This window comes from Dreissena polymorpha, chromosome 13, assembly GCF_020536995.1.
Source record: "Dreissena polymorpha isolate Duluth1 chromosome 13, UMN_Dpol_1.0, whole genome shotgun sequence".
In the NCBI taxonomy this organism is placed as follows: Eukaryota; Metazoa; Mollusca; class Bivalvia; order Myida; family Dreissenidae; genus Dreissena; species Dreissena polymorpha.
In genome coordinates, this window is record NC_068367.1 from 57,751,092 (window position 1) to 57,823,180 (window position 72,089).

Consider the following 72,089-nt stretch of genomic DNA (forward strand, 5'->3'; position numbering starts at 1 on the left):
TACCACGGGTTATGATAATTGATTGCAACATGTTCGTCTGGTATGGCGTATGCTCGGTCGATGTTTTATATGTGTTCGTCACAGTTAAAGTATCGTTATACACACTTTAATGCGCTAAACTCACTTCCAAACTTACTAAGTTGCTCAATGTAAGACCCCAATATTACAGTTATTAAGATGCATTTAAAAGTATCTATTTTTCGCTCTTTACTTATCAATTGAGCTCAAGCAGGTACGTAGACATTAAATCGTTAAGGCGTATATTTATGTGGCTAAATATACAGGCTTCTAAATGCCAAACAGTTGCATAATGTATACACTTCTAGGCCATTGCGAAAGGCAGCATAAGTACTAGAGTATCTACAATTAATCTGTGCATTTGTCAGCCCGATTAAACTAGTTTCACCGCTTCATCTCATACAAATACTCGTCGATATGAATAAACCTATCAGTAAACACATTATGGTAATACATTCACTTGGTACTGGAACGTGAAGGAAATGCTCGATTTATATGAACGATGAAAAAAAGTTATTACACAGGAATCCACGAAATACGTTATCACGATAAATTACTAGCGTCAAAAACAACATACATGTAACTTGGATGTATATTTCATAGCAGCAAAGGCGCCAGAAAGTAATTTATTAGCTTTGTTTGACTGTCGTTAGCTGAAACAAACATTACAAAAAAAGCATTTATTTACGTTATAATAGAAACACTTGACATCGCTGAGAAATATAAAGCTGTTCCGAAAGGAACCCGTTCATGTTAACTGTTTGTACGCAGCAATAGTGGACATTGATTATGCATTAACTGTTGCACCGATTTGGGGAAAAATCGCATAAAAATAAATTCAAAGTAAAGTAAGTTAAACCCAGAATAACAGTTTATGTTTAAACATTGCTTACTAAAGACATTTTGAGTTTTACATTTATCTTTTATAAAGTGTGAGCAATCAATCTAAATTGGAAACAATTCATCAAAGAACTATCAAACAAAAAGTTATTGTTAAATTAGCAATCAGCTGTACTTAGATTACCGTGGTTTTCCCTATTGTATACACAATAAATGGCAAACTATTCAATATGCGCTTTCCGAATTCTTTTTTGGCAAGTTGTACTGCTGATTCGGCCAGGCAAACAAATAATTACACGATAATACACGATAAATATATTACACGATAAACACATTTATTTGAGAAACTATACAAAATGAAGAAAAACAGATCTCATTTTATTCAGTATTTACACGATGTAAATTACATGCAAATTGCACAATACATGCTTGAGCTATTAAGCTTCTGTCAGCGAATGTAGCAAAATCATTTCTGAAATGTTTACTGGATGTACACAGAATAATGTTATTCGGTTAATATGTTGTTTATTTTTTTAACATTACAGACATACCTGTCGATAGAGGTAGACTTGCATACAAGGACCACACGTAGTCGTTATTATATTGATGGTAAACGGCAAATGTAAACGTTGCTTTTTGTAACGTCAGTCATCAGTAGACCTCCAGAGTGGAGTATGAGATGTTGATATTAAGCTTAATATGAACGTTTTTTGAATATCTGTATGTCGTGTATAAATGTAGTACCATTAGGTAACTCGATACAGATAGTTTCATTAGAGGCTTTGTGTATATACTTGTGATGAAAAATTAATTAGGTTGAAATTAAACTGCAGAAAAAGAGGAAACAATGAACAGGGTAATAGAAATATACCGTCAGATGTTATTTTCATATTACATTATTTGTTTATCTAACTTGGTTGTTAAAGAACACGATCTTATACAAATGTTGAAAATATCTCAAACCAAACATACACAAACTTTCAAGCTGATATTTGCGTTCATGTATTGGACAACATTCATGCATTCTGTATTTTAATCTAGTATTTTTGTTCTTATTTTCGTAACGTTCTTGGTCGTGTTTACTCAATTAAACGATATGGGACAATAAATTTTAGAACACGTCTATGTTTAATAGCGAGTTCGCACTTCCCTCTGCCATTTATATCGTTTTTATATGTTGACGATGATGCTATGCGCATATTATATTTATACTTGTTTTCAGGGAGCCCACCATTCCTACCTATACGGCTCGTTGTTCTTTGTTGGTCTGCTGTTTGCGGCTCGCTTGCCGTGTCCGAGTTACGTGAATGGTTTCAATTTGGCAGGTATTTAGATCTTGAAAAGCAGGTACGCATACCTACGCCAAAGTTAGGCATGCATAACCACATACGCATTACGCACCTATAATATAAGTACCATGGGTTCTTTTTTAATATTAAAAAACTAATTTCAAGACCATGAATCACATGCATATTGACGCATATCAGTTAAATTAATGTGTTAGTCTTCTAATATGACGCAAATAGTTTTAATAATGTTTTATCCTACTTGCAAACCAATACTCCTTCTATGCATCTGTAATGTTTGCTAGAGGCCAACATGGTTACATGGTTTTATACAGTGGCACTAACATAACATGGTAAAATGTTGCGAATGTGAGACATAAACAAAGTATCGGATGAAATTAAGTATTAAAAATCCTCGACCTTATGTAATAACTTACGCTTACATTGTAACTATAGCTTAAGCGTTAAAAGCATGCACGAGTTATGACAATTGATATATTAGACCTGCTCTGAACGATACCAGGACCACCTAACTGTTTACATGTCGGAGAAGAACGAGAACAAGTATGATGTGTCCGCAATCACCGCGGTAAATACAAGGGTAGGGATATTGATTAATGGCGTGGGTGTTGTGGTGTACGTAGGATGGGGTAAATTGTATGTCTATAATTGTCGGATTGATGAGATAATGGCGCTTTCATTTAAAACTATATGGATCAGAATATGTGTCCAATATCAAATACTTATGTTTTGAATTTATGACGGCTTTGATAAGTACACAACTTAACTGATGACATGTTAAAGCTATCAGGGAAACTACTGAAATTAAGTTATCTTGGATGTTAATTCTTTTTTTTGTTACAAGTTTCGTAATGTTGTGACATTCGAAGTTTGTTTGTAAATTGTTAAATGTAACCCAGCCAGAGAAATCCCCGACCACAATGGGATTGAACCCGGGACCTCCCGGTTCCATTCAGGCAGACACTCTACAGCGTCGCTATTAAAGCGAGCCCATATAGCAAGACAGTATAAGTTTCCGTATATCGAACCTTTCTACCCAAACACCCTTAAGTTCTTTTCTGATTTTTTTCACGAGTTTCCTACTGCCACGACATCTGTGGGACGTCAGACATACGCGGTGTTTTTGGACGTTTGGCGCCGATGTGTTCGAAGATTTGTCTGGCAGGTATTCAGTTTAACTGTGCTCTACCATGAAGTTTTAGAATTGTTCACCTATTTGTGCACTCAAAGCTTACATAAATATTCCCACAATTTTATTGCTGCAATATCAACGGAAGTCCACATGTATTGATACAGTAAATTGTATAGTGCCATACTTATTAAAAACAAATATAAGCTAGATCAAAATAACAGATAATAACAGATAATATAAAACATCGAGGCTGTTTTAATTCTCATCCAGAAGTATCATGTTGTCTATTCCAGATGCACATGCATCGCGTACGTCTGATTTACAACATATGGAATGGAACCTCACTGACGTCTGTCATCCTCGCCATAACAATCATAATCTACTTAATGTGAGTGTACTGAATGTAGTAATAATCACTTGTTTTAATTACATACAAGTCTTACAATGAATATCCGTAAGTTGTACTAACTGCACATGGCTGCTGCAACACTACAATATGGTTCATTATACTGTCGTTACACAAAAACAAAGGAATACACTTCATTATCGTTAATTAACATGAATAAGTGGCATAAAAACTGATCAACAAGTCAAACCCACCAACAATGAGACTAGAATTGAGTGTTTGCGTATCATAAATTGCTTTACTGTCTGTTTCACATTCAGATTGTGTTTTTAGCACCAAGCTAATATAGATTGATTTTAAACTGTTTAGCATCAGTTTCATAAAGAAACTTATGAAAGAATACTTTGATCAAATTGTCATTACCTTCCTGTATAATTATTAAATAGTGAATATAAAAATATCTGCTGGGATGTTTGGCAGTAGAATTACATGTGTTTATTCATGAATGCAACTCAACACGGACCAAATTGATATTCAATAGCAGGGTGAAGTACATTTTATTCTAAAGTTTTAACGGCAATTGCAGGTGTTTCCAGATACGCATGTTTACATACAAAAACTAAACAACTGCTAATGAATAGGGAACATCTGCTCAGCTTGCCTCCTTTTGAAAAATCTCCCTCGCAGAAAATTAAAATGGTGAGCATTGCATTTGAATAGCCTTTGTATAATGAGTAGTGTAGGTCAGTCAAGGTGTTTTAAAATGCTCGATATTTGTTGATATCTGCTAAGTGAATCAGAAATTAGTCCGCGATATATGTTGGTTTCGTATGTCATTTGTTGTTATTTTAACAAACCAAATATCGTTCACCTGTTCGTTAAAATAATATATAAATAAACAAAAAAAACATTTTACTTTCTTCCGGACATTTAGGCGGTCCATTTTATCAATTTAAGTCGTTGTCTTATATTTTTTATCAACATACGGCGGTATATTTTCGTTTCTCATATGTGCAGTTCTTCAATTTGCAAACACAATCTACCCTTTTTGTTCTCAAACATCATACATTTTAAATTGGTTAATTGTTCTTTTTGTGGGGTGTTGTAGATAGAAGATTGCACCCAGATCTTCTGGAATCAGTACTTATTTATTCGGACCATGAACGCTGCAAAATTTTTAGATAATGGCGAATAATTATTTTGTTGTATTGTCATAGGTATAGAATAGATTCGTATGTATTACATATAAGTTTCTATTTTGATTTCCCTACTTTAATATTGTCATGATTATCAGTAATATCGCCAACAAAGGTAGCATGCATATTTGATATTACGTTTTTAAGCGACTTTATACATGTGCATTTTGTATTGTAATCAGTTATTTTTTAAGAATGTGCATAAATGTCTATCCATAGCCTTGATGTCCAAAGAATGAATAATAAATATCAAACTATCAAATTATGAAGACACACATCACAGTTAGGGTGCCAACAATATAAAACACATCGAACACATTCTATATTAGTTTATTTTGTAATGTATAAGTTATTTTTATCATATAAACATTATATGCACCACTCAGTTGGTCAGTCTGTAGCCGCGATTAGCAGCGATGAGAAACTGAAGTACCTTCTTGAGAAGAAGGCGCAATGCTACACAACCCACTTTCTGCAAGAAAACAAAGTGTTCGGTACGTATATTGTGCCTCCCCTTGTGTACTGTGATAAAACATCCCGCAGTGAAGAAAGTCACTGAAATAAAGCAGCTTTCGATAATACAAAAAAGGCTTACATTGTTGCTGATGTCTTTGCAGTTTCATATTGTTCAATGATACCGTTTATTGCTTTTTCTTTCCTGTTGGCTTGAAATTAACACTCCTAGCTGTGAATATTGCGTTGGTGTAAAGTGCGTTAAATGTCTAAAACCGACAGACATGTTTGCAGTTTAATATGTTTGTATTATTGTTCAGCAAATTACAAATCCCTTTATTAACGATATGTCGGTATTGGATAACTATATTGAATTTTGCATCAGGGAATGTTTAAGACAAAACATGCAATACTATTGAAAATCTAAAAAGAGTAATACATTTCCAAACGATGCTGTTAAGTGTGTTCTTTAATAATCAAAGATACATGTTACAGAAAGGAAGACAGACTGTTTTGTTGGCGTAAACTTTACAAAGATTGTTATTTACAAATAGTTGAACATTTATTTACATATTCTCATGTAAACGAAAATACGAGTTTTGAAAGATAAGAATCGCAAAGAAGAAGTTATTTTTTTTTATACATGCTATAGTTATATTATTTGTGGGTTTTCGCAAAATACAAATTAATATATTTATATATACGAGAGTAATTAATATGAGATTAATTTATTAATTTATATGGGATTAATTAATTAATTAGTTTATACACTTGGGGATTTTTCTAACGCATCACTTTTTAAACTTGAACATCTCAGTTATGAGTAAAGATATTGATTTAAAATTTTACATACGATCATTTGACTACATGCTATGCCAGCTCACGATACAATCATTCATCCGTGACGATTGGACGCTTAAACACGTGGGGTAGGTGTGGTTCCATATTTTTGCACGTGAAAATAGTGAAAGGGGATTTAAATCTAGTTTTATTTCAATTTAGTTATTACAGGTGGGTTCTTACACAAGGAAAACATAAACTTAATTTACAAAACAATATTGCTCGTAGAAATAGTCAGGAGCGCAATCGCGCACTTTGCATTTAACAGGCCCTCTTTCCCACTTGCTAAAGCGTCCGATCGTCACGGATGAATAGTGTTATCGTTAGCTTGCACATATTTTAGTCAAATATTCACATGTGCTATTTTAAATAAACATAGTAACTCATTACTGAGATATGTAAGTTTTAAAAGTGTTGCGTTAGAAAAATCACTAAGTGTAGTAAAAGGCGATTTACATGTTAGTCCAATTTAATTTCAATTTCATAAATATAGGTTAGTTTTTTTTACACACAAAAAACATAACATTAATTTAAGAAAAAGAACATGACTTGTATAAATAATCAGGAGCGAAACGGCTCAAATTGTATGTTGCAAGACGGTCAGTTATTAAGACGTGTAAGTTCATGAGTTTTACTGTTCCCATATTTAGGATTTAACGTTGTACGAGTTTGCGAATTTGACATTTGAAGTGACGTTTTTAATTTGTTAAGTTTTAAATTTTGTTGTTTTTTAATTTCAATTAAATTGTCAGGAATTATCAGATATGTATTGCATTATTATTGGTCCAAATTTCAACACAAGCCGTTACAAAATGAGGGAGCTATATTGATATGATTCAGTGATGATGAGGGAGCTATATTGATATGATTCAGTGATGATGAGGGAGCTATATTGATATGATTCAGTGATGCGTTAGAAGAGTCTCCTAGTGTATAAGTTTATATTAAACTATTAGATGTAGAGAAATTGTTTGGTTAACATTTGCAAAGCTTCATCCTGTATTAATTAAATTTAGGCATACATAAAGGCTCTACATAAGAACTTGCTCAGGCCTTTTACTTGTTTTTTGTATGTTCCCATTATTTCAACAAACTTAAACACAATCCAGTAATTGTTCTTCAACTATTTTCTTTACTTTGTTTTTTTCCTAAGTTCTAAATTGTGAAATAGTACGGGGTTATTCTTGAAAAAGAGGTTTTCATCTATTATGTTGCAAAACAACTTTAAGGCTTGCGATAAGTTGATGCACATCTTCATTCGTATCTGCTCCATTTGTAGTCTGGCATTTATTTAAGAATAGATGATTAAGAAATACTGTATTCTTTCAGTTTAAATAAATACAATTTTGAAAAGGTGTGCGTTATTTGGAATTTCATTTCCATGATAGTTGTCATGCAAACATTAAAATTGTCATCAACATCTGGTTGCAAAATTGCTGGTGTATGCATGCAAGCTTGTAATTAAACTGAGCTTTGGTAAAAAAGAAACTGTATGGTATATCTGTAACGGAAGTTATAGCGGAATTCCGTGGACTTTCTTTTATTATTTAAATAGGGACGAAAATAAATGTTGGTGTTTTGAGCTTTATCATTGAGTTACGGCTGTATAAAATGTCTTTCCACAAAAAAACACGACAAAAGGACGAGCACACTCATTTTAAACAATATTAGGATGATTAACCATATTTTTAGCAAATTGCTAACCTCGGTATAGATTATTGTAGAAACATGTAGGTCTAATTATATATCAATGTTACAAAACAATGTTTTGCTAAAATTATCACAATAGAGGAGGCATTTACCTGGCATTTCAGAGATGACGTTAGCTAATCAATTATTCATACTGTGGAACTTCTGAACGCTTCTTGGAAAGCATATTGCTACGTCTCACAATTAAATTTTGTTTGTATATTTTATGTCACGTCAATGTTAAGATAAAATAGTACTACGGTTGTACATAATTTTTCACATAAACAAAGGACATGTTTTATCCCTTACTCAAGCGATTAAATACATTTTATGTATTACTTGTTTGTGTTTTTAGGGTCATATCAATGATTTAAAAGCGTTGATTCATTGTTTCAATGAAGAAACGTCATCTTTGGACGTCATGACGTCATTATTCCAGCATATTTTCCAGTTTAATAATTTAAAAAAGTAATCCAACATCTAGAAAAGCAGTAATTGAAATTATAATTTGTAAGTTGAAAGCAGCTTATCGATTTTTATTCGCTTTTTATCATTGTACATTAATATGTTATTCAGAGTGAATTATAAACAATGATCTGCCGACTCCAACAAAGATACTCTATGTTTATTCTAAATACATTTATTAGTTATGCTTTACCAATATATACAGCTTTAAAACTTATCATTGCCAGTTGAAGAAAATAATTCTTCATAAAGTATTTCTCTGAAGTTTTTGTTCTCAAATAGGAACGATATTTTTAACACGACATGGGTTGAAATAAACCAACATTCCAAGACGACTGTATATGTATCTTCTTTTTAATTCTTTTCACCGTTAAAGCAAAAGTCTTCCATCGGAACTATGCTTACATTTTGCAGACAGTATGAATTGTCCTTACTTCAAATAATCCCAGTCCAAATATAAACACTTGCAATCGTTTAAAAACAGATGAGAATCGTAAACTATATAATTTGTTTATACCATTGCAAACCACCGCTGTATTGATTTTGCATTTCTAATCGACCATTTCAGCACGTGTAGATGAATAAGAATAAAACATGTGTGCAGTTAATGCAGCTGGTTTGCTGATAAAACAAATAATAAAAAATCAATATTGTAAAACCCGTCGCATCCCTGCAAAGAAACAAGAGCGGCAGATTTTGGTTAATAATAAAAGTGATAGAAGCCATGCAAATTACCACGGTTGATGGTTATTTCTGCTGTTTCGGTAAGTACGTCGGGTATGACGTATGCTCGAGTCTCTTCTCTGACAATGTTTTGTATGTGTTCGTTACTGTTAAAGTAGAGTTATACCCACTTTAATAATCTTAAAATACTTCTATACTTACTAGGTTTGCTTAGTTGAAGACCTCAATATTACAGGAATTAAGATACATTAAAAGTTATAGATTAGTCGCGGTTTACATATCAATTGAGCTCAAGCAAGTACATAAGCATTACATCGCTAAGGCATATATCCGACTGGTTAAATACACGCGCTTCTAAATGCCAATCAGTTGCATTATGTATACATTTCTAGGCTGGTGCGCAAGACAGCATAAGGCATTATCCTGTCCTGTCAGTCAATATGTCCGTTTGTCAGCCCGAGTAAACTAGCTTTCACCGCTTCATCTCATACAAATACCCGTCGCTATAAATAAACCTATCGGTAAACACATTTACCCATAACGTTTATACATTCACTTGGTATTGGAACGTGAAGGAAATACTCGATTTGTATTAACGACGAAGAAAGAGTTATTACACAGGAATCCACAAAAAAACTGTATCATGATAAATCATTAGTCTCAAAAACAACATAACTTGGATGCATATTTCATAGCATCAAAGGCACCAGAAAGTAACTTATAAGCTGTGTTTGACTGTCTTGAATGTTAGCTGAAACTTACAGTACTATGCAATTATTTTCGTTTTAATAGAAACACTTGACATCGCTGAGAAATATAGAGCTTTTCCGAACGGAACACATTACTGTTCACAGTTTTTACGTAGCAATGGCGGACTATTATTATGCGTTAACCGTTGCACCGACCTGGGGATTAACTCAAATAAAAGTCAGTAAAATCTAGAATAAAAGTTTATGTTTAAATATTGCTGACGAAAGAAATTTTGATTTTTACATTTAGCTTTTAAAACGTGTAAGCAATCAATATAAATTTAAAACAATTCCTCAAAGAACTGCCAAACAAAAAATATTGTTCAATTAGCATTCAGCTGTACTTACATTATTATGGTTATTGTATGAACAATAAATGGCAAAATATTCAATTTCCGAATGTTTTTTTGGCGAGTTGTTCTGCAGATTCGGTCGGACAAACTCTGAATACATTATACTATAAACACATTTATTTGAGAAACTGTACAAAATGAAGCAGCGTAGAACTCATTTTAATAAGTATCTAAACTATATAAATTACCTGCAAATTGCACAATTCATGCTTGAACTGTTAAGCCTCTGTCAGTGAATGTAGCAAAATCATTTCTATAATGTTTACTTGATGTAAACAAAATAATGTTATTCGGTTTATATTTTGTTTATGTTTTAAGCATTATACATACCTGTCGATAGAGGTAGACGTGCATACAAGGACCACACGTAGTCGATGTGATATTAATGGTAAACGGCAAACGTAAACGTGGCTTTGTGTAACGTCATTTATCCGAAGACCTCCAGAGTGGAGTATGATTTGTTGATAGTAAGCTTAAAATGAACGTGTTTTAAATATAATTGTATTTCGTGTATAAAAGTAGTACCAATAGGTAACTCGATATAGTTGATCTCATAAGAGGCTTTGTGTTTATACGTGTGATGAAAAGTTATAATGTTTGAAATTTAACTGCAGATAAAGAGGGAACAAGGAACAGGTTAATATAAATATACCGTCAGATGTTGTTGTCATTCAACATTAAATTGTTTGTTTATCTAACTTGGCTGTTAAAGAACACGAACTTATACAAATGTTAAAAATATCTCAAACGAAACATTCACAAACATTCAAGCTGATATTAATGTTCATGTACTGGACAACAGTTGCGCATTATGTATTGAAATCTAGTATCTGTGTGCTTTTTTTCGTAACGTGCTTGGTAAAGTTTTCTCAAATTCAACGGTAGAGAACAAGACATTTTAGGACAAGTTCAGGTTTAATAACGAGTTCGCAGCCGTATATCGTTTTATATGTTGCCGATGATGCTGTGCGCATATAATATTTATAATTGGGTTTCAGGGAACCCACAATTCCCACCTACATGGGTTGTTGTTCTGTGTTGGCCTGCTGTTTGACGGCCCCATTGTCGTGTCCGAGATACGTGAATGGTTTTAATTTGGCAGGTATGTTGATCTTGAAAGACAGGTACGCATACCTACGCCAAAGGTGGGCATGTATAAGGTGGGCATGTATTATCACATTTGCATTACGTACCTTTAATATGGGTCAAACATCGGGGCAGCTGGAGAGACTCGCCTAGAACCGAAACGTCTTGAGGAAGCTGGTTGGCGGCCAGATGGGACCACATACATATATATATGTATATGTGTATATGAATATATGTGTGTATGCATATATATATATATATATTCATTTATATATATGTGTGTGTGTTTATGTATATATATGTATAATTGTATATATTTATTTATATGTATATATCCATTTATATGTACACATACAGAGGCTACTATTATTCGTCATTTTGTTTCTATATTCTGCTATTTATATGCTGAAAAGTAAAGTAAAATTTTCAATAATGTATACAAACATAGGCTAGGCTTTGGAGTATGTTGCATTACATTTTTTTATAAATTGTTGTACATAGTAACGGTGCCTGCATTATTGAAACTAATTAACATCGGAATAGCACCGTACACGTATTTACCAAAAGTTTATTAAAAAGACAGCCATTAGTACGATATAACAGTCTATATCAATAATAAGCATACAACAATTTTCAAGTTTGCTCATAGTAATTAACCAGCTTTGGCCTTAGCGCATTTAAATAGTGTGAAGGATCTTCATATAAGGATACCGTATATTTGGATGTCTTTGGAAAGTATCAGGTTCAACTCATTTGGAAAACTACAGAATGTTCTCATAAGGGAACATGCTTAAGCCGTTGAACATTTTTTACTTAACAACCTTCTTTCTTAGGCATCGTACTAAATTGGTGTGTTTATTCGTTCAATGTTAATCTCCCCAAAACTTTCTATGTTGTTGCTATTATTCTTGAACAATAAATTAACTTTGTAGTAAGCTTAATGTGTAACGATTTACGACAATCGACGTTGAACATATTATTGGACCTGTTATAGCCAATGCCTGTTCTAAAGAACCAAAAACATGAATCCAAGCTTTTCGTTTCAAACGGATTATTTTTAAATTCAAAATAGCATAAATATTTATATCGTTCTATATTTTTTCTCAAAGCATGAACGCAAGTGACCCGTTAAATTTATGCCGTTGTATGGCATATTTGTTTTAATCACATGCCATACCCTGTTTCCCATGTAATATAACCATTACATATAGCTTTATCTTACACATGTTTACTATACTTTTTTAAGCGTTCTCATTGGCTAAGGTTTCGTTTATTGACCGATCGCATTTTGTTATTTTGCTGAAATGACGTTGCAACGTCAAATGACGTCACGAAATATAAACAACATTCGGGGTTTATCAATATGTTTGCGTATATATTTATTTAATTTGCTCATTTAAAAGCATGTGATAAAAAAGATCTGAAACTCGTTGTCATTTCATACCATATTTTATTAAACTCGTCCAGGAAATTCGTTAGTAAGCTCGCCAAAGGCTCGCTTACTAACACAATTCCTGAACTCGTTTAATAAAATATGGTATGATATGACAACTCGTTCGCGATCCTATATATACGCGAGTTACCTGAGCATTCATACAAAATGACGTCATCGTGGTTATTTGATTTTAATCAATAGATTCGAACTCCATCGCAATAGTAAAGCATATTGTTTTGTTATGATGCATTGCCATCACTGAGACAAATATGTCAATGTACTCCGAATATGGTAGGGCAGAGAAAAACAGATAAAAAAGTATATTTCACCGATTTCAAATGTTTTCACTTATAGCGATTTTGATTCAAAGTACATTATGTGTCAATCAATAATTGTTGCCGTGAAAGAATAAGCTGCTTGAAATCGAACCGCGCATACAATTTTAGACATGTTCATATGGAAATTTGATTCGAACATTAATTTCCATCTGAAGACATTCAGATGAACACCAAAACGTTAATCGGAAAAAAAGATGCTCGAAATGTACAGTTTAAAATGTATGGTGCAAGTAAATAAATGCTTTATCTTTAACTTCAAAAAAAACAGTTGCTTCTGAAGATCCATACATTAATGATCTCGCGTCCGATTAGTCTTCAATCTTTTTGAAAAAAACACAAATACAACTTGTTAAAAAAGATTTAAAAACCGAATCCATGTTTTATATTTGAAACAAAAAATGCATTATAACGTTTCGTAATGCAATTTGGTCAGTAAAGTCACGTATCCGTTCAAGTCGAGTATCAGAGAACTTTGAGCTTTGTTGACCACTCCATTGCTAATTTAACGCATTTCCACATATTCATTTACACAATCCATATAAAATACTTTACTTAACATATCTAAGCTATAAAGACAATATCTTAAGACACCATAAGAACTGCACAGTCAGGAATCTATATTATTACAAAAGTGAGCATATTTGACGCAGCTTCAATAATTCATAGACGTGCCTTTACTGTGAGTATTTTAATGACATTTAATTCAGCAAATAATTCTATATGTTCATGTACTTTGATGTTTATATATACCTTTCATTAATACTTGGAAACCTTTTCGACCGAAATGGTGTATGACTTTCTGAATCTTCACTTATTATACTAATGGTACCAGTAATTCTTATATTTACCACTGTAAAGATATTTGATCAAGTAGTTATTGCAAACATATTTTAACAAAGCTTTTTAGTAAATTTTAGTAAAATTTTGCTAATTACTACAAAGATTTGAACTGAACGCCGATAGACTACACGAGCAGTTCAGAATCTCATAATTAAAAATCGGTATCATCTAAACAATAACTCAAACACGTTTCGTTATAATTGCGACTCTCACCTGTATTACACCTGGGTAACTATCCTAAGGAAAAGGTTAATTTCTCAAGGGCTTTATTAGTTTTGTTATTTGGATGTTTTGCCATATAGAGCATTAATTCAGTAATTGCACGGCTGTCAGTAACCCTCACATCATGGTTTTTGAAAAAGAAAGTTGACTCACTCGAACCTGTTTTTACAGCTAATGTACTACAAAGTAATTAGACTTTTAAGCGTACTAATACTACTAATTAAAGATACCTTTATTAACGCGGTAAACTTGTAGTTGTACTTCCAACGCTTACAGAAGATGCTAAGGCTAAAAGGTGAATGTTCATTCGGCGGACAACGTTCTGCTAATTGTACGGAATGACGCCGTAATGTCATAGCTAATAGTACTTTCTATCTTTAAAATGCACAATTGAATATGCAATCCGATGTTGGGTGTTAATTAATTTTAACAGATCACTCGAGTTAAGCAAAATGTGATACTTTTCATGATAATTCTGGTTGGTGCTGCTAAATTTAAAAATCATAGCATTACCCTGCAATAAGCATGACCTTCTTTGCAAATGAACACTGGAAATCATGAGAATGATCGTCGTAATAGTCATGGAAAAACATCAAGCAAATTAGTACTTCTTAAAATAGAATAAATATTAATGGTTTTCATTTTTTGAGGGGTTTTCGTGAAAGGCACGATACTATGAGGATGGCCGATACTATGAGAATATTGATGCATTTCAGATTTATTTAAGGGCCGATTCTAGACATCATGGCTCTTCGGAAACGCTTAATTTACAATCAAATATTTGTTTGCAGAGCCATGTGTTTAAAGGGGCCTTTTCACAGATTTTGGCATTTTTTAACTTATTCATTAAATGCTTTATATCGATAAATGTAAACATTGGATCGAAAAAGCTCCAGTAAAAAATCAAGAATAAAATTAAAAAAAGGAAAAGAACATTGCCCGGACCAGGTTTCGAACCAGTGACCCCTGGAGTCCTGCCAGAGTCCTGAAGTAAAAACGCTTTAGCCTACTGAGCTATTCCTCCGAGTACACATGCTGAACGTAGTTTATACCTTATATAAGCAATCTTCGTAGTTTCACAAAATTTAACGATAAAAACAAAACTCTCCAAATTATTCAATCGTTTCGCGTTGCAACGCTTTATAATTTTTAGGTTTTAAAATCGTCAAAAGATGCATATAATGGCTCTATTAGACCATGGTAAATGTTCAGTATTTCTGTTTCCTCACAAATATCATAACTAAAACGAAAATTTGCGAATCTGAAACAACTTTTTTCAATTTTGTCAATTTACCAAAGCGTGAAAAGATCCCTTTAATTTATTGATGCACAAAGTATTGCACATAGTATCACCAGTTGCCAGATCAACACCTTTAATTGCTGACTTTATATAAATTAACTAATTGCCATCTAAGAAAATAGTGTCCCAATATTAAACAAACAAAATGTTTGTGTAAATAAGAATAACCAAAAGTCATAATGTCCTGATATAAAAAATGATTACGATTAACTATTCTAAACACAAAATACCAACACGTGTTGATTGACATAATGTGAAAGATAACCAAGTTCCAATATGGGCTTAAATTCCAGAAGACAGTTCCTCTTCACTGCATGTTTTCCAACATCTGCAAAACATTGACGCTAGATGAAAAGAAAAAACAGTAAATTATACCCACACACATCATTCTGTCACATACGTGTAGAATGCACAATAATTGCTGAATGTTTCATGCCAAGGAATGCGTCGCACTGATTGGTCGGAATAGTTCTAGCCACGTATTATTTCCTTTTATTAGTGTTGGCAGTACAAACAAAAGTTTACCGCGGTACCAAATGCATCTTTTATTAGAAGTAGTAATACGCTGAAAAGTCGTATACATTTCTAGTAGTAGTAGCTAATATAACATGATAGGGTGGAGTTTCTCTATTTACTTGTTTTTTAATGTTTATATCCCTCTATGTTATATGCATATTACTCGTTTTAACGAGTTAAAACGAGCTCTTAAATACAGTTGAATTAAAATTAAAAAAATAAACTTTGGTTCTTTGTAGAAAACTTTTGACATATTCACTCAAGAGTGATAACTGTCATATTATTAATTCTTTCAAAACAAAATAAAATGTCATCTACTAATATATGTATTATTCGAATTAAAAGGATAATATAACAAAGTGAGTATCACAAATATGGAGAGCAAAGTTCACAGGCCTTGATGTTTGGCCCCTCTACACTACTGTGTCCACTGCTAATGATCTAGCAACATAACAAATAATGCACACATATTGTTTACATTAAGCGCATAGCGGCGCCCTTCGCTCTGTACTAGTCACGTGACACAAATTTGATATTGATATCTACGTTATCAATAAGTGCACTGAAGTAAATTTTATAACACATTAAAGGGGCTTTTTCACAGATTTTGGCATGTATTGAATTTTTCTTTAAATGCTTTATATTGATAAATGTGAACATTGGATCTAAAAAGCTCCAGTAAAAAAACAAGAATAAAAAAAAGAAAAAAAAGTAACCATCAACTGGGCTCGAACCACTGACCCTTGGAGTAATAGTCTATCGATAAGAGATACGACCAGACGAGAATGATATGAATACAGCCTGAAAGACTGTCGACGTTATTTATTCTTGAGATCGTCTAACCGTAGTATGTCTGTATAAACGTGCAGCAAGCATCAAATTTATCCATTTTCATTTGAATAGCTGAAAAACTATGATTGTGTTCTTTCAGCAGATTGAAAAAAATCGTTTATATCTTGAGTTGTGAGGTCAACATTTGCTGGATAATCAAACGACGTTGAGCAAATATTTTGTCGTAATCCGTTTACTGGCGTCTATGACGTCGGCAATCGTTCAGCCGATGCATATGAAGTTCGGTGAGACTCTGGCCTGTTGACCTGTTCGCTAAAACTACTATTTACTACTGTAGCTTCGGAAGCTGTTTTACTGACCGTTTAGGTTTAACACTATCTCTGCCCGAATCTAGTAGGTCTGAGAGAAATAATGAGCTGGCCCGGTATGTTGGCTTCTGACAGCCTCTTGAACCGTTGATAAAGGAAAGGGAAGCTCTGCGTGTGATTTTATTATTTAACAATATCGATTGCGAGTCCTGAGAAGCCTCTGGTCGATCTGGAAGATGACGCTGCAACTCGTCGACGGGTGGCATCTCGCCCGTAGAATGATGAAGCCCTAGGCTAATTCTCGACAGAGGACATGCCCTCTTTCATGCAATAACAATGCTAGCCAGACCAGGAAATCCACGCACTGGCCATCTCTTTTGTATGCCTTGTACATTTCTGACTTAAATGTCTCCCTGTGTTTTAACGGCTCGTCAAATACAACCGGATGATCTTGCACGGTCATAATCCAGCAGAGGGTGAATGACTCCTTCACATCACGTAAATTGCGTCACATGCCATGATGGAGTTTGATTGACGCAAGTTTGACACATACACATGCACAATTATAACATTTTACTTAATGAATAAATTTATCGGATCCTCACATATGCAAACATTATAAGGAGAAGATACACCATGTTAAACTTCCAATATAAATTGTTTTATGAAATATTGTTTTCCATATGTTTTGTCGTATAAAAAGAATTGAGATGTATATATTCGTGGAAGTCTGAATAACGAGTGTGAAGTTCAGACAGATCTACCATAATGGTACCACAATTTTTAACAACACCACAACTTCTAAATAAACCTATTTGACCAACCAACAACCTTTAAAAGTTAACAATTAGACATTTTCAAAAACCAAAATCTCATGGATTAATATTGGTTTGAGATTTCATTTTTCATAGTGGTCTTGTATAAATTATACCTTGTATATCCTAAGATGTTAATTCTCGTTTTTACGATCCATTTCATTACTTAAATGAATACTATTTTGAAACAGAACTTTTAACCAGGGCTGTAAATAATCATTGTTTTTTTACGAATGATTTATCTTTATATATATATATATATATATATATATATATATATATATATATATATATATATATATATATATATATATATATATATATATTGACTTTGCAATCAAGGATAACCCATGAAAGTGCAAGCACTTATTTCCAATGGGGTCCTTTGCTGAAGAGACAGCATGCAGAAGAGAAAGTATTAAGATACAAGGAATCCGGGTGCGATACCCTAGCTCTTTGCGAATATATCCCTTGGTTCTTTTACGTGCTCAGTGTATAGCACAGATACACGCGGGAATTACCTGGGTTTCACACCAGAACATCTCTAGTTGGGTGGGAAACACTTGAAGCATTTCTGAAAATTCCAGCTCCCCGGCCAGGAATTGAACCGGGGACCTCTGGAATGGTAGACCAGAATGTTACCACTCGACTACCGCACCACCCCAGCTACGGATAGATACATATATTTATTATATACTAAGTATAATGAATTATGAATCAACTGTTATATTGGTATATTGGTCGCATAAGGTCACATGACAAATGTTATGGAACGTAAACAAATTACCGAACATAAATGGTGCTGACGTATCAGCCAAAAAATTTCTGCAATATTTTATTTGACGGCTTACAAAAGTCGGTAATTGTGGGACCTGAAAATAAATCAGAAATTTCAAATTTTATACAAGATAAAAATTTTGTTGTAAGTAATTAAAACGCAAAGATATTTATAATTTTTATATAGATTAAGATTCCATTATTGATGCCTTGCGCAACGCGCTTTCAAAAATGACATTCATAGTATGCCTCCATGCATTAGGCATGAAATGTCCTTTCAAAAGGGTGAGCATAATATTTAAAATTTGCTTTTTGATTGATTAAGTCTCAATCTGCAAAAAATAAATCATGCCCATAGCCTAAAGTTTCATTGCATACCAAATGGTATTGTTTTCCGAAACTTTATTTTAACTTTTTCCATGAGTCTACACATAGTCTACACAAGCTGTCCTTTCGAAAATTAGTTTAAACCTATTCATGTTAGCTCGATTGCATAAATAGCCTTAGGCTTGTTGAGTCGCCTTCGAATCTCTTTCCTAGTTAGATTAAATTCTTTGAGAATGATCTTAAGAAGCCTCTCTAGCGAGGATCTACTTTTTGATAATCGATATCTAATACCAATGATGTTATAAAAAGGAAGTTGGAAGAGCCCTTTTTAAATAAGGGTTGTTTTTGTAACTTTCCATCTTGACTAATGTTACAAACTTAAACAAGAAACAATGCCATCAACAAGCTTTTGACGAGTTTTACTCGTCAATCAACATCAACATCTATTTCAATAATTGTGCAATTCCAAGCTTGGTCTACTTGTAAGCACATGATATTTCAGATGCATACAATCAGTAAAACTATACTTAGTGAGCGGAAACTGTTTTAATATTTTAGATATAGTGACCATACCCTTCATCCGACTGGCCCCAACTGTAATCCCTGGCCAGAACAAATGTAAGCCGTAAACGCACAAACGTTCAGCATAATACCCCATATGCACTACATGTAATTGAGCATACACATTTTTTTTCTATTTTAGTTAAAATGAACTTAACCTTAAAACAGCCTGGCACCAAAAACATCCACACACAAGATCTTCATGTACGACATTTAAACAAGAGATATCAGTACAATACCTTCTTCAAAAATCAAGTAATTGGACAGATGCTGTTTTCCTTTTAGAAGAAATAGGAACCTTGATTTTTACTCGACTAGCCCAAACTACAATCCCAAGCTAGGTCCTTATGTCAGCTTGCTTTTCATCCAAAGGTTCATTCAGAACATTTTCGATGAGTCGTATTTCATGAGCTATTTAAGCTTAAGTCCGGACACGTTATGACGCTTAAGTCCGGACACGATCTGGTGAACGCGTTCACAAACACACAACTCTTGTAACAGCTCTACCAAGCTTTCCGCTTTGTGTATAGATGAAAAGTATGGGCTTTATCTAAAGTTAAATTAAGTTGTGTATTGTAATGCATTGTAAGGAACGAAACAAACATACTTGCTGGACTGCTGACGATACTAAATTACCTCTGATTTGTCCCCTGTTAGAGCAGTCAGTATATTGTCGAATCTTGTTTGTGATTCAACCTTGCAAAACGTGGCTACAAACTAAATATGAATGCTATTATATTTTATGATATTATAATATAATTCACGATTTTAAAACAGCATGTTTACATTAAGAATCTGCTTAACTTTGATTATCAAATTGTTGTATTTATAAATTCCTCGAAATATATTAAGCATTATACAACAAGTTATTATCAATGTGGACGATAACTTATCGTGTTAACTAACGGATATCCTATATCAACACGTTATTTCTTATAAAATACCTTACAATAAGCGAACTAGATATTCATGCAGCTTAGCAGTACCATCAAGATGTCGAGGAGTCGAGCAATAGTTTTTTGTTCGTCTCTGTAATATTTATTAATTGACTCGAAGGCATCTGTCCATTCATTATCGTACAGTTCCGGGAACCACTCTGCTAATTTTACTGGCCGGGTTGTATCGCTAAGGTCCGTTGTAGGTTGAAACTCTTCCAAATGCGTTGTACTGCTTCATCGAAATGAAAACATTAGATCTACAAAACGTGCCATGTTTGAACACTTTATAAATGGCCCTCGTTTTCACATACCGGGTCATCGTGCTTCTGCGAGAATTCCAAGCAAATAAATTTGTGTTTTATCAAGTAACGTAGTTCTCTAATAATAAAGTATATGTGTTTAATTGTAAGGATGCATGCGTTTGAATGTCAACTTAATTGTATTATCACGTATATACTTATATTTATATGTTAATCGCTGAGTTAATTGCAATTTTTAACGATCACGCGACCAGTGTTTATCAATGACGAATGTGATGGATAAATCTTCTATATGGTACTCGACTATTTATGTATTGTATATCTGAAAACGAATACTGCAAGCCAAACAAACCTTTTCGATTCGTTTAACACGGTCCCTACATCGTTCAAATATTCTCGGAGCATGAAGAGTTGCTCAGTTAATTGTGTCCCACTGTGTGTTGTATCTCTTACTTCGCTAGTTCCATTATTCAGCAAGATGTTTGATTTATTCTTTTCATTAAAAAACATTTATTCTGTTATTCGCTTTGCTTGAACTAATTGTTCATCTAGCTTTTCAAGAAGAGTCTTCAACTGAATTTGCCGCGTGTTTGCTACGGCCACATGCAGTCGAAGTTTATTGACCTCCTTCTCAGCCTCTGGGCCAGTGTTCTATTCCTGAATTGCATGCTTCTGTCAATTTATTATGGCATTTGCTTGTGATGCTAGTGGTTTATATTTTGCTATGAGATGCGTGAATTCTTCTTTTGAAACCGAATCATTCATCCGCTTTTTAAGCTGATCTTTCAAAGTTACGATTTCATCTTGCAGTTCTTCGACAAGTATCTTGCCATTTGTTTGCTAAACATGAAATTATAGAACACAAATCAGATTAAAGAATTCGTTTTTACTTCTGCTAGGTAATTATTGAAGAATTAACTGCTATTTAAATTCCTTACAAGCCCCTTATCACACAAAATCAACGAATATTTCGTACAATATTTCGAAATAAGGTAACACATACAAAAACAAGGTTCCTTATAGCAATAGCTAAAATTTCAACGCTATATGTGGTCTGGTAACATAGATTTAAAAAGATACGAAATGCTATTTTTGTTTTTTTGTTGGGCAATATATTCCACACATGTTTATGTACCATTTTAGTGTTCGTGTGTTGTATAAATAGAATAGGAAAATAACATGTAATATAATGTAAAAAAATACAAACGAGCATTTTGTATCTCGTTAAATCTATGTTACCATACCACCTCTAGCGTTGAAATTTTGGCTTTTGCTGTAAAGGAAGAATGATGTTGTATCGGTTAACTTTATTTTACGAAATATTCAATGATTTTGAGTATGTATGTTACTTAAACTAGAGATTTTTCACAAACGTGACTATTTACCAGCAGGGTTTTGTCACAGGCATTGAAAGCATGCCGATGATTAATTTATTAACTTATAGGGTACATAACTCAGTATTATGTGGATCACTAAGCGTGAAATTTTTTTCATCAAGTTGATGACAAATTTTCTGTTTTATACAAAACGCTTGAGAAATGTGGAAGTCGTTCAAAACACAAACGTACCAACTTATAGACAGACTGATAGTCTACAACCAATGCGAAAGACGCAAAAATCTTGTCGGACACGAGGTCCGATAACTTTTAAAATTTGTCGGACCTCGCCAGATTTTATCGGACCTCGTTTTTCGTCCGTGCCGAGACAAGTATGTTTCGCCGTTTTATTAAAAGTTGTTAAATTTTAAATGCCGCTCACTTTCCAGCCATATCATGATATCAGTAAGAAAGTGATTAGCGTTTATTTTGTATTAATATTAGTTTCATATCTCGACTTGACTCGCTACGAATTTTATTCGCGGGAGCTGTAATTTTGTGATCCAGCTAAGAAATTCCGTAGCAAGTAAAGTCGATATATAGAGCGAATATTAGTACGAATTAAACGCTAATCACTTTCTTGCTGATATGGCTGAGAAGTGAGCGGCATACACAAATTACAAAAAGTAATAAAGGGTATAACACGGCAAAAATTGCTTGTCTCGGCACGGACGTCGCCATCTTGACTTCCTTTGACTTATACTGTTCACACAAGATAAAAATATAAATTGAGAATGTAAAAACTGTTTATTGAGTCTATTGGCAATGAACAAAACAACATCACCACACATTGAAATAAAAACGTTTAATGCATGTTGATTCCATCCTGTGAATCGCCGTCGGATTGATACTCTGAATCTGTCTCATCGGAGTCAGAGGGCTTTTCCACACAATCTGTAAAGGATTATTTAAAAATTTAAACATTCCGAATACAATAACTTATGAATAAGAACAGTAAGTTTAAACAATTTAAATTGATAATTAAGTAAAATTAAGTTTTATGTTTCTATAATTACTGACAAATGAAACATAAGTAGTTGTTGTTAGTTGTTCTTTTTCAGTAAAACAGGATTTAAGGCTAATAACCTTCTTCCTCAACATCAGCACCTGCGCCATGAGAACTTGAAGAGAGAGACCGTCTGGTATATGTTGGCCTTCTGTGGCCATGAGGTTTCATAGCATCAAACTAAACGAAAGTATAATAGGATTGTATGCATTTTACCTCTGAATATTTAGTATAAGTGATTAAGTCATCATTGAAATAATAAAATAAATACAACAGTAATAACATTTGTTTTAAGAATGAAATTTACAACTTAATCGTAATACCAGCCACTTCTCAACCGCAGACTCAGGATTAAACTCTTTAATATCTGGGGAGCACAATTTAACCGTCATCAGACTGTGCAGGGTAGCCTGGTTCATTCTGAGACGAGAGCTTGTCTTGACCAGCTTCATGTGTGAGAAGCTAGTCTCGCAAGAGACGCTGGTCGGTGGGAGGCTCAACACCAGGTCAATGAGGAGACTGATGTTGCTTAGCTCCTCATCAGCCATTAACAGCATGCCCCATGCCATTTTCTTCACAGATAGGCCATGTCTGTTAAGTTGACATTGACTAACATTTTTTTTCAAGTCTTGTCCAGGACGAATTACAGAAGATAAGGTAGTAAACAGACACTTTTATTATATTTAGAGTTAACTTTTGTTTAAAGATTGTTTAACGATTTTAATCTCTACGATTTTGTCACACAAAGTATTTTAGATTTTGCATTACCTTTTCTTCAGGATTTTCTTCAATGACCTCCATTCCGTGACGCATTGTTTAACATCAAAGGAAGGACACATTGAAGTTATCTTTTTTTCGAAGTGGGATGCCAGTGTGGCTACTTGTTCATTACCATATCCTGAAAAAGCATTTAAAAGAACAAGCTGTTTCATTAACAAACAACAACACACAAAACATACTTTAAACATGGGTATAACGCTTTGATTTACTGACCTTCAAATTCGTCAGAGGCAACAGGCCACATGGTTGTGTCGAGTACCTGTGTGGCATTTATGACTGTGCTGGAGTCGAGCAAGCTGAAGCGATCTTCGATGGCTTGACACAGACCATCTATCAACTTGCATCTATACAATAGGTCGGGCGTCATGCCACTCAGCTTCAGGCCTTGGTACTCTCCAGTCATATGCATGGCCTGGACTTCTTCTGGAGGTTTCCTGAATGCAGATGTTGAACAAATTAAATGTTATATTCTGTTTAACTTAACACTGTTACATATGCATATCTATCAGTGAATCAGTATAAAGTACTGACTTGATAATTAATTAATTTGAATTCTTACTCATTTGCTTTTTCGCGCAGCAATTCTTTTTGCGTGTCCACCCAAAGGAATGCGTCGCCTATGACTGTTTTTGGTCTCTGCAGCTTTTTGGATAGGATTTGGAGCGGCTGGATGAGATCCTAAAACAGATTTAAAATTGTGAAATAATCTTGTTACATTTTTTGGAGACCTCTATTGATTTTTTTAAAGTACATTTCGTATCAAACTATGCATATGTATATACACTAAATTAACTAATGCTGAAAATGTAGAACTTCAAGAAGGTTATATAAAACTTATAACCAACTACTTACAATAACAAAAACACTCGTTAAAGTTTGGTTAAATTCAACATCATAATAATACCTGAAGTACAATGGCAAATGTCATAAGGCCCTTGTCAAGAAGCATGGAGTAGTATCCCTGTGCCTTTGCATTTTCGTGCCTACATGAGGCCAAGTGTGCCTCATAAGATCTGAAATTTTTGGCAAGGGAGTTGATACCTTCACTAAGGTGGGGAAGCCATCGCGTTGTTGATACTCTTTTCGGAGATACCATGTTTATCGAGAGTGTTTCACTGGCCTCCTTTAGACCTTTCCTGTTTTTGTGAATTTTGTAAAATTTGTGGAGACCAATCAAGAGGTTCATTAACTTTTGATATTTTTTTTCCAACTTAACCACATCACGAAAGGCCAGCTCTAACCGGTGACTGAAACAATGTATATTGATGATATTGTCCCCATATTCCTTGCGAAGGAGTGCAGCAAGCCCTGCCTTTTTGCCAGTCATGTTTGCCGCACCATCCGACCCCAAACCTACAAGTTTTGCTGTAAAAATCAATATTTCGATTTATTAATAAAATTATGATTGGTCATGACTCATGACATCAGTAATTATTTTAAAATGTATATTATTCATATATTATAAAGCACTCCTAAATAATTTTAATAGCATTAAAATTAATTAAACACGATTTAAAAAAAAAGATATGCACTACACAGTAGATACAGTTAGACGATGGTACGTTAAATAATATTATTATTATGTTTCAGTTAAAGAAATAACATACTTTCATCTAAGCCAAGTTGTTGAATTACATTCTGTACAAATTCCAGCAGATGTTGACTTGACGTTGATCGTGGTGACCTAGACATCCGACAGTTAATTAGTTATAGAAACGTATTAAACTATAACATTTTAGATTACGACTATTACAATGTAAAGTTATGGGAATATAACCAGAATTAAAATAATTGTCTGTTGACCGAGAAAACTATTTTACAATACAACATAACAACTTACAATAATGTGCATTTTTAAGGTATTTAACAGGAGACTTGCCCCATTGTCAGAAATCTTTCAGAAACATTCCCTTGCAATGATGTCCTAACGTAGAGGCTCTCTTGCTCTAACCCACTTCTATCTTGCGATCCGTCCATCATAAAGGAGAAAAATGGGGCGTCGTTCAACATCTTTATTGTTTTGTCCGTCTCTACATCTGAAATAAATGAAACAAAATCGGAGCAGGCCTTTTCATTTAAATATGTAGAGCCAATTTCAACACCTTGGGCAGCCATTGCTTCACATAGCCAAACATAATCAGATAGTGGTCTCCCTTTCTTTGCAACAGCATGGGCATTGCGGAAGAGGCTTGCAATGACATGGCGCTCTGCACTTTTGAGAGACAGAAGAGCTTTGCCTGCTTCACTCTTCTGCATGTCATGCTTACTTTGTTTGGCTAGCTCAGCCTTAGCTGCCTTCTGATGGCATTTGCTGGACTCGTGATCACTTACTGTCGAGACCTTAAAATTAGTGCTGCCCGTTATAAAGGTGTTCTTACCTACACATGTGTTGTTCTTAAAGAACACTTGGCACAATGAACAAGTCATGACCCCATCATTAAATTGAAGCCATGGCCTGTCCTTTTTCCAAACCTCATGAAATCCTCTTTCGTCACGTTTTTCTACCTCATAAGACTTCCATCTCTTTTTATTTCCCTCCGCTCTTTGCTCAATACTAACCTGACTCTGTCTTTTATCGCCAGGCTTAGCCCCGTCAAAATAACGTAGAAGTGAAAATGACATCCTAAGAATGAGTGTGACAGTAGGCCTAACAGTACACACTTAACAGCTTGAGGTGTTTTGTTTAACAACTTTAATCAAAAATGAAGCGATTACAAATTTACAAAAAATAAAGGTACTACAAGAACGTTTAACAATATGAAAACGGAATCACCTGATCAAAAAGTTATCCACGTTTTCGCGATCGTTGACACAGCCACTTCTACTTCTTCATCAAATCTTGACACGGGACAGGCAACGGTCGTGTGGTTCCCCGCTTTCTATTTACGATCATCACAATGCTCGAAACCAGTAAAATTTAATTCAACCATGATGTCATTGATGCGTCGCCTACGTCACGAAACAATGTGCAATATTTAACTGGTTCTAAGAATCGCGCTTGGAGTTTGTTACGTCACCAGCAAAGACAGCCAGTTCGACTGGTTGGAAAATTGATTTTAAAGTTAAATAATCTATCGAAGTAAAATAAACATGAATTAGACCTTTTTTTAATATTCCTAGTTTCGTGTTCATTTTTAATCAAAGTTTTACATATTGTTTTTTTTTTTTCTTGTCGGACACGAGGTCCGACAATTTGGGAAATATTATCGGACCTCGTCGAATTTTATCGGATTTGTCCGAGGTCCGATGTCTTTCGCATTGGTTGCACTGATAGACAAACCGACCGAAAGAGTGACTATAAATTTCCTGTAATAATGACACAAAGTTCAATGCATAAGGTTCTTGCATAAGGACATCCTATATACAAAATCACATTATTAACCTCTTCGTTCATATTTTGTAGCTCTGTTCGCCCTTGGTCCACGAAATGATGCATCTCCTCTGCCAGATCAAGCATGTTTGTCAAGGCGTCACACCGAGAGACCGATCCGTCTCCATCAGGGTTCTGGGATGACATCATAAAAATATAGAATTTCCTAGGAATAATCAACACTATATAGGAGCGGTCCTTTTTTTAAGGCTGTGAGGAAACTATTTAATAGTCAGGCACACACCATTTAAGCTAGTCAAGACATAAAAGTACATGACACGTATACAATCGAAAAATAAATAAACTTATGTTTTTTTCTGACATAACAACAAGTCTTTTAAAACATCGGTGATTCGATTATGATCCGATTATTCTTGTCTTAAGATATTTATTGGAAATACCCCCAAGTGACTACAAGGACTAAATTGGCATAGATTACACGTTGGGTCATGCTTTCTATTGTAATTTACATCAAAGCATTACTGTGGCTAAATATTTTAAATTTAGACATTAAATGTAACTATAGCGTTTAATTTTGGTTTAAAGCATGCAAACATTAAAGGGTTATATATATTATATTAGAGATAAATATTGGAACTTTGCTTACATTTTGCAGACAGTATGAATTGTCCTAACTTCAAACAATCCCAGTCCAAATATAAAGACTTGCACTTGTTTAAAAAAAAAGATGAGAATCATAAACTATATAATTTTTTCTTACGATTTCAAACCACCGCTGTATTAATTCTTTATTTCTAATCGACGATTTCAGCACGTGTAATTGAATAAGAATAAAACAAGTGTGCAGTTAATGCAGCTGGTTTCTTGATAACAAATCAAATAATGAATATCAATTGTGTAAAACCCGTAGCATCCCTGCAAAGAAACAAGAGCGGTAGCTTTTGTTTGATAATAAATGTGATAGAAGTCATGCATCGTTTGCAATTTACCACGGTTGATGGTTATTGATTGCAACATTACTGCTGAGTCGGTAACTACGTCTGGTATGACGTATGTTCGAGTCTCTTCACTGAAAATGTTTTGTATGTGTTCGTTACTGTTAAAGTAAAGTTATACCCACTATAATGTATTTATAATACGTCCATACGTACTACGTTTGCTAAATTTAAGACCCTAATATTACAGGAATTAAGATACATTAAAAGTTATAGATTTATCGCTGTTTACATATCAATTGAGCTTAAAGTCGCCCTAGTTGATATTTCTCACAACAATTCGGTTATCTCAACTGAACAGAATTGATCAGTATTCGTTAGATACATTCTAAAGCTTTTTCTTCCATACAGATTTTCCCAAAAATTGTGCCAAAAAATGCCAAAAGCATACAAAAATACGAACCTTTATCATGTACATAACGGAATCCTCAAGACAATTATTAACCTGTGTCGTATGCACGCTTTGGGTCACGTGAGCGCTAATTTCACGTGATTTCTACTTCCGCGAATTTCAAAACAAAGAAGAACTACAAAATAACACAAAGAATTTACGAATTATGTGCATGGATAGCCCTAGCAAAGTGATTATAAAATATGGTTTCGTCTTTATGTATAAACGAGGATCATTGTTTATTGAAAATCATATTTGTAAAAAGTCAGAAGGCAAGCTGATTGCATAAAAACGATTTATCAGATCAGAGCGAATTCAAAAAGGCCTATGTGTGGATTGAAAACAAAAGAAGTTTTAATCCACCTTGATGAAAGTTTATTGAAATTTGTCGAGTAATATGCATAGCTAGGGACACAAAACCACGCTGCAAAAACAGTACGCTGCTATGTCCTGTCTTTTTGCTTGTCCCATTGTAAACGGGTAATGACATGATTATTCATCATTCATGCAAATGGCGTTGTAAACAATGATGCAATGGTCACGTGGTTTTACATGTGACCCGCGTGTGTTTAAATTTAGATAATTTCTGTGCATGCACAGAAATTGAAAAGCCATTTATGTACTGATTTTGGGCATTTCTTGACCGATTTTGACCACATATTTTGCACATCTGACATAAATACAAACACATTTTGACTCTATCATCACTTTTTTGCGACGCATAACAAAAATGGAAAAATACCAACATCAGCTCGGGCGGCTTTAAGCCGGTAAGTAGACATAACATCTCTAAGGCGTATATCCGACTGGTTGAATACACACGCTTTTTAATGCCAATCAGTTGCATTATGTATACATTAGGCTGGAGCGCAAGGCAGCATAACGCATTATCCCGTCTGTCAGTCAATCTCTCCGTTTGTCAGCCCGAGTAAACTAGCTTCACCGCTTCATCTCATACAAATACCCGTCGCTACGAATAAACTTATCGGTAAACACATATGCAAAGTACGTTAATACATTCGCTTAGTACTGGAACGTGAAGGAAATGCTCTGTTTATATTAACGAAGAAAGGAGTTTTTACACAGGAATCCACGAAAAACTGTATAACGATAAATTATATGTGTCAAAAACAGCATAACTTAGATGTATACTTTGAATGTTTACATACATTCATTGTACTTATATGGTTTGCGCATAAACACAAATTAGTATGCAAGAGCATTATTTGTTGTTTTTTAATTTTAAAGGAGGGGGTTTATGTCTTTTATATATGCAACAATCTTTTTGACATACAAAAGCTATATTTTGTTTCGGCATGTTCTCAAAGCACTTCATACATGTGCAAAATGACTATTTTTCTCCAGCATAGGTACACTATTTCTTTACCCCATCTGACCAGCACATAGGGTTTTATTGTCAGACCTTAATGTCTTGAATTTCAATCCTTTTTATAGCAGTTCCTCTTATACACACGCACCCCTGGGGGCCTATTGCATACAAATGTTATGATTTTTGACAATACTGCTTCAGCAGCTCTTCTAAGTTATCATACAATAAAAATATTCTTCACAATAACGAGCTATGTAAAAGACCGAGCCAGTCTCGATTTTTCTAATCGGCATATCTCGCTGATTAGCATTGATAACATTCTCCAGCAGAGTTGTCGTTCGTGCCTCAACCTACAACAATGGCCGCGCCCATGAAAGAATGTTCACACTCGTGTCAAAACTTTCTTACAGCATACATCGGCTTGTTTGGCTATTTAGAAACTGTCATTTAGGATATATGAGTTATTTATTAACTAAATCTCCGCTAATGTCAACAATGGATTGAATTCAAAGGATAAATTCGATGTGAATGCAGGACTTTCTGGATCTTGACAGTTGACACGGCAAAACTTGTATTTTAGTTATCAATTTAAGTCACATTTTGCTTTGTAAATTGTATTCGAGCATTTTGCGACTTATTGAATGACTATAATACCCGATATCAACATATCACATGGGATTTGCAGATCACCAAACTGTCATGAAAACATTGATTACAAAGTCTTTACTCAAATTACTGGTTTGTATTATTTCTTCTTTCTATTTTAGTATTTGATATCATTTTAAAGTCAAATGAACTGTGTCACAGTAAAAGAGACATTAAGGCAATTGTGGTCAGTTTGGATCCAGATCAGCCTGCAGTCGCTTGAAAGCTGTTTGCTTAAAAGCGGTTTTCTGACAATAACAAATAGTTTAATTGGATACTGATTAGACTGCCCTTTCCCTGTGACCTGGCTCAAATAATAGTATTGTCATTAATCAAATGATTTTATTTCGAACATTAATCAAGTGTTTTTTTCTGGTCCCTCGGGATCAATGACTCCAGCACTTTCGTGTTGAGAATTGAATACTGCTTAAGGCGATGCTAGGGGGCGTGAGAGATGTTACATATTCCATTATCTCTCACGAACTGACACAATAATACCGATTTGGCAATATTTGACTTAATTTTTGGTTTGGTTGCTCTGACGAGGAATCGAAAAATTTCAGAATCTTCCAAAAAGCCCAGTGGCAGAGTGTCGGCTTTGATTGCATGAGGTTGTGCTGCGGGTTTGATCCCCAGAAGCGACATTAAAAACTAGCCAACTTTGTTATCTAAAAGGCTTCTAAACCTGATATACTAAGATAATGCGAAGTTTCTCTCAAATGATGCTCATCAGTTATATTAAATAAAAACTCACAGCAGTAGTAAACAATGGGACAATAATTAATGAACGCATCTTTCATTTGTCTTTGACACTTTGAGTTTGACATGGCCTAGATTGAAATATGTGACTTGACTTTACCAGCACTCTTGTGACAGAGCTAAAGTGTAAATGTACCATTGAAGATCACCTAAATCCAGATTTGCTATTAAAGACGTGTGGAAAGTTTTATGGTTGTAACAAGTAAGCAAAAATGGGTCATTACCGAGAGGCCACAACTGATCTATGACTGTTTTAAAACAAGAACAATCAGTGCTCGATTTAGATTTCATTACATAGTTCAATAAAAATTAATTTCAGAAGACTGGTAACAGTTTAACGTTAATGTTACCAATGCGTCAGACCAGGGCCTTGATTTTGAAATCTAGGACATGCATGGTCAAATGATGTCATTAAAGATTATACATTTTTTCAAACACATACAAATGTAAACATGTATATGTAACTATGTAGATGTTATAAAGAGTAAAATTCACTAAGTCAGAAGGCATTTGACTTGTCTGCTGGTGCGTTGGCACACCAGGTTGCTCTGTTGCAATGGTTTGATGGACTGCTTGGATGTGTAGTTACATTATATACGGTATATCAAACTGTATTATTTCAAATACGTTTGCATCTAGTATACTTATATTGATAATATTTACAAAATTAATGTATATGAATGCTAAACTTGACTAAAATCATTTAAATGATACTGAAATCCTGACAGTACTTTATACTTATAATTATTTAATTATGTTGCTTGATACAATCATGTACATCTATATCAAATGAGATCATACTGTAACTTCGGTGATGAATTTCAGTGATTAAATTAAATCCAAAATGTAAGTCACTCCCATCTGTCTCCCGCATACCTAAAGATCCTGCTGTGTACCAATCCAGATCCAGATCCCAAAATATTATACATAATTATGTATCAAGTTGTTAAGAGGGGATGATTTTTCCTCTATTGTATCATTGTATTGTTTTACTTTTTTAATCAGTGTGTTTTAAGATATATAAACATAGCTCCAGCGTCAGAGCTTCAGGCAATGAATATTTCACCCCCTCATCTTTTTTTCTAGTGGATATTTTAGCTAGTTCCTACATTCAATACAGTCAAATATACGTTAAGTAGTATCTGTACACATTGGTTGATTAAATTTGTCAAGCGGTATTTAAACATTTTAACCACTTTTATATGAAGCCCTGACCAGATCTCAAATGTTTATCCCTTTTCTCTGGCACCCTGGTCATCTCCTGTTGATCACCTAACAAACACCTATCAAAATGGCAAATTATATGCAGAACAGTTCATTTTATTCAATGGTTGAATGAAATATTTCAGAAAAAAATTGACATCCTTTTCACATGAGAATTTAACTTTTACAGTCATGGAAACAGAGCCTGCATCGAACGCAGATCAAAAATACTTTTCATTTGTGGATCAATCCATATCTATGTGCTTAAAATATCTCAAGTCTTTATGAAATCAGGACAAAAAAATGTATTTTATGTACTTAATTGATCTGGCTATAGTTATAAGATTATTATAAGCTCAATCAGTATATTTATATCATTATTTATGCTTTGTGTATTGTAAACATATACACAATCATGCAATTACATGATAGCAATAAATAATAACAAAGCCACCCATACTATAAAGGTCATTGGCAAAGCCTATGGTAAAAAATGTGAACACATTGAGTGTAATCGCCCTCTCGTGCCAGAAAAAAACAACTCATTGACAGGTTGTCATTTTTGACAGTTCTACTTTCACTTTCATTTTGTGATATCAAACTATCAACAATTATGTGGCTGAGAAAAATATCGCCATTGCTTATTTAACATATTTTCTGTACATTTCTTCAATAAACTTACATCAATACACGATTTTCTTCATTAATTCAAACATTACTGACAGGCTACAACTTTGTTTACATATTTCGCTTACATTTTGACGTGCACAGGAAAGACCACATTACCGCTTACGAAATGTATAATTTCGACGTACAAATTTATGCTTCAAAGTGTATTTCATTTTGTACGTCGAAGTACAATGTTTGTACTTCGACATACATATTGTACGTCAAAGTACATTTCTCTTGTCACCAAGTAGGTCTTCTTGATTTTTTTCGACCCAAATGGTACGCCATAAATGTGTATTCGTACTATTGCCTCCGAGGTACTTATCCGATGTTTGACAGAAAGGGCCAAGAATGTGTGATTGTGGGTCAAGTTTCCCAGTACCCGTACCCCCAATTTTTTTCCGTACCAAAATTTTTTCGTACCCAATTTTTTTTTCGTACGCAATTTTTTTTTCGTTCCCAAATTTTTTTCGTACCCAAATTTTTTCGTACCCAATTGTTTTTTCGTTCCCAATTTTTTTCGTACTCTAATCTTTTTTCGTAACCAAATTTTTTGTTTGCATAATTTTTTCGTTCCCAAAATTTCGTACTAATTTTTTTTTGTACCCACATACACAATTGTGATGATGTAGATCAACTAAAATTGATGCTTTTATATCCATCCTCTTCAAAAGCATCGTCACACCAATACTGCCAGTACTTTGATTATTCCAGGGGTGTGTTTGATTTAGTCTGTTTCCACCAGAAATTAAATAATGTGGCTCATTTGTCATTTACAGTTAATGTTTATATTGTCTGGCTGAAAGCGATGCAAACATTACAATTTGTACAAGGTTCAGATATTTAATTGTTAAATTGAATATTACTTGTCTCTTGCCCATCATACTCTTCATCGGTCAAATATAAGTCAAAGCTTAAGGTCAGCATGTATGTACATTTAACAGATTTCTTTGCTCTTGACCATCATACTGTCCATTGGTCAGTCTTCCCCCAAACCATGTTCTTTCAGTACAATATCTTGACAAATCTTTGAACAATGTATATGCAATCAATATGATTATTACTTTGAATGAAATAAAGACGCTTATGATTTTCAGGTATAGTCATCGAACAGGGGCTGGTAGGATTAAATTCTTTATACTTGGGAGGCAAGGAAGAAGGCTTATAATTTGACAACACCAGATTGGAGGTAAAGGTTAAAGAAACGTGTAACATGAATTATGTTTATGCATGATACCTAGAGATAGCCTTCACCTAAGATCATCCAAATTAGTATGCTAGTTATTCAGGAGGAAGAAGACGCCTATGTAGAACATGCTCTGACCTACATAATCCAAAGTTGATGGTGAGTTAAAGGTAAATTTAATTCATTACAGCACAATTTCTAGATATTGCTTTGAAGATAATAAAACAATGAATTGCTGGTTAGTTTTTTGAGCCTTTCTGATAAATTTTCAGATCTGAAGATCAAAGATCAAGGTCCCAGGGAAATGCATACAGTATTAAAATAATCTCTTAACAATAGCACATATTTGTCTTTGCAATACATTTAAGACTATGATAATGTAATTGCAAGTTTTGAATTGCTTCCCTTGATGTAATTAAAATTTACCATTCTCTAAGAACCATTGATAAGCTTTTGGCAGTACTGTAGTCGCTTCCCTTTAGTCATAGCTCCTTTGCATTTAGAACAAGTTCGTTTGATGGCAGGTGTGCAACAATGGTGACTTTGTTGCTCATATTAACTGTTTTTTTCCAAACAATTGAAGTTCAATGACTTCAATGTTTTTCTTTTCTCAAGAATGATGAAGGTTGTCAAGAACATATTCAAATCTAGGTATGCTATGGGCAATTCAGTCATTATTGACCATCAATCAAAATTACTGTCTGTAAAATGACTGTGTGTTCACCTAAGAGACCCATTTCGCTTAATTAATAAATTATTTGAAGTAATATTTTCGGAGAAATGGTTGTTGGCACAAATGGCAACACCACATACTGCTGAACTTTGTTTCTTTACTTATTGTTTATTTCAAAGTCATTGATATTGCAAAATGAAAAATAACTCCCCACTGTCTACCTTAAGAATTCGGTTATCCAATTGTAAACAGTTTGTTATATTTGTTTAAAATACAATTCGTGAATTATGAAAAATTAACTGAACTTATTTTGTATAATGTGGTGTTTAGTATTAATCGAACATAAAAAAAAATAATTTCATAGATGATGACTTTTTTTCCAGATTGACAAATTAATCTCTGGGTTTTGTTGCTATTAACTACTAATGTCATTTGTTTTTTGTGATCCAGATGTAATATGTCTTTTGTTATTTTTCTGTCTTCCAACAAAAATGACTGTTTTGCCGGATATGAGTGTCTCAAATGCATAATTGGACAGCACTGGTGGAGTCAAATCGTTATCAACAACTGTCTCCTATTGCACACTTAACTGTCGGTAATATTTCTTCTCTTTAACAAAAACAAGAAAAATAAAAAGAGGAAACTCGCAGCCATATTTAGGTGACAGAAGACATAGCAATGTAACTTTACTAAATAATATTTATGTCCCCTAGAACTATTTCCATATAATTATATTTGGGATATAACATACGATTTTTTACATAACATTGGTAAGAACTTTAAAAAAAGTTAATACCCTAATGTTTGGGGACACATGCCTATGCTCTATACCGTCTGTTGTTTGGTAGACCACTTTCATTTTTTTTTGCTTTTAGCAGTTTTCTTTCAATCTCCATTCGCGAAAGTTCAAGACAATGTTTGCAGCAAAAGCCCAGTTTTTCTGAGCCTCAATGAGTTTCATTGATATGTTTGTTTAAATGAAGAGCCCTTAAAAAATGAAGAAAAGTCAAATTGCATATTTTGTTTCAATAGATATCGTAACTTTGATTATATTGCATTGAAATCGGTAAAATATTAACGCGTTTGTAATAATAAATTGTAAAGTTTAGTTACAAATGACAGATGTTGAGGCCAGTTAAGCCTGTTAGTACCAAGCATTCAGTTAAGTTAAGAACAGTTTATAACATGTACATATTCCATTAACACTTATTATTTTTTGAAAATAAACCTTGTTAAATATAGATAAATAGTAAATTTATTTCTTACATTTTGTTCCATACATTTTATTACTTTACATAAGAACTGATGCCGTTTTAAAAATGAATAAAATATTGTTGGAGGACCAGGGCTTTGAAAAATATTTAGAGCCAATATTGTAGCCTTTTTTCTTGCAAAGTACAAAAACAGTAGTGCCCAAAGTGTCATCGTTTTTACTTTCATGGAAAGTACACATTTGAGTTATTTCCTGGAGTGCATGTTTTTCACAATCATTCAGTGATTCTGAGGGCATTGTTTGGTAATTGATGGATGGAGGAGATTTATCAAACTTCAACATCCATGTTTCAATTGCAGTTAAGATTTTGCTGGCTATCTTCTCTTAGATAATCCTCAAGTATTGTATTTGCTTTGGCATATAAAAAGATATAGTTGAAATGATACAATGTATGATGCTAATATATTTAAAGAAAGAATTAGCCATAAAAAGACTGGAAATTAAATTTACCCCAAAATATAGAACTTATCTCATAATGTGAGAGTCATTCAGGGATGTGCAGAAGACAAGACAGTCATGCAAGGATAAGGCAGCGTAATGATTTTTAGCGTCCATTTTTTGTTCCAGTATCATTTAAAGAAATTAAGTGGCACATGTTGAAAATTCTCAGTACCATGTACAAGAGACATTACTCAATCATGCCTACTGAATGTCGAGGTCACACTTGAAAGTAGAATGATTGAGCATGTATTTTCATGCATGTTCATTATAGAATCTGATTAAAACCATCTTCACATGTCTGTGGCATTACGACAATGTGCAGAAGGCATGAGGCAATCACACCACCTCAAGGTCACAGTTAAAGGTCAAACGGATTACAACATGGGGATGTAACTGTCTTTTGGAATGCTTTGTTTCAATGTGAGATAAATTGTCTCTAGTATTTAATGTTGACCCCTCCTTCTGCCATTTCGCTACATGGTAGTGGCCGTCACATTGTGCAAAGTATCTAACCGAGGCGGTGAAAACGTGACTCTGTGACTGGGTATAAATTAACATTTTATTCGACACCATTTTGTACACAAATGATATACTCCCATTCAACTCGCCTGACTGATTTTCCAATACTATTTGCCAGCTGTGGACTTGTCCACATATGTTCCTCTATTCGACAGAATGCAATCTAATAATATTCATCAACTTAAAGCAATATGTAACATAGCATGACATTGAATTTTAACAACTGTAAAGAACATATCACTTTTCATTTGAACACGTGGGCTATGGTGATTTAGATGTTATTTGGGGCATTTATTGAAAACATAATGACTGCAACTTGACTTGCAAGAACTTTTACAATAACTACCCGTCTACATAGATATTTACGGTGCTTTTTGTTAATCGTACCGTTTTTATAAAGAGTTTTTTTAAGTTTTCTTCCAGAAATTAATGACTCTATCTTTATGAAACTTAATTGGAATATTTTGTCTTGACATTTTCTAGGCTGAGTTTATATTTGGGTCACATGCATGTTAACAGTTTTTAATTAGGTCAAATGTCAGAAAAACCTTGTAACCACTCCAGAGACCACATTCATGACTCAAACTTTGTCATAATAGTTATCTTGACAATATCTAAGCGGAGTTGATCGGGGTCACATGCAACAAAACAAGGTAACATGATCAAAATTTAGTAAAAACCTTGTTACCTCTTTAGAGGCTACATTTATGACTCAATCTCGATGATGCTTGGTTAGAATGTTTATCTTGGCGATATGTAAGCTGACTATTAATATGGATAAAAACAACTTGATGTCTCTTGGTCAGAATGTTAACTTAAAGTGGGCTCAAAATCTAGTTCACGATGTCAATTCTTTAACAAATGGTGTCTGTGAACACTTAAGTGAAACAATTGCTATCATCCTACAATAACAATTACAAATGGTAGGCACCTTTTTAAAGTTAGACATTCTACAAAACAATGCCCTTTTTGCATATATTGTTTCATGGAGCATTACTTAAACAACTGTTGCTATTGCTTCCATAGTTTTTTACAAATAGGTCTTTGTTTATTTTCATTCATGATATCTTGAACATTGAACAAGGTATCACTATGATAGGTGGGTACATCTAATTAAGGGGATGGGATGTAGCTATCACAAAGTCACTACATATGCTTCCATATTTCCAGTTATATCCCCCTTCAAGTCTTTTATTATTAAATTATGTCAAGAGCTTGTCTGGGGAATTATTAGAGGTATCAACTAAGAACTTAATTTGTACAAAGTTGTCAAGCAGTGGAAGCCCAGTGAATTAGAACTATAATAATTCCTGTTTGCATTTCACAGTTATTTCCCTTGTGAATGTTCACGTGGAAATTTTGTCAAGTTGTAACAATTTTCAGGAAGAAAGTTAATATCTTCAATAGTAACAACACAATGTATAGATCTGCATTTTATTTGCAAACTAAGATAATACATATAAACACCAATTAAATTAATGAATAACCCACGCATACTTCTTGTATCATTACATGTGTTTGCACAACTCCACTCCCCCCAGATTCTCTATGTTTCTATGTTAAGTTTTATACTCACATATTATTGACTTGCATATCATGAACAATACCATAAGTAAACTAATCGTCAAACAAAATCAGTTTAATATACAGTTCGTTAATGTTTGTACAATCCTTTTTCCCCCGTTTCGATTAAACTATTAAGTTTGCATTTTTGCTAATTATATTTGATCATACTCAATTTTAAATTTTCACTGAAACTGATTTGGCAAAGACATGCTTCATGAGATATTTGTAATAGTTTCATACAGGGAATATTGAATATGTCATTTTCCATCAGTCATAATGTATTATATACACTGTATAAGTTTAACCAATACTTGACACACTGATAGACAATGTTCGTAAACAATTAATGGCATGCATATAATAAAACATATCATAAGATTTTCATATGCAATGAGTTTTATATTATATATATAATATTTATTAGTTATTTCTTTTGCAATTGATATTTTAGCATATTTCAATTTAAATTGCTCACTAATAACAATTTTAAAAATGCGTTTCATCGGATATTTGTAATAGTTTCATACAGGTAATGTTGAAAACGTCCTTTTCCAACAGTAACTATGTCTTATAAAAATTGTATACACAACTGTTACGCTATTTTAAACGACAACTGTTTACATGAATGTTTACATTATTTTACATGAACATCATCCTTCTTCAACAGTCACTGTGCATTAAACACTCTTATGTCATTATGTTCAAACATTCCTACAACGATTGATCCTGTGTGTCTTCTGTAGTAGACAGCAATAGGGCGAATCACACCATTATTCTGTGTGACCACCTCTGTCAGTACCTGTCTTCCACCTCTGTCCACCTGGACTATTGTATCTGTAGAGAATCCACACACAAGAACTTGTCCTGAATCTGTCACGTGTAAACCAGGTAGTACTATAGAGTTCAATGCAGATACAGTCAGGGTGGAGATAACTGTGCCATCCCTTGACAGTGTGACCAGCTGTTTACTGGACTCGTTGGTCACATATATCCTGTCTCCATCTGGACTCACTGCCTAGGAGCTAACTGTTGTATGGAAGACAGTGATGCTGAGATGGTGTTATAATGTGGAATTAAATAAAGGGTGTTACATAAAACGTAGCGAGTCTAATATTCTTGTTATATAATAAAGTCCAGCTTTTGTTTAGTATTTATTACATCCCGGTAGATGAAAACACTTAACACAATTATTATTTTATTATTAGTATTATTATTTAACATAACGTACAGAAATGTCAACTATAAAGAACCGCTGTATTGTGGATGCGATATAGTGTGGTTCTTATTTTCAGATAAATTGGTTAAGTGGTTGTCTTTGTGGAATAATTATCAAAGATATCATTGTCAAACTTAAATATATAATTGTAAGTGAATCATAAAATATAGCCTTGATATGCACAATATCGTATTTGGGAATATGCATTAAAACTACATAATTAAATTAGGTTCAAGATGGTCAGATCGTTATTTACAAAACATATATTTGTTTGATAAGATTACTGGTATCTGAAGCTTGATTACAGTGACAGTAGAAGCATGGGTCCTCAAAGTTTTGAACATTAGAATAATGGTAGGAATAATTATTACCTGTATTATTACCTCGTGTAGTCTTATACATCTCCCAAGTCTTGCATCCAGAGTATAGTGGTACAGAGCTTTACCATCTGTAATGTACAGGTTACTATGCTGATGGGCGATACCAATGCATTTAATTTTGAGCTTTAGTATCCTGTCCTGTATCAACTGACCTTTGGTTACTCTGATAAAGTGGACATGATTGTTCTCCACAGTAACAGCAACCAGATTGGAGTCAATGTTGCACATGGACCATGGTTCATTAGGCAAGTCACAGTGGGCCACCACCTTATTGGTCTGATCCAGGAGCTTCACTTTACAGTTTTCCTTATCTAAGATGAGGAGTACTTTAAAAGCTGTCTCACAGATACTGCTTATAGAGCATATATATTTATCACCCTTAATATTTACTCTGTATTTTCGACTATTATTTACTGTTAATATTTGATCCGGCTTATTTACTGCACACGTTTGATATCCTTGAACCAGCTGGTGCGTTGAATTTGATAATGGATCAGACATTTGTACTGACTTGGTCGGACCACTTGTTTGGTTTCCAGGGCTATACTGTCTAGATGACATGAATTCTTGATCGGACTTCAATCCTGGAGTTCTTTAGTTTCCATTGCCAGACTGGTTGGTTTCTTTAGGTTTATTCTTTCTGCTATCCGTGTTCTGTGTTGTCTTGTTAGCCGGTTGTGCTTGTTCCACTGTTCTCAGTATTTGTCCAAATCCTGAGAGAATGACAAGGTTTGTTGGATGACTTCATCAGGTCTAAAGGTAAGCGTAATTTCAGTCTTTGTTGTAATTTCTTGTAAAACTGATTCTACCTTAAGGGACTGGCCAAGACATTTTCTGTACTTGATAAAACTAAGTGCTTCACTTTTGTCTTTTATGTTCAGGAAATCTTCATGCAGGCATGTGATATTTTGGATGGCCTTAGTGAAGTTTTCAATGTCTGTTTGAATTGATGGCCTCATGGTAACCAGAAATGTGTCCAACTCCTTCTTGGTATATTTCTCCAGTTTATCCAAAGAATAATAATTGTCTTTCGTAAAGCATTGATTTCTTCCATAATGTTCTTGTACGATTTCTCAAGAGATTTCATATTCTTCTCAAAGCCATCTTTTTCATGTATCAACTGCTAGTGTAGTGTATAAATAGTTGCTGACTACTGATTAAAGTCCCCTTTGTTATGGAGCTCTTTCACTTTGTCAGCTATTAGTACCAAATTACTGCATTTCCTACAAAATCAAATCCATTTTTACATCATGTATGTGTTTCCCAAATTATTGTTAGTATTCGTAGATCTACAATTTATGTTGAATCATATAATTGTGTCACACAAAATCTCTTAACAACCAAATATCTTTAAAAACATGTCACAAGGTCAAGGTCACATGAGTTTCTACTATAGACTTTTTTTGCTATATTTATTTTGAGAACACCTTTGCCTGTAATCTTGAAAATTGGCAGAGTGGTTGAATGGGTGAAAAAGACGTTATTTATCCCCTCCTAAGCTATAATATTATAACGTGTATCAAGGGCTTTGTTCCCGTTCATGAACAGAATTTATTTGACAGCGGATATTTATTCAACAATTTTGCCTGTTTAATTTTGAGATCACAAGGTGAAAGGTTCAGGTCATATGAGTTTGTATAAAGAAATATTTTTCTGCATAGAAAATGATTTCACGTATGGTAATCTATATTGCGACATGTATGCTTGTTAGGAGGAAAGAAAAATGATATTGAGGTCAAGAGGTCAAATATCAAGGTCACATGTGTTTGATACGTCACAATTGTGTGCACATATTTAAATCTAGAAATCTATTGGCATCATATTATCAATTTGCTGGTTTGTATTTATGAAGAATGACCCATAATAATTATCAATTCATATTATCAAAGTTCAAGGCCACAGGTACGACGTTACTGCATTGTCCAATTATCTCTTGTTCTATTAGTGATGCAGTGGTTAAAAATCAAAATTCAACCAAATCAAGATGACAATTCACATAAGACAGTTGAAATAAAATCAAATGTATCAGACCTTCTTGTGAAATATTCACAATCTTGGAAGAGATAAAGGATGGCTAAACACTGGTATATACATGTAAAAAAAAGATTGGCATAAATAGTGCATCTGTACTTACTGATGATTGTAGACATGGCAAACATGACATATCAGCTGACTGTGGTCCTCACAGAATATAGTCAGTTTTTCTTTCCTGTGCTCCTGGCATTTCTCTTGTTAAGCCACATTAGTCTCAGGCCATTTGTTGATATTTTCTTTGCTCAAAACGGCATGCTTCTTGTAAAGAAAGTTATGATTACTCCACACATTTACTACAGTAACATTTAGAACAGTCCTCACAGTAGAATTCAGCCTCTGTGTTTATGTCAGTTTCCTGACAGGTGAAACAAATACAGTCAAAAGTAAAGTCACATCATCTGTGAATTGAACCCTCCATATTGGAAGCCATTTTTGTCTCTATTGATATTTTTCTATCGTTCAATATTAAACTTCAACTCTTGCAACAAATGTCAGACGATACCCTGTCACGTGTGTAAAGTGTCGCATATTATTTGATAAAGAACCAATATCTTAAAACCAAATTAGGCTATTTACACTACGACATGGTTTAAAATGTTAAAATACCTCTTTGTAAATGCTGTTAAATTTAATTTTATAAACCCGTAAATAATCAATACATTGACAGATAAACATTGTGTATTTTTACTAAAGGCAAGAATGAAACTTAATGGAACTAAATACGTTTTTATGTAAAATGTTTTATGTGGATTAAACTTAAATTGTGTAAAATATACATACTATCTTAATTTGAGGGATGTAAATATAATCAGAAACATTAGATTTAGAGACGATCTGCAAAAGTTAACAATCTAGTTATTATCAATCGAACAATGAAAACTTGCCCAGTCATGAGTGTTACCTGCTTACGTTTTATGATGCAAAGGTTAATGGGTAAATTAATGGCATCATATTCTAAATTTGAACAAGAGTCTGAAGCTACGGGATCATTAAATTGATTTATACTGTAGCTTATTGTATCAGCATTTAAATCAGTATGTGTTTGATTCTTTATAAAGATACTTGTGGCGTTGATATTTTATACTAACACGCGTTATGCCCCCTGGGTTGCACACCGCTTATTTTTGGTCTGGGGCGTAGCCCTAAGGCCATAGTAATGATACAAATTTCTGAGACAGTCAGAATTGGCTTGCTGCCAAAACCCACGAATGAATGAATTCCCAAAAGTCCGATTTACCACTTGTTGTAATTCATGCGCAATCAAAGAAGTTCTTCGCAGATCTCAATAACCCGCCTTGCAAATACAGAACATCACTATATAACATGACAGTGTCATAAAACGTGTACAAAAATATTATTGAAGCAAAATTGCTAAGCATTGGCTACGACATAGTTTTTATTATTGTTTGCATATTCATGCGAGAATAAGTTCCTCTTTTGACGGTCTTGGCCGAAAAGCTACGAGTGTCTACGGAGACAGTAAGAAGAATTTTTTTCGGATACATTTTTTGAAGACATTACATTTGGTATTTATAAACATATTTTAAATATTGTTATTATATCTTGCGTTAACGAGACATTCAAGAAAAAATTAAATGAAAACAAAAACAACAACAAATGTTCATGATCATTCTCGGAAATATACGAAGTTACCGGATATGATATTTCACTGCGCAGATCGATTGAGACAACGTACACAAGTCTGTACACCGTTCTTTATCAGGGTAAAGGCCCAGTCTCACTATGATGCCGGAGCCCCTTTGCGTGATTCAGGCCCTACCGGGATGAACCGGGGCTCTACCGGGATGAACCGGGCTCCATCGGGGACGACCGGGATGAACCGGGGAAAACCGGGGCTCCACCGGGAAAAGAATTAAAATGTTAAATACCTCCGGGATGAACCGGGAGTCACCGGGAAGGACCGGCAACGACCGGCGCGGCACCGGAAACAACCGGGACGTCACCAGGAACAACCGGGACGGCACCGTAGCTCCATCGGGGCCCATACAGACACCGGGAGAGCAACGGCAACGCCCCGATGAATGCCGTTAGAGTCCCGGTATATCTACGGTATAGAAGAAAACAGGAGCTCTGCCGGAACGCCACCGGCATTCACCGGGGCTCCGCCGGGGCATTACCGGCGTCGACCGGGGTAAAACCGGGGCGTTGCCGTAGCTCTGCCGGGGTCTGATGCCGGTATAGACACGGTGAGTGCCGGCGGTGTTACGGTATATCGGGGCTCTGTCGGCTTTCACCGGTGCTCACTGGGGCACTACCGGCGACAACCGGGGCTATGCCGAGAAGCTGCCGGCTTTCACCGGGGCACTAACGGCGACAACCGTGGCTTTAACGGGATAAACCGTAGCCAGTCCGTGTTGACCGGGACTTTGCCGGGCTGTTGACCGGCTTCAACTGGGGCGGCAACGGGAAATAGTGTGACTGCGTAAAAAAATTTCTACGAATCATCCCGGACCTCGCCGGTCGACCGGCGTTAGAAAACCGGGATCGACCGGGGCTCTACCGGCAAATGTGAGACTTGGGCTTAATTTTACAAAGGAAGTATGAGTGTTTTCCTGATCTGTTAATTATGTAATAGAAAGCTATTTTAGGCTATTTAAAGTGTTTTATTTGACGCCAACAATAACAGTTTTTCGCGGCCATGTTGTTGTTGTTGTATATCTTCAACGCCTTTGTATAGACGCACCTCTACCAGATCTGTAGAGTTGAACAAAAGGTTATCGTTCCCACAACCAGTATCGTGTTGTCCTCCACCGTCTATGTACATTGTAGTATATACACAACTATTGTCTTGTCTTACAGTCTCTGAGCTTCTGCACTCAGTCGCTAGGGTCAATCCGTATAAATTCGTACAAAGGGAGAATTTCGGACATAACATCGTAAATGCATTTTACGTCACACTAAACCTAGCCCCAGGCCTTCAGCGCCTACAGCGCTTTGATTTAATTATTGTTCTGGTCAGATTCTAAAATACTTGAATTAATCGAGTTAAATTGTTGTTGTTTTTTAGAAAATAAAAATAAAAAATGTAAATGTGTTTTATTTGATTAAACGCCTTTATCTATACACAAGGTGCATATTCAGTGGCGTTTTACAACACATTGAAAAACATCATAAACACGTACAGAGCATAAAATAACAATTACTTTACAAATAAAAACACGCAATAATCAAGTATTTGAAAGATAAACATATAAAACAACGTGATTATGATTAAGATAAATCATTTGTTGAATACTAAACTAATATAAGTTAATTACTATAAAAATTAAATTAATATTTGACTAAAACACGCACAGAATAAAAGTATGTTTATGTGGTAGTAAACATAATCATGCATGCGTACTCGAAGTATGTAATGCGGAGGTTACGACAACATTGAGCAGAAATCACGAAAATAATATGTTTTAAGATTATTTTTAAATATGTTATATTGTCAAATTTACGAATATACGGTGGTAAATCGTTCCACAACTTTGGAACCAATGGTAGAGAAACTTCTAAACAAAATGTCTTTCGTTTTTTGAACGAGACTACATAACACCCATCCAGTCTATCAGCGGACCTCATGCATGTGCGAATGGGTGCAAACGCTGTCAGGAGTTTTTAAGTACCCTGGTGTTCTTGAAGTATGACAGTTATACATATAACACAACATTTTGAAGTTATTTCTGTATTTAATCGGTAGCCAGTGCAAGTAAAATAACACTTGTTTGAAACTGTCGAATTTCCTCCGTTGTAGGACCATCTTTGCACACATATTATAAATACGTTGCAACTTTATAAGTTAAAGATCTGCAATACAATATAGAATAGCGTTGCAGTAGTCAAAATGCGAAATGACAAGTGAAAGAACTAAGATTTCAGCAGCTTGCTTGGTGAGATATGGCGAATGCGTTTAATGCGAAAAAAAGTTTATCATGGCGGTTTAAAATTTGCGTGTAACGTGTTCATTAAAATTGAGTATTTCATATAAGAATGTACCTAAGTATCTAATACAAGGAACTTTATTTACCGCGTCACCAGCAATATCTATGGTTCGTGTTGCACATTCGTTTAACTGATTTTCTGCTTCCAAACATTATAAACTCGGTTTTAGACGTATTCATTTTTAATCCTTTTTTGTTCATCCAGTCATTAATCACAGAAAAAAAAGTTTGAAAATTGCTGTTTCATTTTATTTTTTGTGTGTATCTTTAATTCAAATGTAAAAAGATATCAGCTTTAATGAATGTATCTTTCTTTTGATTGAAAATTGCTGTTTTATTTTATTTGTGTGTGTGTCTTTCATTCAAATGTAAAATGATATCAGCTAAATTGATTGTATCTTTCTTTTGATTGTATCTATGCCCGATAATTTTTATTAATGTTTGATTTTATTTTAGTCCTATCTATACTACTTACCGCGGGAATACCCGATGTGATTATAGATAAGAATGAATGACAGTGGTGTTGGTTTTGTTGTGACTTCGGTAAACATTCATGGTTTTTCGTTGTAAGAAAATAATGCTGAAATGCATTAACTGTCAAATTTGAAGATTACTCAATCAGTTATCCAATAAATAAACATGGTTCGTAGACACGAATGACGTTATACCTTTAGTATCCGCTAGAATACCGTATTGAAGGCTGCAATGAGTTGGAAAAAGATTATAAGGTACACTGTTACAGTCTTCTTAGTAATATAATTAAACCTTTAGCCCGAATCATTATGCTTAATATAAGTTTACTGAAACAACAATTGCATCTTTTATATCTTAAACAGGTCAGCATGTTAATTGGTTAAATATAGCGTATAGGTTTCTGTTCTTTAAAGTATGTCTATTTCATTTGTACAGGATTTCCATTATTTTTAAAAATACATGAATTCGGAACATCCTGATATCTGATTTGTGAATGTTTTGCTCATAATATTGGGAAGTTTGGACAGAGTGAGACACAATATGTCCTGAGCATTTCAGAATTGAAAAACTTGAAAATTAAGCTAATGTTAGCTCTTTCAACTAGTGATTATTTGCCAATAATTATCACAGAAAAAGATTAACTCTTATATTTATAAAAAAAATACTTATAACGTCATCTAATATGGTCACTTAAAATATTAACAAGATTTAATTTTCATAGCTGCAACTTTCAAGTGACAAGAGCAAGTAAGACATAGGTTTTTACTTTAAACTTTAGCACGTCAAGCCATGTTTGGTAGTCAGTGAATACTAAATTGATTTGAATATTTCTATCATATAAACCTGTATTGATTCATTGAATTTTGTTCGAAAATTATTGTTAGTATTTACTTTGATTATAAACATCAGGTAGGAAAGACCGTAAATTTACAATGACAGAATGGAACCGTGACACATATTTGTTATATGTAGCCTATAACATCGTGTTTTATGTAGCAGACATCATTATGTAGTGACTGTTTTATGCATACGTGATATGTTGGTCATAGAAGACTACTTATAACACAATTACACAAAAGTAATGATTAATATTATAGTCATGTCTTTGGTAACAATATTTAGTAAAAACACCAGTTTATTATGACAATTGCAATCAAACCTGAAAACAGCTGTCAGTAGCATGTCAATCTGTAGTATCGGCCCTCTTAATGAATACATACGAATTTGGTAAGAGAAGAAATACAAAAACACGCATGTGTTATATGTCAATCTGTATTTAAATGTGTATTCTTTGACATAACAACAAAAACCGCATTTAAATCGGCAATGTTTTGACAAAATACTGGCTAGACTTAGCTGCCTGTAGTAATCTGCTTCATGTACAATTGTCTCATAGTACCCTTCTGATTGGTTGCTAAGATGTGTTACTATGCGCATGTGCTTGTTCTAAAAAAAACTAAATAAATGGAAAAAAGAAACTCTTGCTCATATTGTTCTTAAAATATTTCAACATTTTATAAAAAAAGCGTCATATTAAACATACGATAAAGGTACGATTAATCCATAAACAAACTAGCACAAGTGTGTGTTACGTAATTAAAAATCATAGCATTACCGTGGAATTATCATGACCTACTTTCCAACGAACTCCGGAAATCAAGAGCATGATCGTCGTTATAGTCACTGGATACCCATAAAATAAATTAATACTTCTAAAAATTGAAAAAAGAAACATAAACATTCCAGCACTTCTTGAAGGTTTTCCGTTAAAGGCAAGATACTATGAGAGTAAGGGATAAAGGGAAATGGTATAAGCAACAGTTGTCAAAAGGTGACCATTGTACCCAGTGTCCACTTTTTAGATGGTTTGTCAGTTGGAAGTATTGCTAGGTCATTACACCACCCAGTCGTGTGCACACAGTGAACTGTAAACAAAGGCTTAATTGCCGATACATACGAATAACAAATTATTTCCAGTGAATAATACAAATTAATGTCTTAAAACTTCAAATGCATGCCTATTATTAAAGAAATGAGTTTTCAACGCTAAGTATTTGTATTTACTCATGCATCTTGTTCATTCAATTAATCTGACAGTCTAGTAAGTCTTATAACATTCATTGGAAGATATGTTTAAATAACGGTTGTCACAAGTCAGTGACGTCACATCCGATTACACATTAAAAACGCATTGCTGTTATTAACCGAAACTATGGCACAGCAGTATCATTCTCATTCAAAGAAACAGCCACTAATAGCTTTTACAATTTAAACTGCCATTTTAATATAAGAAAATTTACATGACAAAATGCCCACGTGCATAAATGCTGAAAGTTTGCGAAAACAAGTTGCAATTCGATGTCTTTTTTTAGCAAAATTAGACAACCACTGATTCTTTTACCGCCTTCTCATAACAACACTCGCTAGTTAAGTGTTTTTGTTGACATCTTATCAAAGATCTATTGATTTTGTCACTCGCTCTTAGAATGACTTGATGACTAGGCCTCTAATTTCTAACAATGCACATTGTTATTGTTACTTACAGGTGTTACAAAAGAAATTAACTTGTCGATAGCTCGTTATATTATTTTTAGAAAATTGCCCGATGAACTATCGTATCATCCTCATGCCAACATATTTCATACAAATCAAAATGTACCGATAATTCAATGAACAATTGCACATAGGCATGTAGGGCGACCGAGATGCGTTGTTTCGAGTGCTTGCCACCAGCGCAGGTATCCCCCTTCTCAACACCCTATTTATGGTTTCTTACAGTGCGCCGCATTTTTCACATCAAAGGCAGTTACCGGCAATCGCCTTCTTCAGCCGCCTACACAAAAGACGCTTTGACTTCAGTGGTCAGAAGCAAGAACTACACAGTTTTTAAAGTTGACTTTTTGCACAACGAAACGACTGACTCGTGATCTCTATTATCAGGTAAAACATGGCTGTTGGAATAAAATATAGTGGTAGTTGGCCATTGTTGACAGGTGGGCATTATTCTCAGTTGTAATATAGAAGGATTTTCGTCGGGGGAATCCAGAATGACTGTTGGTGACCTTTTTTCTCATTTGATCGTTAAGTTAGGTCGGACTAATTACACTGTCGGACATACTGGTTGATTCTAGTAGTGTTTTTTGGCAACCTTTATAGCATAGAATATCAGAATAACAGAACTTAAGAAACATGATAAGCATTACGAAATACAGTAAAATACATGCAAAGCAACATTATATATAAATAAACTATTTGTATTCCCCACCAAAAACTGTTTTGGAAATATTTAAATGTTGTTTAAAACCATTAAATTTGATGTTAGAATGAAAATAAATCAATGTTATGTGACTTGTAATCCCAGTTAATAAACGGAAAGCTTTTCAGAAAGACCTTTAAAAGAGGAATATTGCCTTTAGAAATAAAATGATCTTGTACAAAGCTAATTTTAGATAATTACTTTAGACATTTAGCTCATTTGTATAGACACTCAATAAAATGTTGTTATTGTTGTTTTTAAAATTGATCAAATTGTCCTTGGGTGTGTGAGAAAAAACAGAAGTTACCCTTCTCGAAAAAGTGTGCAAAACGTACGTTTTTTGTGTGTGTTTAACGTAGCGGTATTCTTTGATGCGATATCATTAACGTGTTCTTTGAGGCGACGGAGCGCGGCGCTCATTTACCTTTCACATGTCGGTCGAATTTCTTTGGAACTATCCTTGCAACTATCTCTGTAATGGAGTATTGAATGATATATGCTGATTTCTTTACTTTCCACTTACTCTTAAAAATTTGTTTGATACTCAACATTCACAAATACCTCATTAATGTTTAAAGGTTATGTTATTATCACACGACCAGCATAATATAAGTACAACCATCCATAGCCATTAACATACCAATTATGACTTTCGTCCTTTGGGAGGCCAGGACGAGGTCCCATGGTGTCAGGTACCAGCTCCCTTCACTGGATTAATTTAGCTTTGTTTTGTAAAGTAACAATTAAAAAGTTATGAAATAAATTACATCTTTTATTTATATACTGTACATAAATAATATTGATACAGATCATATACCGTCCTATGTAACGTAGAATGTAAGTACATAAAACAACACAGACAGAGGTGCGAAAAAGACATGCATAAAATCTTGCTGAAACTTAGAAGAGTGAATAGAAACTGCACCATATCTGTTTTTAACATATGCTTATTAAATCGACAAAGATTAGCATACTAGATCTAGTTAGGTAAAAGTCGGTGTTAAAAGCTCTTGTTAAATAAAATTACGCGTACACGTTACACCGTAATGCCTTCTTCTGATTGGTTCATATTTAAATCAGTTTCATGACATGGCTACAGGTCAGTGATTGTTTTGCGATTTAAGCAGGAAGTTTAACTAAAGAATGTATGCCTTTCTAACTTCAATTCGAAGATATTTAAAATAAAAATGGACTTCTGAACTAAAACATTATGAGTTGGTATTGTTATTTTGCAATTTTACGCATATTGATGAAAATTTATACTTTCTGGTGTCCACCACAAAAAAGGTCCTTCACCGATGAGACGTTCCAAAGAATTTAGCCCATATAAAAAGTATCTCTAAATTCTTTGCGCGTCTTATAATTACGACTAGCCTTCTGTGCAGGTTTTACTAATCTTAAACCAACCATATGTAATTTACAGTTGGCCGAGAGCTGTGGTACAGAAATATTGGCATACACTAGTCAGGCAATTTGTGGTTACATTTTTGTTGATTTTCAGTATATATTTCAGCAATTTGCTTAGGTTAACTTTAAATGTTTTAATCAAGAAATGGCCATGAATTATGAAAAAAAATGCAACCTTCAAGCAATTTAAATAAACTCCTTAATCTATGGACACGTCATCTTTGAAGCCATATTGACTGAAAAATAGAAATAATGTATTGGAGCCAAGCAAAAATGTATTTTATCACAGCAAGAGCAACCTTAAGAAGAAGATCCAATACGCTTGCCTCCAATCTTCGCACAGTTTTACAGCATGAATGTCATGTGTGGATGGCATCCCCTTTGATTGGCTCATCAGTCTGAAGTTGAAGCATTAAGTATTCAAATCATCATAACCAATCAATATGTTTATCATGTCTTCATAACACAACTCAATATACATCATCAAAATCTTTGATATGTTTTATAAACCTCAAAATTGTATTCTTCAATGCTGCACAGCATTTCCAGGTAGCTTACATGTTGAAGTTGTAGCATTCCTGTATAATCCCTCTGGAATGGATTTGATGTATGGACTGGCAGTACTTGGGCTTGAGGCTGAAACTGAACCTGGGCTGAAGACAGGATCTGTGTTGGAGGCAGAACGTGAACCTAGGCTGGAGGCACGATCTGTGTTTGAGGCAGAACATGAACCTGGGCTGGAGGCAGGACGTGAGCCTGGGCTGGAAGCAGGACCTGTGTTGAAGGCAGAACCTGAACCTGGGCTGGAGGCAGGACCTGTTGAGGCAGAACCGGTGTTGTTGGCAGAATCTGAACATTGGCTGGATGCAAATACTGTGTAAGAGGCAGAACTTGAACCTGAGATTGAAGTAAAACATGAACCACGGCTGGAGGCAATGTTTCCATAGTATAATGGTCTTTGCCAAGATCAGCCACCTTTTATGATCAGTTGGAAGATCGCCTTGAAAACGTAACAGCAATGAATGGTTCGAACCCTTCATGGGTTTAACTTGTAGCATATGATAACATATTTTCATACTGTTCCATATTCAGCAGATATGTCCATTGAAATAAAAGATGTCCATATTTTTTTTGAAAAAAAAGAAAAGGAGAAATATCCTTTAACAAAACTCACCGCCTATCTGGTAGATCGTCGCTGCGCATTATCCTTGAAGAAAAGCCGTATCATTGTCACCAACTGCATATTGGTGTAACTCCTTCCGCGGCGAAACAATGGCTGACTATACAACCACGGATAGTTTCAAATCTTCGCAATAAAGAATTGACAATATGATTCACGTATATTTGTTTGTAAACATTCGATATGACAAGATATAATTCGCGCGCGATTCGGCGGAAAGCGTCTATTATCCAATGAAATCCTCGGTAGCCGGCGCGGGTTATTGTTTGACCAATTGAAATCATTCGTTGATATCGCGGAAAAAATATATACTTTACGATTCGGGGTTTCCTTGCAAGCGCAATGGCAGATTCGAAAAGGTTACAAATCAGTCAACAGTGTAATCGTTCGGGGATTTCAAAACGAGGTATTATAACAATTGCAAAAAGTACTCTTTATGAATTAATATCATGTCTATTTATGACACACTTGCATTTAGTAATTGCATAATTTATCATGATTATGTTTAAACAATGCTGACAAAATAAATTGATTTTTTTTGTTTATAACGTGTAAGCAATCAAATGTAAAACAATTTCTCAAGGAACTGTCAAACAAAAAGTTATTGTTTATTAAGTATTCAGCTGTACTTAATTTACCATGGTTTTCTCTATTGTATGAACAATTAACGCAAACTATTCAATAGGCTCATTCCGAATGCTTTTTGGCGAGTTGCACTGCTGATTCGGTCAGACAAACTCTAAACAATTTAGTTGAGAAACTATAAAAAATGAAGCAACGTAGATCGCATTTAAAAAAGTATTTGGGCGATGTAATCTTCTTCAAATTTCACAAGACATGCTTGATCTATTTAGACTCAGTGAATGTAGCAACTTCATTTCTGAAATGTTTACCGTATGTTAACAGAATAATGTATGACTCGGTCTATATGTTGTTTATGTTTTAAACATATGACATACCTGTCGATAGAGGTAGACGTGCATACAAGGACCACACGTAGTCGTTGTGATATTGCTGGTAAACAGGAAATGTAAACGTTGCTTTTTGTATCGTCAGTTTTCAGAAGACCTCCAGAATTGAGTATGATATATTGATATTAATTAACCAGGTTTTACGATGGAAAAAACTGGTTATTAGATTGGCGAATGCGGGCGGGCTGGCGGGCTGGCGGCTGGCGGGCTGGCTGGCGGGCTGGCGGGCTGGCGGACGGACGGAGCAAGATTGTCCGCTCTCTAATTCAAATAGTTTATATCCGATCTTTGCGAAACTTGGTCAGAAGTTGTATCTAGACAATATCTAGGTCAAGTTTGAATATGGGTCATGCCGGGTTAAAAACTAGGTCACGGGGAAACTTAGTGCGTTTTAAACATTGAGCATGTTGTCCGCTCTCTAATCCAAATAGTTTTCATCCGATCTTTACGAAACTTGGTCATAAGTTGTATCTAGACAATATCTAGGTCAAGTTCGAATATGGGTCATGCCGGGTTAAAACTAGCTCACGGGGTCACTTAGTGCGTTTTAAGCACTGAGCATGTTGTCCGCTCTCTAATTCAAATAGTTTTTTATCCGATCTTTACGAAACTTGGTCAGAAGTTGTATCGAGACAATATTTAGGTCAAAGTCGAATATGGGTCATGCCGAGTTACAAACTAGGTCACGGGGTCACTAGTGCGTTTTAAACATTGAGCATGTTGTCCGCTCTCTAATTCAAATAGTTTATACGATCTTTACGAAACTTGGTCAGAAGTAGTATCTAGACAATATCTAGGTCAAGTTCGAATATGGGTCATGCCGGGTCAGAAACTAGGTCACGGGGTCGAGAAACAGATTGATTTTGAAACAAGGGGGGTTATTGTGATGAACAATCAGTAGCAATGCACATTTTGAGTTGCAGTTGTCTCCCTTTATCAGATTTTTTTATTATTGAAAACCTGGTTTTGTGACAATTTTGTCCCTTGTTTTCATATGAATTTGTGTTGAATATAATTGTATTTCCATTAGATGACTCGATATAATGGTTTCATTTGAGGCTTTGTGTATATACTTGTGATGAAAAGTTATTAAGTTTTAAATTAAACTGCACATGAAAAGGGGACAAGGAACAGGGCAATAGAAATACATCGTCAGATGTTGTTTTTATTTAACATTATATTATTTGTAATCTAACTTGATTGTTACAGAACACGAACGTGTACAAATGTTGAAAATATCTCAAACGAAACATACAAAAACATTCAACTTGATAGTTACATTCATGAATTGGACAACATTCATGTATTCTGTATTTAAATCTAGTATTTTTGCTAATCTTCGTAACGTGTTTGGTGGTCTATACTCAAATGAACTGGTAGGGAACAAGAAATTGTATGACATTTCAGGTTTAATAAAGAGTTCGCAGCCGTGGAATCGACTCCCCTGTGCCATTGATATCGTGTATATGTTGACGACGATGCTGTGCTCATATTTGTTTTCTTATTTTTCAGAGAACCCACAATTCCTACCTACATGGGTCGTTGTTCTTTGTTGGCCTGCTGTTTGACGGCCCCTTTGCCGTGTCCGAAATACGTGTAATGTTTTAATTTGGCAGGTATGTAGATCTTGAAAGACAGGTAATCATACCTAGGCCGAAGGTGGGCATGCATTACCACATACGCATTACGTACCGTTAATATAAGTACCATGTTTGTTTTTTTTTTGTTTTGTTTTTTAAATATTAAAGCAAGCTATTTTCCAGACCACGAAGCAAATGCATATCGACGCATATCATTGAAATTAATGAGTTTGTCTTCGAACATGATGTAAGTAATTTCGTAATTTTGTGACAGGGCTGGACTATCCAATTTTTTTAAATTGTTGAATGTAACATAGCAAGACATATCCCCGACCACAATGGGATTGAACCCGAGACCTCCCGGTTTCAATCAGGCAGACACTTTCCAGCGTCGCTTTTAAAGCGAGCTCAGATAGAAAGGCGGTATAATTTTTCGTATACCTCACCCTTCTACACACACACCCTCAAATTCTATCTAGAAATTCATCCACGAATTACCTACTGCCACGACATATGTGGGACGTCTGACACAATCGATAGTTTTGGACGTTTGGCGCCGATGTATTCGGGGATTTGTCTGGCCGGGTTCCTATTCAATTGTGCTCTACCGCGTGATTTTAGAATTGTTCACCTTATTTACACTCCAAGCTAGCATAAGTATTCCCGCAATATTATTGCTGCAATATCTACGGGAGTACACATGTATTGATACAGTAAATTTTATAATATCATATTATTTAAAACAAATAATAGCTAGTTCAAAATAACAGATAATATGAAAAAGCGAACGAGGTTTTAATTCTCATCCAGATATATTATATTGCCTATTCCAGGTGTACATGCATCGCATACGTCTGATTTACAACCTATGGTATGGAACCTCACTGACGTCTGTCATCCTCACCATAAGAATCATGATCTACTTAATGCGAGTATACTAAATGTAGTAAATATCACTTGCTTTAATTACATTCAAGTCTTATACATGTAATGAATATCCGTAAGTTTTACTAACTGAACATGGCAGCTGTAACAATACAATTTGGTTTATTATAATGTCGTAACACTTTCAAAAACAAAGAATTACAATTAATTATCGTTAATTAACATTAATAAGAGGCATAAACTGCTCAACAAGTCATACCCAATGAGACCATATTTTAGTGTGTGTGTGTATCATCAATTGCTTTACTGTTTGTTTCACATTCAAATTGTACATGTAGCACCAATCTAATATAGCTTGATTTCAAACTGTTAAGCATCAGTTTCATAAAGATACTTATGAAAGAATACCTTGATCAAAGTGTCATTACCTACCTGTATACATTATTAAATAGTGAACATAAACTTTTCTGCTGGGATATTTTGCAGTAGAATTGCATGTGTATATTCATAACTACAACTCAACACGGACCAAAATGATATTCAATAGCAGGGTAAAGTACATTATATTCTATAGTTTTAACGACAATTGCAGGTGTTTCCAGATACGCATGTTTATATACAAAAACTAAACGATTGCTAATGAAGAGGGAACATCTGCTCAGCTTGCCTCCGTTTGCAGAATCTCTCTCGCAGAAAAATAAAATGATGAGCATTGCATTTAAATAGCCTTTGTATAATGAGTAGTGTAGGTCAGTCAGTGCGTTTTCAAATACTCGATATTTGTAAATATTTGTGTTGCTAAGTGAATCAGAAATTAGTCCCAGATATACGTGTGTCTCGTTTTTCGTTTGGTGTTAGTTTAACAAACCAACGATCGTTCACTTGTTCGTTCAAATAGTTTATCAATGAAAATGCAAAAACGTTGTATTTCAATATTATTTTTTTCATACACGAAGGCGGTCCATTTCATCTAGCTAAGTCGTTGTCTTTCTCTTTTATCAACATAAGGCGATATATTTTCGTCTCTTATATGTTTCGTTCTTCTATTTGCAAACACAATTTACCATCATTAACTCTCAAACATCTTATACTTAAAATTGGTTACAAGTTCTTTTTGGGGGTTGTTGTAGATAGAGGAATGCACCCCTATCTTCTGGAAACAGTTCTTATTTCATTCGGGCCATGAACGCTGCAAACTTACTAACTAATGGCTTCTTTTTTTCCAGACTAAAGTAAGAGACGTTGTGTACGTAAGCAAAATAAAATTAGAAAGCACAGTTTAACAAACAAATGATGTCAATACATAAAATAAGAATCAAGAACAATACATTAAGAAACTAAATGGCAACATTTTACAAAAAATATTTTAAAAAAACAATTGCTTTCATGTATTTTTCACATAATTGTATTTTTTCACCAACCATCTAGACAGATGGATACATTTGGAATTTGAGTATAAATAAATAAAAATATTAATCAACCAATTCAATAAGAAACGCCAAATCTTCTGGATTAAATCCCAAATACCGTTTGTATTACGTTATTTCGCGTACCCTACATAGCGTGTGCAATTCGATGAGTAAATGATTATTTGTATTTAATTTGCCCCAAATTCTAAATGTCTGCATTTTTATAAGTATGTATGGATTTAAATACTGCATTTTTAGGGCATTACATGATATAATGAATGTCACTTCATGCAAAACAATTTGACGTCATTTAAAAAATTAATAATTCAACATGAATTGTTTTCATTTTTGCAATTAACTGAAGCTATTTTCGTACAGATGAAGACCGTTTGAATTTACGGAAACATCAACACAAACATAAATAAACTTATTCGGTAAGTGATGCCATGTAAGTTCATACATTTCATTTCAAAACTATTTACCCCGGGCAGTGAACAATCAAAGTCACTCGGTAACGGTGGAGTATAGACTTGTCGTGATGCAACACCACGAGTATCTATTGACTCTAAAAGGAATAACACATTAATGCTTCGGAAATTTTGTTTCGTTTCTCAATAAGGTATCCTGCTAGCCGTTATTTGTTTGAACAAAGCAAAAGTATACAGACTTTCAACCCCGAATGTTATCATGATAAATTCATGTCAAATATCATAATTGAAAGACGTAAATATTAGGAGTACATGCTTTTCATTTGCCATTTATGTGGCACGTTGCATTAAACAAGGAAGAAACATTACAATTTAGAATGAAATCATTCAAGAGTTTAAGTTTAGTGTGTATTGCAGTGTTTTTTTTAAGAGATATGCCAGATAAATGATGTTTGTTTGGAAGAGGCCCGATGAAATTAGATACCATAAATTACATGGCCAATTCATGTGTGAAACGACGGAGATGTCTTATGAGTATCAATTTCTAGACCCTGTTACATTTTAAGAAATTTTGCTTTTCAATAGATGAGTGGGTTAGTTCTATTGTTTGAGTTATCATACTTAGATATGGGATAGCGCATGCAAAAAACTACTGAGAACATAGTATTACTATATTCTTACAATAAATATATCACATAAATATATGTTTATCTTTCAAATGCTTGATTATTGCGATTTTTTATTTGTAAAGTGATTGGTATTGTATGCTCTGAAAGTGTGTATGCTATTTGTCAATGTGTTGTAAAACGCTATTGAATATGCACTTGTGTATGGATATAGGCGTTTAATCAAATAAAACATATCTACATTTACATTAACAACACTTAAAACTTTTAAAATGCATTAATTATATATCAACTGAGAGAAAGAGCAAAATTAGCGATGTTCACAGTTGTGGATACCATACTTACCAATTAACAGATTCAAAATACCTCCTCGTAGATAATCGAGCCATTTAAGCCCCTCTTCGAGTAATTCATTCTTCATGCATGTGTAAAGTGTCGTCGATAATTAGCCCCCCATACTAGAATTTTTCGTTTCAAGGAAGTCGCTTTGAAACATAGTACATAATGCAGTACAGGAAGAAAGAGTGCCGTCTCTAATATGCCTTTTAAGGCTGCGCAGGCTTATCTCTTAGAGCCTAGCTTATTAAATTTTACAGAATAGATTTGAAACAAACAAAACATCTTTTTCTATGCTCTGCAAACAGTGGATTTAAGGATGGTTAATAATAACAAGAGCTCCGCGATCCGAGGCAGATGCCCCCCAAACAGGGCCATCACTCAATACTTTGATGATATATAGAACATAAACCAATTTAAAACTTATTTTCACAGTTACCTTGACCGTTGACCTAGTGACCCCTATTTCAATAGGGTAATATACTGTCCAATGCCAATGTATATGAGAAGTATCAAGCCAATCGATCAATTCAGTGACGAGTAATTGATCTGAAACGATTTTCACACTTAATGTGACAGTGACCTTGACATTTGACCTATTGACCCCAGTTTCAATAGAGGTCATCTACTGTCCAAGGCCAATGCACATGTGAAGCATATAGCACATCGGCCAATTTGCTGACGAGTAATTGATCGGAAACGATTTTCAGACTTATTGTTACAGTGACATTGACCTAGTGCCCCTATTTGAAATAGGATTCATATACTGTCCAGACAAATGCACATGTAAAGTATCAATCCAATCGGTCATTTTGTTGACGAGTTATTAATCGGAAACGATTTTCACACTTATTGTGACAGTGACCTTGACCTTTGATCTAGTGACCCCAATGTCAATAGGGGTCATCTACTGTCCAGGGCCAATGCATATTGGAAGTATCAAGCCAATCGGTCAATGCGTTGATGAGTTATTGATCAGAATCAATTTTCACACTTATTATGACAGTGACCTTAACCTTTGACCTAGTGACCGCAATTCCAATAAGGATTATCTACTGTCCATGGCTAAGAGACATGTGAAGTATCAAGCGAATCGATCAATTCGTTGACGAGTTATTGATCGGAAACGAACTGGTCTACTGACAGACAGACAGACCGACAGACCGACCGACCGACATCCAGCAAATCAATATACCCCCTCTTCTTCGAAGAGAGGCATAAATGTATGCGATTCAAACAACTATTATGTTATAATTTGGTTTTAACACATTCACAAATTTTGCCATTATCACAACATTCACCTGCCAACATTCGCATATGTAAATTAATACTTGAAAATAAGTCTAAAAGCATTTATTTCTTACACTTTATTTTACCTTGAATAATGACCTTAAACTTTACATGGTTTATCTGTCACTTAATCTCAACATGCCTTTAATTTCAGCCAACATTATTTGAAATTGTATCCTGCTGGACTTGAGTTCAGCCGAACTGGTGGAGTACTAATATTTTACATACAAAAACAGATATGATTTATTAAAACGAATTGAAAATATCAAAATATTATACTTTTATACGGAAATGTATTTTTGCAAAATCAATTTCACGAGCATAATTTACAAAAACATAGCTTTAACTTCCAAAGTTGGTCATGTGATAATTGCAAAGCCTAGAGATTTACCGTAAACCTAAACATTTTGGCTTGTTTTTTCTTAACAATAAACGGTAATTCTTCTAAAAAGGGGGATTGTTATGTATTGTTTTATATGTAGCTTGGTTTCCCTATAACGCTATGCTGTTTTTAGGTAAGAGTGTTTCTTCCGAAGGGGGTTTACTCCGGTAATAAACAAAAATCACTTTGTGCTTAGGTGAGCTAAAAACAACAACATAAAGAGTATTATGAAACATGCCTGTAATAATGCGAAGTATTATTTAGAACTAGCGTATCACTTTTAAAAAATGGGTATATTTTTTTCTTGAATAAAGGTAATTATATTTCCATCACTTTTTTTTAATTTTCTAAACAGTTGATGTAAAACCATTCATTATGTTCCTATGAACAACATGATTATGAAAATATGTTTATGTCACTATTCTTTCTTCTTTAAAAAAAAATCAGTCATGTTATTCATTAGCATTTTTCCTTATATATTGAATTAAAATGGTAATACAAATGCTGACCAATACCAAGGGTATACAACCATTATTAAAGGAATTAAGCAGATCATTGCTGAGGCTGAATATGCTTAGATGTGTTTAAATTGCTGGGGACCAATGTCAGGGCACAGTAGGGTGCCCACTAACTACTTGAGGTGCGCTATCGCTGGGGTTATCTGATACTTGATTTCAAATGTTAGTAAAATGCCAGAGGTAAAATTGCCAAAGGTAAAAATACCAGAAGTAACAATGCCATAGGTAAAAATGTCAGATGTAAAATGCCAAAAGTAAAGTGGTAAAAATGCCATAGATAAAATGCCATATGTTATATAGTAACATAGAGTATTGAGCAATATTTTTAAGGATATTGGGCATTTTAGGAATTACATTAATTGGTTACGTTACGTAAACATTTTTTTAAATTTAACATGTTACATTTATTGTCCTTGTCTCACTAATACATTGAGAATGTAATTTTGTTGTTTTGTGCTCTATGCATTTTGTTAATTGGTTGGGATTTTTTGTTTCTTTGACGAATCGGTCATAAAAGAAATGTTGCTAAATTTGTTAAAAGCTATTAGATTTGTATTGTTGGAATGGAATCTTTTGATTTTTGAGGACAACAAATTATTAAAGAAATGTGACAAACAAGCAGGGTTTTGATAGTGATTGTGTTTACATTTATTTTTAAATGAGACCCGAACATATGTATTGATAAGTCTAGCTAACTTATGCATTAAAGCATACAAATTAACTCTCTAATAAATCAATATTAAAATCATATGAATACTAATTTTAGTCATTGTATGTGGCTGGGAACGCGATTTTTGCTATTCCGGCGCTGACATCGTTTCCGAGAAAACGACTTTAAGTTGTGACTACCGTTTCGCAAACAAGTAGAACCTACAGCAAGATTGTTGAGTGCGGGCATTTAAAATTTACCGTTTTTCTTTTGATTTTTGCTGGTTCGAATTAACTTCAGCTTATATAACAAAGAATACTGTAGGGCGGATTTGGCAATTGCTAATTTTCGGATAAAATTCCTGCGTTTTTTCAAGGTCGGACATGAATTTCAAGGTAGGTTTTTAGTAGTTTTGCAGTTTTTGTTTCAACCAATATAAAAGGTTTGGCTGTGTGAATTTAATGTAAAATAAATCTATTGAACCAATCACGGTGTCTGTAGGAGTCGTTTTGGCTGTCAAAATGAAGATTTAAGACGATATTTATGTGTCTGTTTTATCCGAAACTGGGCGAAAGTTGTCAAAAATGTAACACACTTATACTTTGATAGTTTGTCGTTGAACTTTCCTGTTATGACAGTTATTACATTTCGTTGAGAATGTGTTGTACATGTATTTGTCTTTCCATTTTATTTTCAATATGTTTAATTTAAGATGATTGTTTAACAGTTGATCAGTTGACAGCAAACACACTGTGAATTGAATAGAACTGTTTAATAAAATTTATTTTGCAAATTTCTAAGCATGCAATCCCTAGATGGCATGTAAGCAATAACATTGCCTTGCGAAGTTACAACACAGTGAAAGTGTCAGTATTTTGATTAATTCTATTTGATGATGTTTATGAGTATAAATTTTAATGTTTCTATTCTTGTCAGAATTTTAAGTTGTGGACTTATATAGAATATGAACAAACATCCGAAGACCAAGACTGCAAATACCAAACAAAAGAAAACTCCACATGTATTCCACCCGCAGGGCGAGATACAGTATAAGACTTTTACATAAAAGCCATAACACATGAAATTTTAACTTCCAAGCGCAAGTGGAACATGAAGTCAAATCTTTCACAAGAAGAACAAGAAGCTTTTGAAATCTTTAGGCCAAGATGACAGTATTGTGATTAAAAAATCTGATAAAGGATCCAAATTTGTAATCATGAACAAAAAAGTTACATTGCTAAGACCCAACGACAACTCAACAACAGCACATACTACGAGGTACTTAGTGAGAATCCACATGAACAGTTTCGAAAAGACATAGAATATGTCATAAAAACTATTGATTGCAAAGAAATTGATTTTAAAAATATTTACCCATCAAAAGACAGCCGTACATCGCTCTTTTATTTATTGCCTAAAGTTCATAAAGTGCATGATACTAAACTACCATTAGGCTTTCCAGGTAGACCAATTATATCAGGCTGTAATAGGCTGAAATATTAATTCCATATCGACACAATTTTAAAGTCTTACATGGAATGTTTACCATCTTATGTTAAAAGACACTTCTGATTTCATTAAGAAATTACATGGTTTGCAAGACTTAACAACCGAATCGTACTAAGTTACATTAGATGTATCCTCACTTTACAGTAATACCCCTCATGATGATGGTATAAAAGCATGTAACTATTTTTACGTAAAAATAATAAATCTGAATCTTTTATCACTTCAGTATCAGAACTTATAAAACTAGTTTTAAGCAAAAATCATTTTAAATCTAATGATGTTGATTATTTGCAATTCTTATGCACTGCCATGGGTACAAAAATGGCACCTAGTTAGGCATCATTATTTATGGGCCAATTGGAAGAAAATTTCTTAAAATATTGCCAGTTTGAGCCTGTTATATGGCTTAGATTTCTTGATGACATTTTCATGATTTGGAACCATTCCGAAAAAGATCTCATACATTCCATCAGAGAAATTAATTGTTTTCATCAAACACTTAAATTTACATACAATTTTTGTAAGGAAAGTGCTGTTTTTTTAATATTTCTAAGGATGACAATGGTTGCATTCAAACAACAGTTCATGAAAAGAATACTAAATGTCATCAATATATTGAATATTCTTCATGCCATCCTATGTCTTGTAAAGCTAATATTCCATTTTCACGGGCTAAACGTTATAGAAGAATCACTTCTAATAATGATACCTATACAAAAGAACTAGCTCATCTCAATGATTTTTTCTTTCACGTAATTACCCAAAAGAGGTAATAGACAAAGCACTCAAAAATCGTCAATGCTATCTATGGAAGATGCACTAGAAGTTAGTGTTAAAAAGTCAGCTAATATGAAAATTATTAAATGATGTATGTTCTTACAACCCTTCACTGCCTAACATTGGGAATTTTCTTAACAATTACTGGAATCTGCTTAAGTTATCGCGTAATTAGAGTGTGAAACAAGTATATAGTCATAAGCCATTAGAGGCTTTCAAAAGACCCAGAAACTTGCAGGATATCTTAGTACATACAAATCTTAATAATAATAAAATATTAAAAATCCATTCAGTTATGAAGTGCAACAGAAAACGCAGCACACATTGTGATTATATTACAGAAACATATGGTTTTACCAACTCTACACTTATAAACAATTTACTATTAAGAATAACTTAAATTGTGCATCATCTAGTGTTATTTACTAAATAACATGTACAAAATGTCTAAAACAGTATGTTGGTCAAACTAATCAAAAATGTAGTCAAAGAATGAATAGCCATAAATTTGACATTAAACATTTTCCTGACTGTTTTAGGAATGTCTCAGAACATTTTAATTCTGCTGGACATAGCATTGATGATTTTTCTTTTGTTTCTATTGAAAAAAAATACAAAATAACTGGGAACGCCTCTTAAAAAAAGAATGTTCTTGGATGCATTACCTAAGAACTATAGCTTTCCTAGGTATGAATTCTAAAGTTCTCTTCTAATTTTCTATTTTTAAGGTAGTTTTTACTGGTTCATTTAACATATTCGCATTCAAATTGCATTTTTCCAGTAATTTTGTATCATAACTGATCCTACTTTAATAATCTAGTTAATTAGATAACATATACATATATGAACTTTATGCTTTTTATAATGATGCTATATATTATTTTGGTTATATGTTAATATTAACGCCAAAGAGTATGTAAAACTTTGACGTTGTTGCAATTGACGTCATGTGATTGTGACGTCATTTCCTTTATTTTATTACAAAATGTTTTACTCCTGATGAAGGTCTTTGACCTAAACGTTAAGTAAAGTGATATTGAAAAACAATGAAGTTGTTTCTCTGTTTTCTATAATTATTCAATAGTCATAGCATCAAATATGCGTATCATGTGTTGTTTTGTAATCACTCTGTAATCCATAAGAAAAACATAATACGCATGTTACAGTATGTTAATCGTAATGGAATATAATGTACAGTGTATACATTTGTGTTTATTCTGCACATTAAGTCAGATACATTAAAGATATGTTATGATCAATAATAATTAACTCTCTCATAGTGATATTCACTAAAAAATGTTCTCTACATCATAATAAATACACTGTATTGCATGTATTGTATGTGTTAAAAAATATCACTAATACTGTTGTAGTTCATATTGACATCAAGATATGTGATGCAAATGTATGTGTTCATGTAATGTGTATATTTATTTTACCGGTTAACAAGCATTTTGTTGTGTTAAGTTCAATCTATGGTGACGTGTGGCATTAACTATATAATGCTTATTGCTTTAATATTGTTTTAGTTAAAAAGCTTGCTTTTGCATGTTATTTCCAACCGTACTTCACATCTAAAGTTCACATTATTTTAATATTTAGTTAAATCACTCTGTACTCAATCGTTTAAACAAAACATGGGGAATATTCCATTTTTACTATTAATTTATGTGTTGCTCCATAATTAAATAATACTTGGTTTTGCAAAAAAAGTGCAAAGACAAGTCCTGTCTCGCTCATATACTATTTCACAGTACCAAGTTCTATTGTACACATGTAAGATTAGAACAATACTGAAAGTACCGGGGTACTTTGAAAATCTACTTGCCCTGAACTAAAAAAGCCACTTGTCCAAATATAACATAACCCATGTATTTTAAAACTCACAATGCTTAACATAGAATAAAAAAGATTCTACCCATTTATATCTTGATCTTTAAGAAAACGACACACAAAATACCAAATATTAAGAGCAAATTGGTTGGAAACTGGTTGTTTATTGAGTTTACATATTTGTAAATATTTTCTTTGAGTATATAAACACTATCAATTTTATTTCTGACTACAATGCGACGAAAAGCTTGAAAAATATATAAAATATATTTTGAAATTGTTCACATACAGCGTTTCTAAAAAATAAATTTGGAAATCCAGATGAGATGCTCATGTGCATATGAACACAAAACTATAAATATACAAAGATTTGAAACATTTTAACAGTCCACAGATAGTCACTCAAAATCATGCGGCAAATTTCTGGCGAGAGTGACATCACATGAATTACCTTAGCAGCCAATATATGCCAATTTTATCAAATCTTTTGATAGTAGCATAAATTGTATTTGAACAAATTGCGAACGTTTGTATTTATGAAATTCTTGAGCACTTATACGTGTCAATGTTGCTCTTAAAAAGATAAACCGATAAAAAAAACTTGTTAAATAAATAGATTGATGAGTTAAAAAAAAAGTTAAATAACTATTTCAGTTTGTACAAATATGTATCGTGAATCGAATTTGCGAAATTGTGTTGGCCTAATGCCTATTACAATCATGTACTCTTGCTTTTCGGATGTGATGTATTTATTCCGAGTAAACTACGCAAGTAGTTGATGTAATTTGCGGGTGTGTATGGGACTATTGGCTTTGAGTGGTTAATCACAATGTAAATAAACCATTTAAACATTTATTTAACTCGGATTAAATAAATATTCAAAGCTAAATCGTTTAATGCGGCATTGTTTGCATTAATTCAGAAATTATTTTATCCGTTCCCTTAACTGCTTAATACAGGTAATCGGAGGATAGTATGATACAAACTAATTATGATGAGTATCGGTAAAACAGATTATATATTTTTTCCAATAAAGTATATAAAGGATGTTCAAATATTTAACACAAATTTAGACGGTCGCCGTTGTCTGTTATCTCTATAATTTTTACAATGTTGTCCAATGATTTATCTAAAACGCAAATTAATACGACAAAACATTCATACATCGCCAAAACATATTTTATAATAAATTAAGCCGCAATAATAACATTTCATACTATGCGAATCAAGACACATGACCAAGAACAGGATTTATAGAACGAAATGAACGATCTGCGTGCTGCATGGCAAATATCCTAGCTGTATCGTTTTAAAAACACGCAAAGTTATTTTCTGGAATCCTCGGCGTTTATGAAAAAACTTTCTTTGTTGAATTTACAAAGGACGTGTTTTATAGGCTACGGAACACTTTTCTGTGTGCAGAATAATATTGAAATTGACATATCGCCAACTGTCAATCAGATTCTTATCTAAATTTCTATCGACCAATCAGTGATCGATAAATCGAGCGCGCCGGTTGCTAACGACCTGTCCTCCATTTTCTCGACAAGCCGAATGCCTAGTTCTCATTTATTTAACGAGTTTCGTTTATTTTGTTCGAAAAAATAGAGAATTTTTTTTATAAAGAAACGGTGTAAATAAGGTTGATTTATCTCGGACAGTCGGTATCCAGATAGATACGTAAGAGGAATTTTATGTATACAATTTCCAACGCGGAAATGTGGTCTTGACACGTGCGAGTGGAAGCTTCAATATGTAGAATTACCAAAATCACCCTTATAGAAAATTAATTTATTTAAGAAACTGAAAATGTTATGTAAGCAATATTACGTAAGAATTATATCACGTGTATATGTAAACTTATTGGGAATAATGGTATTTGCGTAACTTAACGAAATCAATGTTATAAATCGCTGTTCATGTCCGAAACAAGTGAAAACTATGTTATGTTACTATTTTAATAAAAACGTATCGATGCCACCGTTTTCTGCACTTTTAATTATAATGATTGATAAATGTCCCATAAGCAATGCTCAATATCACTTTTATACATAGTACTTTTGGGAATTTCGGTACCCGCTCGGCGTCAGAAAGCGTGCAAAACTAAAGCGAAATTCCAGTTTTAAAGCGCTATTCGTGTCAAATACATTTGGACACAACGTTTCGTTAGTATTTTCGTAAATAACATGGGTAAATACCAGTGTAGAGGTATTAATTTATTACTTATACCACCATAACACGTAGTAATAGGTTAGATTTCGGCAGGGACCTATACAAACAGGATGGGTCCCTGATTTCGGTAAGAGCGCAAGCGTTTTGGAGCTCGTTTAAAGTACAGAAATACCCGTTATACATAGCTTATGTTCTATATAAACTAATAAATATATGACAAAATCCTCCTTTTATCAGTGTTATAGGGGGAAAAAAAGTCCATATAAATCATGCAGAATATCGCGTAATCTATAGGCAATCTATAGGCAAAGAAGCCACTTTGGTGTTAGCTTGTCTAGGTTTTCTAACCGCTAAGCCACGTGACTAAGTAGGCGGAGCGATCATCGTCGAGGCGAGATGTCAAATTGTATTATGAATGACACCGACAAAAGTAAATTCTTCATCTAAACACTGTTGTTTACACCCCGCTTACTCGTTTACATCACTGATTAACCTCGCCGTTTCATCTCATTTCATCCCTGCCATCGACTGCGCATGCGTAGAAGTTAATCTTATCTTATCCAAATTCACCTCTAAAAGACTGCGCATGCGTAGAGATTTATTCCTTCAAGAGATGAATTCATCAGAAAAACACCGGGAACAGTTGAATTTCGATGAAATCGGACGAAACGCGGTGAAAAGGGATTAATCCCTAAAAATCGGCTGAATAAGGGTTAATTTTTAGGGATTCTAAAGAGATTAATCCCGGAACAAAATCCCTAACCCCACTGTAAATTCCCCGCACCTTGGCGGCCACGTTTTTTTCAACAGACCGGAACCATTTTCGAACACATTTAAGATACCATTGAAACAAATATTCTGACAAAGTTTAATGAAGATTGGACAAAAATGTGACTTAGAGTTTTAACAAGTTTTTACTATAGCATATGGACCAAATCCCCTGCCCCTGGTGGCAATGTTTTTGAATCAACCGGAACCATTCTCTAGCTCGTCAAAGATATCATTGGGATAAATCTTCTGATCAACTTTCATGAAGATCGGACACGTAATGTGTCCTCTAGAGTGTTAATAATGTTTAACCATAGCCCTATATAGCCATATTAGGTAAACTGCACTGCACCCTGGCGGCCATGTTTTTCAACCAACCGGAACAATTATTGAACTACTCCAAGATATAATTGGGACGAAAATCTGACCAAGTTTCATGAAGATCGGACTATAAATGTTGCCTCTAGAGTGTTAACAAGTTTTTTTTATATCCATGTAAGGAAAAATGCACCATCCTGGCGGCCATGTTTTTCAACCAACCGGACCAATTTTCAAACTCGTCAAAGATATCATTGGGTCAAATATTTTGACCAAATTTCATGAAGATAAGATATAAATATGGCCTCTGAAGTGTTACACTGCTTTACTATAGCCATGTAAAGAAAAAATGCCCCGTCACCTGGCCGCCATGTTTTTAACCCACTGGAAAGATTTTCAAACTAGTTAAAGATATCTTTGGGACAAATATTCTCACCGAGTTTCATGAAGATCGGACAATAAATGTGGCCTCTTAAGTGTTAACAAGGTTTAACCATAGCCCTATATAGCCATATTAGGAAAAATGCACTGCCTCCTGGCTGCAATGTTTGTCAACAAACCAGAACAATTTTTGAATTCATTCAAGATAGTCTGACCAAGTTTCATGAAGATCATACAACAAATGTGGCCTCTAGAGTGTTAACAAGATTTTGCTAAGGCCATATTCAGCCATATAAGAAATATGCCCCGCCCCATGGCGGATATGTTTTTCAACTAACCTGACCCATTTTCGAACTCGTCCAATATATAATGGGGACAAATCTTCTGGACAAGTTTCATAATGATCGGAACATAAAAACGTGGCATTTAGTGTGTTAACAAGGCAAATGTTGATGCCGCACGACGAATGACGGACAAAAGGCGATTGCAAAAGCTCACCAAGAGCACATTGTGCTCAGGTGAGCTAAAAAGTAGTAACAGCAAAAATTCAAGACCTTGTCAAATCACTAAAGAGGTCACATGTATTACTTAGATTTGATAAAACTTTGTCAGAATGTTTATATTTAAGGTCAAGTTCAAATCTGATCATGTGTGTCCAAAAACAATTGGTGTACCTCAAACACACGTGGACGTTAAAGCTATTCAAGCCATCATGGCCCTCCTGTGTTGTATATACTTAGCAAACATGTTGAAAAGCTCATTATGTTCTTTACATGTATAACATTTCAAATATACATATATTTATTCACTTTCCTTGATTACCTGGAACTATGCGCATATATCTGCTTTAGAATACACCATGTGAGGAGCATTAAAATATAATTTATAAATGCGACAAAAAAATAAACACGTATCAGGTTTTTAATGAGCGTTTCTTTTTTTAAACTCTTCACAAAATAATAAGCTTTATGCAAACCAAAGTAGTGGATCAATAAGTTAAGGCATTGGTTATATCAAAGTGTCTGTACACCTTATAAAAGGACATATACACTTGCCGTATGATTATTGATTATCGTTAAACCTTAAACTCACAGGACATACTTGCATAGTTACTCTGTTTGCTTGTTGTGTCATTATAATACAAACAGTTGAAGTTATCAAAAGTTGATCTGGTTCTGGTTATTTTAAACAATTTTAAGTTTCTTGAAATCTGACTTAAGTTCTTAGTGTTTGTTTATTTGAAAAGCATATTGTTGTGTTACTGGACAATATTAAATAGTTAAGTTAATATAAAACTGCGATCTAACAGGATTCTTTTTCTTAGTCTAAATATTCAAGATGGCGACCTTTTCTCAGTCAACTGTTGATAAAGGCTGTGATTCATTTACAGACTTTTGTTGTTCGCCTTGTCTAGAGCACAATATTGACCAGTGGGCAGAGTTTTACTGTGATAACTGTCTCAAGTTTTATTGCGGAGAATGCCTTAACCTGCATGGTCAGTTGTTTTCGAAACATGTAGCATATGGACGGGGAGACACAAGCAAGTGGCCAGTGTCTAAGGAAGTGGAGGATTTCCTTCAGAAATGTGACCTTCATGAAGACAAACGTCTAGAAATGTTTTGTCATGACCATAGTGAGCTTTGTTGCACTAGTTGTGCATTTCTCAACCACAGGTAATTTAGACATGTATTTGTTTTCAAATGTCTGCCTTGTTATAGCTAGACCATGAAACACAGATCATTGTTTGTTACTTATTATTTTGTAAAAAATATATAACATGAGTACAAGTAAAGTCATTACTAATATTAATTATGTGTCCATTAACAGTATTAACACGAAGACATCCCATATCCTGATACTTGAAAATAAATTTTTAAAAACAACAAAAACATGATGAACACAAGTTAAGACATTGTTTTGCACAATGGCCATTCCAATTATATATAAATATTATTTTCCTTTCAGACTATGTGCTCAAGTAACACCGATATCCGAATCAGTCGATGGACCTCCACCAGACTTGCAGCAACTATCCAGAAAGATCAAAACTATTCTGGAAACACTAAAAAAACTTGAGAAAAATTGGAACACCAACATGCAAACTGTTCAGGCTTCATACAACAAACAATTACTCGAAATACGTGAACCACACAAGAAAATAAATACAATTCTAGACAATATTGAAAAAAACACAATTAAAGAGCTAGATGATAAGCTTACCAGTTTAAAAGCTTCTATCAAGACTGATGCGGACAATTGCAGCAAGCTTAAAAATGAACTAAAACAACTCAGTGATGCGGTATATGACATTGTTGATAAGGGCAAATCAGAACACGCTTTTATTGCAAGTAGGAAATGTCTGGAAAAACTTAAACAGTCTGAAACTTATCTGAAGGAGAACTCTTCGCAGGTAGAAAGTTCACTGACATTCCAGGCTGACATTGATATTCTACATTACTTGTCTAAATTGCAAGGTCTGGGAAGGATTGTTCTCAGTACCGTGGAATCATCAGTGTTAGGTGGTACAGGCCATGTATTCACTGTGCAAGGATGGACAGAGCATGATATGAGCATATCAAGTGATTTATACAGATGTGATATCGGGGCCGTCTGTGTTCTCTCTGATGATACAA

At 34.1% G+C, this 72,089-nt stretch overlaps 3 protein-coding genes across 3 annotated transcripts in view; 1 reads left to right on the top strand and 2 right to left on the bottom strand.

The window, feature by feature from the left end:
- Positions 1-22,691: 22,691 nt before the first annotated feature.
- On the bottom strand, positions 22,692-24,104 carry LOC127856336 (uncharacterized). The gene is made up of 5 exons (XM_052392471.1): positions 23,963-24,104; positions 23,738-23,867; positions 23,293-23,560; positions 23,050-23,149; positions 22,692-22,857 (listed from the first exon to the last, which is right to left on the bottom strand). The coding sequence occupies exons 1-5, from the start codon at positions 23,991-23,993 to the stop codon at positions 22,769-22,771; spliced, it is 618 nt and encodes a 205-aa protein (XP_052248431.1). The 5' UTR covers positions 23,994-24,104; the 3' UTR covers positions 22,692-22,768.
- On the bottom strand, positions 24,020-26,911 carry LOC127854690 (zinc finger protein 862-like). Its single transcript, XM_052389749.1, has 6 exons — positions 25,629-26,911; positions 25,357-25,433; positions 24,654-25,114; positions 24,309-24,427; positions 24,077-24,183; positions 24,020-24,045 (listed from the first exon to the last, which is right to left on the bottom strand). The coding sequence occupies exons 1-6, from the start codon at positions 26,369-26,371 to the stop codon at positions 24,020-24,022; spliced, it is 1,533 nt and encodes a 510-aa protein (XP_052245709.1). The 5' UTR covers positions 26,372-26,911.
- Positions 26,912-70,572: 43,661 nt separating this feature from the next.
- Positions 70,573-72,089, top strand: part of LOC127856275 (uncharacterized) — a 3,727-nt gene continuing 2,210 nt past the window's right edge. The window contains exons 1-2 of the mRNA XM_052392379.1: positions 70,573-71,129; positions 71,422-72,089. The exon at positions 71,422-72,089 is cut by the window's right edge and continues 345 nt beyond it. Of these exons, the coding sequence (XP_052248339.1) occupies positions 70,795-71,129; positions 71,422-72,089 (1,003 nt within the window). The 5' untranslated portion in view covers positions 70,573-70,794. The remainder of the gene's footprint in view (positions 71,130-71,421) is intronic.

Excerpts from the sequence above, each read along its gene's own strand:
- LOC127856336 (XM_052392471.1), bottom strand. The coding sequence starts at position 23,993 with ATGTGGCCTGTTGCCTCTGACGAATTTGAAG. Across the intron at positions 23,868-23,962 it reads TGCCTCTGACGAATTTGAAG|GATATGGTAATGAACAAGTA; the intron begins GTCAGTAAATCA and ends ATGCTTTTTCAG. Across the intron at positions 23,561-23,737 it reads AAGAAAATCCTGAAGAAAAG|ACATGGCCTATCTGTGAAGA; the intron begins GTAATGCAAAAT and ends TCAACTTAACAG.
- LOC127854690 (XM_052389749.1), bottom strand. The coding sequence starts at position 26,371 with ATGTCATTTTCACTTCTACGTTATTTTGACGGGGCTAAGCCTGGCGAT. Across the intron at positions 25,115-25,356 it reads ACAACTTGGCTTAGATGAAA|CAAAACTTGTAGGTTTGGGG; the intron begins GTATGTTATTTC and ends TGATTTTTACAG. Across the intron at positions 24,046-24,076 it reads TAGATGCAAGTTGATAGATG|CTTGCTCGACTCCAGCACAG; the intron begins GTCTGTGTCAAG and ends AGATCGCTTCAG.